This window comes from Trichosurus vulpecula, chromosome 9 (genome assembly GCF_011100635.1).
Source record: "Trichosurus vulpecula isolate mTriVul1 chromosome 9, mTriVul1.pri, whole genome shotgun sequence".
In the NCBI taxonomy this organism is placed as follows: Eukaryota; Metazoa; Chordata; class Mammalia; order Diprotodontia; family Phalangeridae; genus Trichosurus; species Trichosurus vulpecula.
The window spans coordinates 1,367,635-1,439,113 of record NC_050581.1 but is presented as its reverse complement, the minus strand read 5'-3'; the positions used below and the strand labels follow the sequence as shown (position 1 = coordinate 1,439,113).

The 71,479-nt window shown below is 43.2% G+C and overlaps 1 protein-coding gene, 5 non-coding genes and 2 pseudogenes across 7 annotated transcripts; 2 read left to right on the top strand and 6 right to left on the bottom strand.

Moving 5' to 3' along the window:
- The first annotated feature begins 1,760 nt into the window (after nucleotides 1-1,760).
- On the top strand, nucleotides 1,761-1,833 carry TRNAF-GAA. The gene has a single exon. It is a non-coding gene; the product is annotated as a tRNA-Phe (tRNA).
- A 9,522-nt stretch (nucleotides 1,834-11,355) lies between these two features.
- On the bottom strand, nucleotides 11,356-11,428 carry TRNAF-GAA. Its single transcript has one exon. It is a non-coding gene; the product is annotated as a tRNA-Phe (tRNA).
- Nucleotides 11,429-22,802: 11,374 nt separating this feature from the next.
- TRNAA-AGC lies at nucleotides 22,803-22,875 on the bottom strand. The gene has a single exon. It is a non-coding gene; the product is annotated as a tRNA-Ala (tRNA).
- A 6,257-nt stretch (nucleotides 22,876-29,132) lies between these two features.
- TRNAN-GUU lies at nucleotides 29,133-29,206 on the bottom strand. The gene has a single exon. It is a non-coding gene; the product is annotated as a tRNA-Asn (tRNA).
- A 1,541-nt stretch (nucleotides 29,207-30,747) lies between these two features.
- Nucleotides 30,748-30,820, bottom strand: TRNAR-CCG. Its single transcript has one exon. It is a non-coding gene; the product is annotated as a tRNA-Arg (tRNA).
- Nucleotides 30,821-55,372: 24,552 nt separating this feature from the next.
- ZNF213 (zinc finger protein 213) lies at nucleotides 55,373-70,480 on the bottom strand. Of its 2 annotated transcripts, none has more exons than XM_036737467.1 (6): nucleotides 70,020-70,480; nucleotides 67,012-67,513; nucleotides 65,875-66,034; nucleotides 65,438-65,523; nucleotides 58,207-58,330; nucleotides 55,373-57,733 (listed from the first exon to the last, which is right to left on the bottom strand). In XM_036737467.1, the coding sequence occupies exons 2-6, from the start codon at nucleotides 67,411-67,413 to the stop codon at nucleotides 57,066-57,068; spliced, it is 1,440 nt and encodes a 479-aa protein (XP_036593362.1). In that variant the 5' UTR covers nucleotides 67,414-67,513; nucleotides 70,020-70,480; the 3' UTR covers nucleotides 55,373-57,065. The 2 variants fall into 2 exon arrangements, with proteins under 2 accessions (XP_036593362.1, XP_036593363.1); XM_036737468.1 differs by having other exon boundaries at nucleotides 65,875-66,087; nucleotides 70,020-70,468.
- Nucleotides 61,577-62,051, bottom strand: LOC118830587 (annotated as a pseudogene).
- LOC118830773 lies at nucleotides 64,021-64,533 on the top strand (annotated as a pseudogene).
- Nucleotides 70,481-71,479: the final 999 nt, after the last annotated feature.

Here is a 71,479-nt window from a genome sequence, read left to right as displayed (position 1 = left end):
AAGGGAGCAAGCCAGACTTACTCAACCCCTACCCCTAGCCCCGCCCCCCAATTTCTTCACTTGGAAAAAGTCAAGTTGGATCCTCAGCAAAACAGCTCAAGGTAGGAAGTAATGAAAACACTCAGCTTTCTCTTACCTGGATCAGGAAACTGTTAAAAAACAAACCAAACCCTAAAAGCTTTGCCTTGGGGGCTTCTCAGCCTGTTTGGATTAGCACATACAGTTAGCTTGTTTAAACCCACCAGCTGACATTTTACCTCTAAGGAAATTCACCTGGAGGTTCTGGAGCTTGGGCACAAATTCACCTGGAGGTTCTGGAGCTTGGGCACAAATTCACCTGAAGGTTCTGGAGCTTGGGCACAGAACGTTCCTGAACTCTTTTCCTTTGGACATTTTCCTTACAATATAAAAAGTGTTGCTACAAATATGTTGGTGTATATGGAGCTTTTCTTTTTGTCTGTGACCTCCCTCACTCCCTTCTTTGCAGAAGTGGAGAATCGTGTCTGTAGAACACTATATATCAGACTTGACTGACATATTGGTTAGTTTTGCTGAACAGCTTCCTACCCTTCATCCTCCTCCCCACCACGCGTACTTTCTTTTTTATTCTTCCTTACAAAGCATTACTCTCTAGGGAAAGGGGAAAGGATATGTTGGGACATGGTGGTAGTGTTAAAACAAAATATATCAATAAAACTTTTTAAAAGTTCTTCTACAAACATTGTGGAAAACAGAAAATGTATTTTTTTCTTTGACTTCTTTGATGATGTCTAACACTGGGTTGCAATGGTATCGCTTCAATATTGACTCAGTTTGCAATCACTACAGACGCAGGCTGTTTTTCACTTAAATTGCTCCTCCTAGCTACATCTACCGCATTCTGTAGCTGTACAATTGATTTTTTTGTTTTACTTTAATGTAGCAGTTTGAATTCCTCGGCGTATTAGATTCTACCCAATGTTTAGCTGGTGGAAATATTCGGAGATCCCAACACTGTCATTCAACATCCCTCCTAGGACCCTCTCATTGTAATTTTTACAAAAATGGCATCTATGGGGTTTTTTTTTCCAGTTAATTGGGGGAAAACGTTTACCAAGACAAGGCCAAGGGCAATCCACTAAATATTTCACTAAGTGATATTGTCCAAGAAATGCTTTCTCTTTCAAATCCAGTCCTCGAGCCCGTCCTGAAACCAGTGGTACTTCCATCCAGCCATTTGCTCCACCTTGCCCGGGATACCTGAAATCTTTGGTCAGAGAAAGGAAGATGTATTTTATGATTCCGCCGCTACTACTGCCGCCCAAAGTTGAGAAAATATACTTTGCTCCTTCCTTTGCTGGGACTAGGTGATCTGTTGATTGGTTTTGCCGAATCTCTTCTCCCCATTCTTTCTTTCTTTCTTTTGTTACAAAGGAAGACTCGCTGGACAAAGGATATATGTACGTGAAAATGCAACGAGTGCAAAGAAAGCATAGCAATTTCCCCCCAAAATGACTAGCTACCCCACGCCTACGTTTGGCCTGATTAAAGTCGTGCATCTCCCCAGGGGAGCATATTGTTTGGGCCTCCCCAATGCCCAGGAATTTTTCTTTCATTCACAGCTGGACACTGTGCGTTGGGTTACAATATTCAGAGTTCGGAGCCCCAGATTACCGCAGACAGAAAACTCACACTTTCACTAGGACATTCTTTAAACCTAGAACAATAGATTTTGCGAAAGGCTTGGGGAACAAATGCTTGAAAAAAGGTGTGAGAAGGGAGCCGAAGTAGCTCAGCTGGGAGAGCGTTAGACTGAAGATCTAAAGGTCCCTGGTTCGATCCCGGGTTTCGGCAATTTAGTTGGGCTTTTTACCCTTTTCGCGTCGCTTCATCTTTACACAAGGTTTGAAGTTCCTCTCCTACTCGAAGCATTTCAGGGACGCTGGAGAGCCGCTACTCCAAGTACTTAATGTGCAGAAGCCAAGGTCGAAGTAGGAAAGAAAGTGTGAAAGTGTACAAAGTGTGTGTATGTAGGAAGTGTGCGTATGTAGGAAGTGTGTGAAGTGGCGGCTGGGGCAGGAACACTAAGGAAAACCTCCACCTCAGAGCCTTAGAGCAGGGACTCTGGGCCTGATCTTTTCAAGTCCACGTGGTTGTATTTGAGCCGAAGAGCTCCTGTTTCTGGTGCTTCCCCCGGCACCTAACCTTCACTCTCCTGACAGTACACCTGCCTGGGTTTCCAGGAACCCCTGGAAGCTGTTGGAAGATTGGGGACTGACATCTGTCTCCCTCTCAGCTTTCGTATCAATCAGTCAACATTTATTAAGTGTCTACTGAGTGCCAATCGCTGTGCCAAGCACTGGGGATACAAAAAGAGGACAAAGACAGTCCCTTCCCTCAAGGAATTTACACTCTAGGGGTGGAGATAACATGAAAACAAATATATACAAAGCAAGTTATATACAGAATAAAGAGAAAGAACTAACATTGGGGAGTCACTGGAATTAAGAGGGGTTGGAAAAGACTTCCTGTAGGGTTTTAATTGGGATTTAAAGGACAACCCGAGAGGTCAGTAGTCTGAGGCGAGGGGAGACAGAGCATTTAGGGCATGGTAGACATTCTGGAAAAATGCCTGGAGTAGACAGTGTCTTGCTCATAGAACAGCCAGGAAGTCAGTGTTGCTGAACAGAAGTTCAAATTGAGGAGTAAAGTTTAAGAAGACTGGAAAGGTAAGACAGAGCTAAGTAATGAAGGGCTTTGACTACCATAGTATATTGCATTAGATTTTGAAGGCAATAGGAAGTCACTGGGATTTATAGAGTTAGGCAGTGACATCATCGGACTTGAACTTCAAGAAATATTTGGAAGATGGATTGGAGTGTGGGAAGATGGCGGGCAGACCCATGTGAAGGTTATTGCAATAAGCCAGGCATGAGGTGACGAGGTCCTGTACTACATTGGCTGCAATATCAGAAGAGAGAAGGGGGCATAAAAAAGAGGTGTTGCAGAGGTGAAATCCACAGGCCTGGGCAATAGAATGGACACAGTGGGTGAGAGTGAGGAGTCCAGGATGACTCATAGGTCTCAATCAAGAGGTAGAGTGCCCGTTAGCTGGGTGAGCAGAGACAAGGGTTTATATTTGCAAGATGTTGTGAAGGTTAAAAACAAGATTTAGCAACTAATTGAATATGTGGGGTGAGTGAGAAGTTAAGGATGACAACCAAGTGGCAAACTTGAGTGACTGGAAGGATGGTGGTGCCCTTCAAAGCCTCCAACGAAGGAAAGCATGAGATTCTGGGATTGATTCAGATAATTTTCCTCCCGATGTCCCTCCGGCTGTTAAGGTAGAGAGAGCAGCTTTCCTTCTTTCTCCTGGCCTCTAGCCCAGGCCTAGCTTATTACCAGTTCTGTGGTCAAGAAACCTTCTTGATGCCCAACCGCCTCCATCCATGTTTCCTTTAGAGCAGTAGGGGCTTTTGTGTCTGGTGATTGCCCCATTCAAAAGCTGCAATCACTGATACTTTTCTCCCAGCCAGGAGGATACTCCCACTTACCTACTCATTTCTTTCTCCCATATACCACCCAAGCTTGGTGCTAGGAAGCCAAAGGACTCCAGAGAGTCTAGGCCCCAGAAAGTCAGTGCTCCCAAGGACAGAGCCTATATTTCCAGCCTCCAGTCTGGAAGTCTCTCCTCTTATTGAAGTTTCCCTGCCCAGATGAGAAGAAAAATCTGAGACTTCTAAGTTAGACTGATGAGTAATAATTTAGAGAAATTAAATGAAAGCCACTCTGAACGCACACCCCACACTCATTAGATTGATTGGCAAAGATGGTAAAACTAAAAATGACAGTTGTTGGAGGGTTTCAGGCAAACAGGAACACTAATGTACAGTTAATGATGCTATGAATTGGTCTATCCATTCTGTAAATCAATTTGGAACCAGGCCCCCAAATTATAAAACTATGCCTTCCCTCAAAGAGGGAAAAGAAAAAGGGAAATTACTTATATATACTGAAATTAAGAGCAACTCTTTTTTGTAGTGGCAAAGAATTGGAAATTAAAAAGATGCCTCTCTACTATGGAATTACTGAGCAAATAATGATGTGTGGCTATCAGTACCATTTCTTTTGCTGGCTCATTTTACACTTGAGGAAACTGAGGCAAACAGGACTAAGTAACTTGCCTAGGGTCTTAGAGCTAGTAAGTGTCTGAGGTCAAATTTCAACTCAAATGCTCCTGATTCCAGGGCTGGCGCTCTATCTATTGAAGCACTCAGCTGCTCTATAAATGCTTAGATGGAAAATTTAACAACCAGCTGTCTCTCTAGGCCATTTTAGCTGGCTCTGGCATATAAGAAATCACAAAAGGAATGGTTTCAGAAAAACCTGGGAAGACTTCTAAGAATTGATGCAAAGTGAAGCGAGTAGAATCAGGAGAACAATCTATAAAATAACAACAGCATTGTAAAGAAAAACAACTTTAAAATGTTTAAGAATTCGGATCAATATATTAACCTACCACTGATTCTAGGACCAGTGAAGAAGCTATCCACCTTCTGATCAAGAGGTGATAGTTTAAGATACAGAATGAGACATACATTTTTTGTTTTGTTTTTTTTTCTGGCAGGGCAATTGGGGTTAAGTGACTTGCCCAAGGTCACACAGCTAGTAATGTGTCAAGTGTCTGAGGCTGGATTTGAACTCAGGTCCTCCTGACTCCAGGGCCAGTGCTCTAGTCACTGTACCACCTAGCTGCCCCAAGACGTACATTTTTTGGAAATGGGCAATTTTGGAATTAACTTTTCGTGATTATGCATATTTGTTACAAGGGTTTGCTTGTTTTTTTTTTTCTTTTTCAACTGGGAAGAGAGAAAATAAATGCTCATAAACTGTAACATAAAATGTAAGTTAAAATGAAACTAAAAGTTAAAAAAAAATCCCACCGCCAACATGGAAATTTGTTCTGCTTAACTATGTATATTTGTTACAAGGACTCTTTTTATTTGGGGAGGGGGTGGGAGGACAAGGGAGGAAAGGGATATGTAGCAAGGAAAAGAAAAGAAAGAAGAGGAAAAAAGGAAAGAAAAATGAGTCACTAAAGCATCATTTTTTAATAGAGAGGAAAGAACAAAGGAAGGCCAGGAAAAAAAAAAGCCCAGACAATCAGGACTGCTTTGGAAGCTACAGTTTGATTATAGACTTTAAAAGAAAAGTAAGGTGTATGTAATAGTTTTTTTTAATGTATAATCTTCTTTGTTCTAACATATATATGTATATATATATACATAACACACGTATGCAAATGTTCATTGTATGTGGTTTTAAGTTCAGAATAAAAATATATTTCAAAAAACAGGCAAAGAAATAATTTGGTGGGAGTTGGTGAAAAGGACACTAAGATATTTAGATTAGTCATTCATAAGGGTCAACATAGGATAGCAGAAACAAGGGCATCATTAAAGTCAGAATAGACCAGGGTTAAAGTCCCAACTTTGACAAAACTGTGACTATAATTGGTTGGAGTTTCTAGGTAAACTATGCTAAGTTCAACCACTATAAACACTAATATACACTCGTACAGACTAATATACTAATATAGACTCTGCAACAGGCTACTGTGATAATGAATCTTTTGTTCTTCAAAACTCATGGATTAGTAGGGGAATTAACCAACGGAACCCTGTTCAATTGAGTCCCACTTGATGAAACTACAGGACTTAAATAAGTAGGTAAAAGAGACAATGAGATGCCTAAAATTTTCCCTCTTTGAGATTTGAAGTAGCCCTAATTTGCACCTTGTAAAAGATGTAGGAGCAATCTATTCAGTTTGTAAAGGAAGGGCAAGAAGTGTTTACACCTATTTTCACCTTTAGGTGTAAATAAATCCTCAGTCAAATATGATGAAATGATGAGAGTTAGACATGACTCTCTGAAGGATTAGTCATACCACTGGTGACTTTTGAAAAGCCAACTGGTCAAGTCTTCAAGTCAGTGGAGAAAAAAGACAACTCTGATAATCAAGGGAGTGCTCTTGACCATGAAACAGAGAGACAACTATGGAGAAAGTAAGTAGTCCTGGAGAGGGAATGACTCTTTGCCTTTTCCCTTGCAGCGATAATGTCTTGCAGAGGAGAAGCTTGCTGGGGAGGAGATGCTTTACTCAGCAGAGAATAAGTCTAGACCTTAGAGGGGAACCTATGGCCTCAAGGCCACATGTGACCCTCTAGGTCCTCAAGTGTGGCCCTCTGATGGAATTTTGGCCCTAGAGGGCCACATGTGGCCTTGAGGCCATAGGTTCCCCACCCCTGGTCTAGAGAGAGAACCTAGCAGTCTCAGAATTGAGCTGCAGTGTGAAGCAGGCCTAGGGAGCCCAACTAAGTGATCCAACTTAGCCAGCAGAGACTCTCCCTGCCTTCCCTTCCTACCCCATCCGTCCTGTGAAAGAAAATACAGACTGCCCCCTACAAAAAAAACCCCAAGAAAAATAAAGTCAAAAAATAAGTTTCAATCTGCATTCAGAATCTATCAGTTATGTCTCTAGAGGTGGATAACATTTTTTATCACAAGTGCTTGGAATTGTCATGGGTCATTGTCTTGATCAGAGTAGCTCAGTCTTTCATAGTCTTTCATCTTGCCCCAAATCACAATGATAAAAGGAAAGGGAGCGGGGGTTTTGCAGTCATGGAGATTTGAATTACCTCGATGTGTACTCTTAACGTGTACTCGCTCTTTCCATCGACGTTCTATGTATTTGTGGAAAAATACACTGCAGGTGTATGGATGGATGTTTTGTTTCTATAATTCATGCTATGCCATTTCAATAATCTCTTTGGTTTGAGATAATTGTGTCAATTAACTAATTATTGAAGTTAAGCATGTTATTGAAGCTCAGAGTTTTGTGAGCTATGATTTTGGAAGTCACAGAGTACCCAACTTGGGATCTTCTGGGAACCCAAACCATAAGCTCGATTGGGTGGATACCCTGGAGGAAGAAGTGTTTTCTATGAAAAAAAAAAGGCGACATAGCCTATCAGATATGGGTTGGGAAGATCTGAGTTCAAATTCTGTCTCCAACATTTTCTAGCTGTGTGACATTGAACAAGTCGCCGAATCTCTTTGTGCCTGAGTTTCCTCAAATGTAATGTTAGAAGGTGAGATTCTGTGGCTTTCCAAGTCCTTTCCAGCTCTGTAATTCTACAATACAGAAAACAAAATGAAAAATTGGCCTCAGTTCTGTTCGGTTCCCTTTGGCTTCTGTGGTGGTAGAAAAGGAGTGAGAAAGGCAGAGGATGCCTTAAATTGTGAACTTAAATTGTGCTCTGAGTGAGCTCCTTGTCCTCTAGCATAGTTTGACACACTGCTGGAATAACTGGATCATAACAGCATTCACATTCTGGCTATAAATAAAAGAGATTTATTCAACAAGCATTTATTAAGCACCGTTATGGCGGGAACTCTTCTAGGTGCCAGAGATACAATGATAAAAGGAAATAGTCCCTGCCCTGAAGGAGTTTATACTCTGTTAGGATTTCCTTGGGGAAAAGGAAAGGTATATATCAAATGAAATGCAAAATAAATACATAATAATTTGGGGGGGCATCAGTATCTAGAGAATTAGGATAGGCTTCCTGTAGGAGGTGGCCTTCGAACTGAGTTTTGAAGTAAGAATTCTATAAAATAGAGATATAAGAAAATTGCAAAAGCTAGATGAAAAGCTAGCTCACAGACCTTCCTTGGAGAAGCAAATAAAATTGTTGGTCTTATCCACTGTCCAAAGACAAGAAACATTGTTTTCTGGAGCATTTATTATTTTGCCTTGCATTGTGTATTATGATAAGTCAAAGAACACTCTGAAGAATACTACCAAAATCTATTGCAGCAGAATAGGAAAGAGATAAAAATCTTCTAAGAACCTGATAAGGCCTTCTAAATTAAGTAAACACAGACTTTAATCTACAGATCATTGGGCAGGAAATTTTCATATTTTTTCCCATTACACATAAAGATAATTTTTAATATTTGTTTTTTTTTTATTTTGAGTTCCTAATTCTCCCTCTCCCTTCCTCCATTACCCCATCCTGGAGAAGACAAACAATTTGATATAAATTATATACATAGAGTCATGCAAAATGTATTTCTGCATTAGCCATGCTGTGAAAGAAAACACAGACACCCCTGTTACCTATATAATAGAAACAAACTAATGAGTTACTAAGCGCTGTATTTAGTGATCAGATCCAATAGAAACAACATCTCATTGGTAAATATTCAAACTACCATTTGGAGTACTGTTGTCCCACAGATTCCTTTCTACCAATAAGGCGTACCAGTTTGACACAAGAAATCTAGTGCTTATATATTCACTTGAGAATCTTCAGAGAAAATTCTAGAACTTACTTCAAGCTGTAGGTTTTACATTAAAGCTAAAATTTAGAAGTAGCATGTTTATCAAAGATATATTTTGTGATACATGGATCATAAATGGTTAGTTTTGTATAGTTTTAGGGACTTAAAGAGAATTAAAATCACAAGCATTCAAACAATTGAGAATAAACTAAATTCTCTCTTGCCGTAAATACAAATATATCTATGTCTTGTAGTGTGCTAATATTAGCACATCGGTTATTTTGCTTTGATTATCAACTAGTAGCTTTTAAATTTAGAGGCCTAGTCAGTTTGTAGTTAACTCTTATAAATTTCTTAATTTTTATCTATAAATTTGAGACCCATTTTGCTTCTACAATCTCATGAATACTTTCATCACAAAGAAAATTATTTGGAGACTGAACACTGTGATCACAGAATACCATCACAGAAAAATTATTCCCAAAATAAAGGAAATAACAAAATAACTTTTTGTTTTAAATCAAGCATACAGAGTATTGGCTTGTTAGAACAAAGATATAAAATCATTATTCAATTAGAAGGAAGAATAAATATGAGAATAAGATATGTCATGCAGTTAAAACAGCACTACTTAAACAAGCTACTGACCCCAAAAATGGAAATGGATTAAGGTACTGACATAGGTATGGACTATCATCACTATTTGCTATGAGAAATGGAAGTTTAATCAAAGTAAAGCAATTGCCATGATAAGAAGGCAAAAAGAGCATAGGAATATCCTTAACCAGCAAAAATTCTTGTCAACTAGAAAGATGTAATAGCCAAGGACAAGACTATTTAAAAGTATAAACTATACAGATAATTCCACAATTCTATAGAAGGATATACTAATAGGCTAAGATTGGTTTTTTTTTTTCTTTTTTTATTCTACCTGTGAAGGTAAGAGAGAATAAAACATCAGGAAATGTGATGTCAAAACAGTACAAAAATAAATGTATTTTTAAAAGCACTAAAATGTTATTGAAAGAGCTGTGATTTAGTCCAACAATTCTGGAAAGCAATTTTTAATTGTAAGAGGAAAAGTCACTAAATTCTTCATACCCTTTGACTTAACAATTTTATTATGGATATGATGGCTGTTGTCCTTCAATCTCGAAGAGGACCAAAATGACATCACTATGCTTGAAACAAGTTTCAATGTGTCCGACTGTGGCTGATCATACCAAAATGAGCTCAGAACACTCTACCACAAGTCAGGCACAAATAGTCCCTGTGAACATTCCAAACTTGCGAATCCTTTAAGCTGTTTCAATTCTGCTTTGCTCATAGAGCACAGCACCTTCTCTGATGGGGGAATGCCATGCTGAGTGGTCCTGTGCCAACGTCTCCCATGTCACTCAATCAATTCCAAAGTTCTTGAGAGAGACCTTGAGAGTGTTCTTGTGTCGCTTCTTCTGACCACCATGTGAACATTTGCCCTGTGTGAGTTCTCCATAAAATAGTCTTTTTGGCAAGCAGATATTTTGCATTCGAACAATGTGGCTAGCCCATGGGAGTTATGCTCTCTGAAGCAGAGTTCGAATGCTTGTCAGTTTAGTTCCAGTAAGGACCTCGGTGTCTGGTACCTTATCCCACCAGGTGATCTTTAGAATCTTCCTAAGACAATTCAAAGGAGAGCGATTCAGTTTCTTGATATGGCACTGGTAGACTGTCCAGGTTTCACAGGCATACAACAATGAGGTCAGCACCACAGCTCTGTAGACCTTCAGTGTGATAGTCAGCCTACCTCTTCTCTCCCATACTTTCCTTCAGAGCGTCCCGAACACTGAGCTAGCTTTGACAATGCATTCCTCAACCATATTAATCAAGGCATACATCCCTAGAAAGTATACTGCCAAGGTAGTCATGTATGTTTCCTCCAATTAAGTGGCCAAAAGATATGAATAGGCAGTTTTGAGAAGAAATCAAAACTGTCAATAATCTTATGAAAAAGTACCCTGTTAAAATCATTAGAGAAATTCAAATTAAAACAACTGAGATACCACTTCTTACTCATCAGATTGGTTAACATAATAGAAAAGGAAAATGACAAATGTTGTGACAAAGAATTGGAAACTGAGGGCAAGCCTATTGATTGAGAATGGCTGAATAAGTTGTATGGTATAATCATGATGAGATACCATTGTGCTATAAGAAATAACAAGCAAGATGGTTTCAGAAAAACTTGGGAAGAGCTGATGTGAAGTGAGTAGAACTAGGAGAACATTGGACACAGTAACAGCATTATGGTAAGCATAATCAATTGTGAAAGATCCCCCCACTGTGCTTAATATAATGATTCACAGTTCCAAAGGATTCACCATGAAAAAACGCTATCCATCTCCAGAGTGAAAACTGATGGACTCTGAGAGCAGACTGAAGCATATTTTTCTTTTATTTTTCTTGCTATATTTATTTGCAATGAGGCTCATATGCAAATGTTTTTCATGAATTTGTAATGGACATTATATTTCTTGCCTTCTCAGTGAGCGATGGAGGTGGTGGAGGGAGGGAGAGAATTGGAAACTGAAAATAAGATTAAAAAAAAAAAAGGAATTCTGATTAACGTAACGACCTTGGTTGAACCACAGTGGTGGCATATGCTAACCACCACCTGACAGTGAGGTGGTGAACTTCACATTTCAGAATGAGGTATTTTAAGATGCGGATAATGGGGGGATTTGTTTTGCTTCTCTGTGTGTATTTAATATAAATGTTTTGAGTTTTGTTTTTTTTTTTTTTTTCAGTTAGTGAGAGGTGTGTGGGGGTGGGGTGGGAAATACTTTTTGTTGAAAAAATGCAAACTGCCAAGGTGTCACTTTCCAATCTTCCTGAGACTTCCGGTTAAGATTAAGAGAAAATAAAGTGGGGTGTGGAAGCAGAGATTGGAAAGTTAGAGAGGCTTAGAGGTGGAATAGGACTATGAGTGGGTGGGGTCCTAGGACAGATTCTAGATTCTGTAGGCACCCAAAACATCACCCAAGCACACGTTGCCGAAACCCGGGATTGAACCAGGGACCTTTAGATCTTCAGTCTAACGCTCTCCCAACTGAGCTATTTCGGCTCCACTAAAGGGGAAGAAAAACACTTAAAAGACTTGCTTCTCAAGTATCTCTAGACTATAATGGCGTTCTACAGGTAAAGAATTCCTAAAAGAAATTAGTCTGCGTGCAGAGAAGTGGGTGGTGAAGGTTCTGATGTAGCGCGATGTTCTTCGAGAACCCTTTGATCCTGCTCCGTATCACAGATGCCGTATCTGGACTGCGCGTGATGTCCAGGAATCTCTGAGGCTAGTTCGCGTGTTAAATGGCGAAGCTGTTGCTTCCAGAGATCTCTGCAAGTCGGAGCCTTGATCTGCATCTAAAAATACGAACTTGGTGTCCAGTTTCACGTTTGGGTTAAAAAGGATGGGCTGGGGAGTCCGGGAACTCAGACGCTTACCAGCTGCGACTCCAGGTAAGTCGCTTAAACCATTTCCTGCCTCAGTTTCTTCATCTGCAAAACGAGGGTGACAATATCAACACCCCAGATGCTCTGTACAGGGCTGTGTGAACCTCAAAGCGCAGTGCACACTCTGGCTATTGGGAAGGGAGTAAACATTTATGAAGTGCCTACTGTATGCCAGTTTTCAAATGTCTGGTTTTTATCACATACTTTTACAAACCCAATTCATAATTCAATAGCACCCAAATTAAAAGGGAACTTTTATCTCGCAGCATTCCAGGCTTGCAATGGTTTTTAAAATTTGACAATATAAGTTTAGTACTGTAATAATAACACACAAAGTGAGCTTCAGCTGACATCGAGTGCATTTCCAAATTATCATATATAAAACCATTAATGTTACCACATTTGACGTGTTAAAGCCACTTTAGAGCTATCACGTATAGAACAATCTCATTCCATTAAAGAAATGATGATAATTAGTGCTTAGCATATGCCAGTCACTGTGTTCAACGCTTTACGATCTTTATATCATTTTGGTCTCACAGCAACCCTGGGAGGTGGGCGCCATCATTATTTTTCTCTTTACAAATCAGGAGACTGGGTCAAACAGAGATAAAATTTGCCTAAGATTCCACAGCTAATAAGTTTCTGCAACTGGAACAGAGAAGGGTGGGCTCACCAAGGGCAGAGGCTGGCTGGCTCCCCTACCTCATACTGCCACATTAGGTGCTGCCAGGAGCATCCAGATCCTTTTAGGCAGCAGCTAGGTAGGGCCTGCTGAGGGCTAGGCCTGATCTGAACACTGACTGTTTGGGCTTTAGGGGGTAGAGGTGGGGGGTACAGCAGAGAGCACTGCCTAGGGGCTGAGGTGGCTAGTGCCAGGACCTTCCCATTGGTGGTATTTCCTGGTGTCAGGGCAAAGCGAATGCTGGCTGCAGTGTCTAACACCACCACCTCCCCAGCTGCAGGTGCTGCTGGGGCAAGGTGGGCAGGATGTCCTAGAGGGGTGGGCTGCAGGATGCCCAGGAGCACAGAACCATTGGGGCCACTGCCAGTGGGGGGCACCCACTGCAGCTACCACCCCCTCACTCCACCAAGTGGAACAGAACATAATTAGTTTCCCCACAATTTTGCAGCATTCTCTTTCCTTAATCTGATCTGAGATGAGAGAAGTTAACAGACAGACATGGGCTGTAATGCTCTTGTTCACAATCCTTGCAAGGAAATACACTCGTGACTCCAGGGGAAGGGAGTGAAGAAGGCCTGAATACCTCCCTCCTTGTGCCAGCCCTCACCTCACTGTCCCTCCCCAGAGCTGGGCCCTGTTGAGCAGTCGAGGGTGTTGGGAGGGTCCCTCAGTGCTTTCTAGGGTACCTTCCCTTTTTCAGCGTCTACTCTAGCCTTCATTCCACATTCTGACTTACGCTAACCAGATCTCTTACCATAAAAACAGACTCCTAGTTTTCGTCTCTTGTTGATTAAATAGACCATACTGTCCTTTCCTGATGGTGCAGAAGGGACTTGAGGGCTAGTTTTCATTCTCTCCTGCTAGCTACAGTCTCAAGGGGGAACCCAATGTCAGGATGTTGCCAATCCGAAATAGCTTATTTTGTTTAGAGACAGGCAGGTGAAGATTATAAACAAAAGAGGATAAAAACTGAAAAGTCGGGGAAGGGTTAACAGGAGGTTGCTATAAAGTGCAAATCATTTATCTATTTTGTTTTCCTTCCCTCCCTTAGCTCTGGGATTACCTCCAATTAGCCTTCCTTCATTGCCCTAGAACAATGAAGCTATTAATCTTTCCAATTGCTTTTTTTAATCTTTATAAGATTCAGTCCTTATTTTTCTTAAAATAAATTCTACAGAGTGGTGCCCCAAAATTTACTAAGATGTTTCAGAAGGGAGTGAGTTCCTAGAATTAATCCAAAGTCTCAGGGGTTCTCTCTTAAAATGACTAATTTCCAAACTCCTCAATGATTAATCTCTAAACCTCCAGAATTTTAGTGGTTCTACAACTTTGATTATCTAGCTTTATTTCTGTAATTTCAATCTGGACAAATGTTGAAGTGACTGGGTGAGGGGGATTAAGTGTTACCAGTTTTTCTCTTTTCTTATAGCCTAATCTCCCACAGAAAGCCTAAAGTGAGAGTTAGTCCTTCTTACTGGGACAACTGCTTCAGCTATGAAAGCTCGTTACTCTTTCCCAGTGTTCTCTTTTCTGGTTATAGCCTTTAGAATATTTCTGGCTGGCTGCATTTTAAATTCTTCAAGGTAACAGAATCTAGTTCACAGCATAAACATGACACAGACATTTTGCAAACATACAGACATAGACACAGACACAGACACAGACAAAATGACTAGATACAAACAGAACTGATTAGGCAGAGGCACACAAGTTTACTGAGGCATGCAGTTAGTCATGGAGTTGCAATTTTACAGAGACTTATAGAGATACCAATTAACAGACATGTGACGTTCAGAGAGGATATTCTTACTAGAGAGACTAGAGATGAACCAGGTCATGGGAGAGACCTTGGAGTTTTCCTCACAAAGAAAGGAAAGCTCAGTCAAAGGTGAGCCTGGTATTGGAGCCAGGAAGAAAGAGTAGAGGGCTCAGTAGATGAGGTGGAGTCAGACTCCGGAGAAATAAATCTCCAATGGTGCCTGGTCCTCTCTTACTTACCATAAAGTCCACTTGGCCCAACTTTTGTCCAATTCCACTTCTGATACCAATTAATGTCAACCAAACAGAAACCACCCTCTAACTTGTGGGTGGCCAGGGCCAAACAGAGCAGGCTGGAGACAAGGCTATGGTCCAAATTCTATCATAAAAGAAAGCTTTGCTATTTCATTTATGGTTCTTGTATTTGTGAAGAGAATTCACTGATGGGGGCTCAAAAACTATTTGTATAGTTATAATTACCTTAAATACTACATACCAACCTTGGGAACATGGACAGGTATTCCAAGATTCATTGGATCTCTGTTAGAGCTACAGGTTAGCTCTACAAACAGAAGTTTAATTTCAAAGTGAGGAAACACTTGCAAGCAGAAATCTTCCTGAGGAGGAAGACTTCACATGCTGAGGCAAAGGCAATGCTTTATATACATAAGTGGGCTGGATCAAGACATAATCATTCTTGGCCGTTCCCACGTGGAAACAGTCTCCAAGTTGATTGTCTCACAGACACAAACAGAACCCAAGTTATCATGGCAGGAACAGGAGTGCAGTACCCGGTTTAGTTCACTTAGCTGTTACAAGAAACAAGGATTGTGAGCATGTCGAAAGATGTGATGGATAGCTTTCAGGTCTCTGGAAAATAGAGGGAGTTCCAACTAAATATTATTGATAACATGAAACATAAACCCCTCAGTGAACACCTGGTGCTGGTCAAAGCAGTACACTTTGCCAGAGGGTGAGATCATCCACAGAACAAAAGATTGCTGTTATGCCAAGCTCAGGGCACAGCCTGCTTGCTGGGCCTTAGCTCGGAGAAACTGGATGTCTCCAAATATTTTGACACAAATATTATCTCATCTGATCCTCACAACAATACTGGGAGATAGGTGCTATTCTTAATATTCTCATTGTACAGTTGAGGGAACTGAGACAAACATAGGTTATGACTTGCCCAAGGTCATATAGCTAATAGGTGTCTGAAGACTGCATTTGAACTGTAGTCTTCTTGATTCTAGGCACAGCACTCTATCCACTGTACTACCAATTTTTTTATCACTCTTACTACTCTTTGATACAAAAAAAAAATACACAAAGTAAATATAAAGTAATGCATGTGGAGGGAATTAGGACCAAAGGGGAATGGTGGCAGAAAAGAAAGGAAATTCTGCTTTGTTGGGCTTATATCAAGGAAACTATGATGGACCTTTGGGGGAGTGCAGCAGCCAGTCCTGTTTTCTTGGTATTCATTTCCTTTGGCTTTTTTCATTACACTAATTAGAGGCTTCTTTAAGTTTACATTAATGTGACCTGGCCAGTTTCCTACCTTGTAGCTCTAACAGAGATCCAATGTAATCTTGGAATACCTGTCCATGTTCCCAAGGTTGGTGTGTAGTATTTAAGGTAATTATAACTATACAAATAGTTTTTGAGCCCCCATCAGTGAATTCTCTTCACAAATACAAGAACCATAAATGAAATAACAAAGCTTTCTTTTATGATAGCATTTGGATCATAGCATAGTAAATAACAAAGGGAAAGTCCCTGTACAAAAAGGGTTACAAATTTTTAACTCATTGGTGGGAGAGAGAACACTGCTCATTTGACTCAGAATCACAGAATTGTCTCTTGGCTAACAAACATCTTTCTCCTCCCAGTAACCAGATTTGTCTGGCTGATGCCGTACTCTGCTTCTGCAGATGCCTCATTTCTCTTCTTCTGAAACTGTTGTCTGTTTTTTCCAGCCCAGCTGCTGCTGCTTGCTATCTGTTGCTGCTTCTCTGAGCTCCAGTCATCTGCTGTAAGGACTTCACTTGCTGTGCCTTCTTTTTCCTCAAAGAAAGTGTTGCTCTGTTTTGAAACTGTCCTGGACAAAACATGGCTCTGGTTAATCAATACACTTTCAGCTCTTTTGTTAATCAATTTGACAACGTGCCCAACTAGCACCCATTATAGTACAATTACAAGGTCACAAAAGGTTCTACAAGTCTCAAAGAGGTACTTAGGGACCTGGTAAAGGTGACAACATTTGCTCTGCTATTCTACAACTCCACCCAAGTCACTGTCCCCCATTGTGTAAGGCATATATGTGGAAAGGCAGCCTGTGTAGTTGAAAGAACACCAGCCAAACTGCTTTTTGGTGGCATGCGCTGAAATCCTTGCTATGATACTTGTTAGCTAGGTTATCAGAGCCTTAACTAAGATTTTTTGCAGCCAGGGGAAGTACCAACAAACCTGATGGGCTTAAGGGTTCAAAGTCTGCCTTCAGCTGGAGGTGCAGGGGAAGGAAGGAAGCAGCAAGAAGCTACTGCTGAGGAGGCAGTTAGGAGAGATTGGAGTAGGGCTGGAGCAGAAGGTAGTTTTCTATTTTAACTAATTATTCTTTTTAATTAGGTGCTAATCTCTGTTGTTTCTGCATATGGAAGGGCTGCAAGTTCTCAGTTCCCCCAAATTTGGGCTGCTTAGGCAAAGTTCTGCTGCCATAACCAAAAGGCATTTAACTTCCTTGAGCCTCATATCCTTCTCTCATCTGTAATCTATAATTGTTGTAAGAAAAGTGCTTTTTAAACTTTAATTCGCCATGTAAACAATCTCAATACTGTGATGAATTCATGATACAGTCAACATGAGCACACCTTTCCAATGACACAAGACACAACTCACTTACACCTTGTCCCCTGTGGCTCTTGTCCTCATGTTCTGATGAACCTTCCATCTATCCATCCCATAGCAGGACCTCCTTTAGGTCCTTTAATATTCCTAAGTTTTACTATTGGGCACCAAGAATTGGGTTATCCATCATCTCTTATTCTTGGTAATTGGTTCACATCCTTTTCCAATCATATACATTTACTGTCTTTATGCCACTTATTAAGTTGCCATTAATAAAATGCTGTCCCTTGGGGAAAATGTCATTTTGAGAATTTGGTTGATAACCGGAGGTTGATTACCTCAAATATTCCACCCCCTTTGACCATACACACTAAGACTCCTTAAAGCCTTGCCTTGACCACCAGAAGGGATGAGGGACTTATTTTTATTTATTGTATTAATTTTCTCCTCTATTCTTTTATGAATCCTGTAACTGGGAAAATGTGGTATGCTTGTGAAAGTCTACCTGTTCCATTCTTGTGTCCATGTCAAGGACACCTTTAAAAAGCACAAATATAATTCTCATAAATATTGTTTAAAAGTGAGAAAGTAAGTGTTGTATGACATGGTCACTGATGAAGTTTTTCACATCTTTTTTTCCCCCTTTCTTTTGGAATGTCTCTATTTTTTAAATGTCCTGGAGAATCTATTCCTGAGAGTCCTTAAAATCTTGTTTCTAGGATACCTATCTACACTTAGTCAGATGAGGAGCCTCTTCCTAAATTCGAATTCTCACATACCGTTGTTATTTTGTCACACAGTGAATCCAGAACTTGGGCTGTAGGATATAAATATACTGGTTCCAGTATCATCATTAATGAGACCACCATGGGAATTGGTAGAAGACCTATGACCTTTCAGGTCTCTTTGATGTCCTCCTTCCACTTTGGTTTACATATGCTCTCTGGAGATATAGTTAGTTGGATCATTTGCCAATGTCTTTCAAAAAATTGCTTTTCCATGTTTTGGGAGTGATGCTGCTCAAAGGCATCCATTATCCACCACTGTATTTTGCAAATGAGTTTATACTCTATTTGTATGCAACTTTCGCCATATTATCAACAATGACCTGCATTGTAGAAGTAGCATAGAAGAAACATTAAGGACAAGAATAATAGGGGGAAAGTGAGCCATCACTTAGGGAGGGGATAAAAGAAAAACAATCCTCTTAGTCACCAAAGGGTTGCAGTGGTTGGAAGGATGGGAGATGGTGTAGTGGCAATCAGGGTGGGGCTTCTTGCTGTTCTTTTAAGCGCCTTTAATGATTCTGGTCCTTGTTTGAATGGGGCAGGTAAAGTGGGATCTTGTCTTGGAATGTTTCTCAGCACTAAGACAATCAGGAGTCAGTGACTTGTATGTGGTGGCACTAGGGATTAACTAACTTTCCCACACCCTAAATGGGACTTTTCACTGTTCTTTGTTTGAGTGCTTCTCAGCACTGAGGTAATCAAGTGCCCCAGGGGCCTGAGACAGGTATATGAGATCCCAGTTTGGTGTTTGACTTTTGGGGCTCACTCATGGAAGGAGTGTTGAGACTCTGGGCAAGCCGTTGTAACCGGCCCCGCCCACCCCCGACTTTGCTAACCCACACCCATTGGTTCTTCTCTGGTAACTATGTACTGTGATTTGATCAGACAAGGTCTGTCTGTTGATGTTTGTAATTTCTGTTTGTATTTGCCTTGCAGTTCAGGGAGCTGATCTTTTCCCCCTGAACTAAGTGAATAATATATGTATGTTTAATTAAACTGAGATTTGTAACCCCTTAAAGTTACTTTCCTTAGAAAAGCACATTGAAGAACCTGTGCTTCTGTGTGCTGGTTGTTTCTGGTCTTATACAGCTATAACAACTGGTAGCCAAATTGTTGTTACAGGCGGGCAAGAGCCGGATCCAGGGGAAGGATTTAAAACCTGATAATGCACTTGTTGCTTGAACAAAGCTATGAGGACTGTTTTTCAGTGTCTTCTACTTTCCATTCTATCTATACATCTTGCTGGAGCTAATTATTGGTTATCTGGTACTAAGGATGACTTCTAGTGGGGGGGAGGGGTTTGCAATGAGGTCCAGGGAAAATAGCCACATACAAAAGAAAAGATGAACAAAAAGAGTTAGAGGCACTTCTGAGAGATAGGGAGCTGATTTCTGAATCAGCTCAAGTCCCATCATTGACAAATACTGGCAGTGTGGTCCTGGGCAAGTCATTTAACCTCTGAGTCCCCCAGGCAACTCTCCAAGACTAAAAGTTGCAGAAGAGGTACCAGTATTAATTGGTAGAGGAATTTTCCTCCCTGGGAGCTTCCTTTAGTCAATGAAATTGCAGGTGTGACCAAAGAAATAAAAACTAATTAATAAAAGGAACTTTGCTCCTAAGAAAAGGAATTTTACCTGTAAGAAAGTGCACTCCAATTCAATTCAAGCTTTTCCTTAAAAAGATCATTCTGGGAAGGGGTTTGAGAGCTAAAGTTTTAATAGAGTTATTTACTATGGCAGTGGCTAAAGATTAGCAATAGGAGGGGGCAGGGGAAGCTCTGTGGGTATCAGAGGAGGAGGAGGAGCTGCAGCAAGAAGAAAAAACAGATATTCTGAGACTTGACTTTACTCGCCTTGTTTGTTGTGCTGGGAATTTCCTTTTACTGTTCTACAGTTGAATGTCTGCCACTCTCTTTCAATTCAGCTCAAAACCATGTCCTCTATGAAGCTTTCTTTAATCTCCCCGATGATGTACCCTTTCCCCTTGAGACCTCGAGTAACATTGTTTTGTGCACACACACCTTTATTCACTTATCATGTAATAGTGCATATTGTAGTTAACAAAACATGTGTCCTACTCCCAAGAAATGTCCAGTTGTATTAAGGTATGAGAACTACACATGTATAATCTATACCAAATTGCTTGCCTTCCCAGGTCGGGATGGGGGTAGGGGGGGATTTAGAATTCAATTTTTTAAAAATGTTAAAAATTTTTACATGTAATTTGAAATGCATATACATGTGTGTGTAAATGTTCTTGAAAGAAAGAAAGCAAGGAAGGAAGGAAGAAGGGAAGGAAGGAAGGAAGGAAGGAAGGAAGGAAGGAAGGAAGGAAGGAAGGAAGGGCAGGAAGGAGGAAGGAGGGAAGGGCAGGAGGGAGGGAGGAAGGAAGGAAGGAAGGAAGGAAGGAAGGAAGGGCAGGAAGGAGGAAGGAGGGAAAGGCAGGAGGGAGGAAGGAAGGAAGGAAGGAAGGAAGGAAGAAAGGAAGGAAGGAAGGAAGATCAGTAATAAAGAAAAGGCCATATGGTGAATATAACAGTGATGAGGGCACAGTCTCTGGGAACCCCCTTGAATCTGGAATACAGTCTCTGGGAGCCCCCTTGAACTGTCCTTGAATCTTCCAACTAGATCTAGCCTCACACTATCATTAGGTCCAAATCTCTATCTAAATCTTGCCCTCTATTGTTACTATAGATATGCATGCCTTCAGTTACTTCCCAACCCTGATATTACCAATATCCATGCCTTCAGCTGCTTCCAACCCTTAATTCCACTCTCTTGGTTCCTGGACTCTGACCTCACCTGGTCCTCCTTAGACTCCTCCTCAAGACCCTCCCTAAAGCCCTCCTCTAGTCACCCCAGACCACCCCTCAATCATAATCTCCATCTTACCTCCAAGAAGTTGCTCAGGTTCAATCTAGCTCAGTTCAGATTCAATCTAGCTCAGTTTAGATTGAGTCTGGCCTGCTTGTGAAAACAGGCCTCACAAAGGGTGGGATTTCTTAAGACAGCCTATTATGGTGAATCCCTAATAAACTTTCTCTTTTTCCTTGGCTGAGAAGGCTTGAGTCAAGTTCTTTCAGCAGGACCGGGCACGTCAGTATTCTGGGGTCTCGAGCACCCCTAGAAATGTATGGTTCACTAACAATCATCATTTTTACCTTTAACCTCTTCAACAGCATCAATAGGGAAAAGAGAGGGTCAACTTGGGGCTGAAACTCATACCTCTCATCTATAGTCTTAGTGGTCTACCAGCTGACCTATCAAAGTATTTGGCTCTCTGAGCCTTCAGCTGCCCCTTATTTCAACAATCCAGGCTACCCAAGAACTATTCTCTCACTCCCAACATATCTAAAGTCCCAATCCATTCTTAGGCATTTTGTCAAGAGCAAAGGAAGGAGCCTGTTAGGGAGAGGGAGGAAGCGATAACGGCACCCTAGCCTCTTGGGCCGAGGATCAGTCTCTTTAAGGATATGCACACACACACTCCCTCTCCTTTTGTGTATACACACACATATACATATACATATATACACACATATGTACACATATATGCATATATATGTACATAAATTAAATGCAGGGCGATTGGGTATTGGCAGCTGTGGGAGTTCAGGAAAGGCTCCATCAAACAGGTGAGCTTTGTCTTGAAGGAAATCAGGGATTCTGAGAAACGGTGGAGGAGGAGAGTATTATTGGCATGAATGATGAGCAGCACAAAGTACCCACAAAGTTGCTTGTTCCAGTGTCACCTGGATTGCTTCTCTCTTAGTTTCTTTTCTTTTAAATTAAGAAAAAATTTTGGTGCCATGTTTGGTCTTTTGTCTTAACATCCTAGTCATCTGCCACCCTGACCCCAAAATGCATCCTTCCCGACAAAAAAAAACAAGCAAAAATATAATGTATACAATATTCTGGTCTAGTAATCCCCTCACTTCTCTGCCCTGAATGGGACAACTTCGTTATCTCTTTGTCGGGATTTTCATTTCCCCGATTCTGCTTCTCCGTGGCTACATCAGACCGTGTTTTGAATTTGGCCTTAGCGAAAGCACTTTTCTTGTGTTAGAATTAATTTTCCTAGCAATTTTGTTTTGTTTTGCTGTTTCTCCCAGTAAAGACTCTTGAAGTCGGGGTGGGGTCCGCAAGCCCGATCCTGTCCTTTTGGGACCTGTCCTATGCCCGCCACTTTCTGTCCCCAGCGGCCCTTCCCCTGCCCCCACGACTGACACTGTAGGACAGCACTAGACGGAGGGTCCTTCAGCGTCTTCTACACAGCTCTGATAATCGCGACTTCTCCACACTGAGAATGACTAGCGAGCGGTGTCCACGTTCAGGAAAGATGCCCGAGGCAGCTCTCCAGACCAGAGAAAGTTTCCATTTTGGGAACAAAGTGTCAGTTCGCCTTGTACTCGAGCACCTCCTCCCGCCCGGCGGTGGTAGACCTGCACTGGTCCCCGTGCCCGTCGATCTTTTCCTCTGTTCTCTACCTAACCCAATAAGCCAACGGACTCTGGAAGGGTGACGCGGCGCGGGGCAGGCCTGTGGGTTCCACTCTTCCGCTCTCGAGCTTCCCCACAATCTCGACCCCTTCAAAAATATCGATAGATTTCTAGGATGACTGCAGATCGCCTCTTCGGCTTGGACTCCCGCGCTTCCTCTTCCATGGGATCCATTCTGGATCCGGGGCTCAAAAGAAATAATCTCTACACAGCTCTTTCAAAACCCATAAAGGCACCGCACCAATGTCAGCTGCCATCCTTTTTCCCTTTCCGCTAGACGCGGCAGAGGAAGGTGACGGCTCGTCCCATCCCACCCCAGACACATCGGGGAGCTTTCCGAAGCCGTCCCTGCCCCACGTCCGCCCCTGCTACTGGGCACGTCCCGGAGCGGACGCAGGCAGCAAAAGCGGGCTGGAGGATGCGGGCATCGATCCCGCTACCTCTCGCATGCTAAGCGAGCGCTCTACCATTTGAGCTAATCCCCCACACGGCGCTCGCTCTTATTTTGGCTCCTTCGAATGTGCTGATAGGCTGTAAGGCAGCAGATTCTGTTTGATTTTCGAGGAAGAACACGCTAAGTAAAAGGGAAAGACTAAAAGACGCCAAAATAGCGAAGATAAGAAAGTGGGAGAAGAGATTCTGGGATATGGGAGGAGCTCCGGCTACAAGAGACCAAGGGACCAAGAAATGGGTGCAGCCAGGGGCAGGCCTGGAAAGGATTTGTCTAGAGGCGGGGAAGGCCAGTCTCCTCCGTCCCCCTGGTTTTGTCCTCCAAAGATCAGATTCTTTCCAGCGTCGGGATCCTGGCGGCCAGGCCTCATTCTCCACTCTTTGTGTGCGTGGAAGAGACAAGACGGGTATTTGCGGAGAAAATGACCCGGGCCTGGCAGTCGAGGCAGAGTGACTGAAGAAGCCTAGGACGAGCAGCTGACAGTGGGAGGAGGATCGGCATGGCGGAGGCTTGAGATTATAGCCATCAGCACGAGTAACGAATAACTTCAGGGGCCAATCCATAGCGCTAAGACTAAGAATGAGGATGACCAATGGCCACCGACCAGAATAGGCAGGTTTGTGGAAGGAGAGCTTCCGATATCCCTGATCCGATGAGGTTATATGATAAGGCGTTTAGCTCAGTGTCTGGCACATAATTATGAAATACTTTTCCTGTTCTTTCTTCCCTCCCTCTATCAGCCCAAGGAACAATACAGGGCCTTCCTATTCTTTGGAAAGTTGAACCCTCACCTCTTCTGTTATACGATCATCGTGAGCCTGGACCATTGGTTCCCAGACTGGAGAAATAAGAACTTAGAGGAGTGGACACTCCTACGCCACGCTATAGTGTGGAAGCAATGTGTGATTGGAATCCAGGATGTCTTGGTTAGGGGTATAAAAGATGGGACCAACTAAGCCACCCAGCATTATAACGAGAGCCTGGGGGATCAGGGTGGAGAAAATAGTTTGCGCTATAAACTCACGAGTGCTAATTGTAGGTGAGGCAAGAGGCAGAGAATAAAGATTACATTTGAACTCTTAGTACCACAGACAGTGGTACTAAGTGGATCCCTTTCTAAATGGGACCCCCAATACCAACGATCATGGAGTCAGGAAACTGAACGATAAAATAAAATCATACCCTCATGATTCTGCCTCAGTGTTCTCCTTAAAGAAGCGATAATATGTAGTTGGTGGCAAGGGAGGAATCTGATTGCACATGCTAAGAAAGACTCTTAGCTTCTACAATGGTTTGCCAGTTATCTGTCTTATGAAGGGTATTGGAAATATTCCTTCTCTCCTCTTAAAGGAGTCACTTAGATGATTACTTTTGGACTCACCAAGAGCTAACTGTACAGTACTCGTTCCCAGCTTTGCCTTCACCTTTACTTCTGATCTTTGAACCTGACTTCCCTGTTAGGAGGACTTGGTAAGAGTAAGCAGCTGGAGCTTTAAAATATTAAAGGCTGAGGTCAGAAGATCTCAAGGTTTGTCAGAACACGTTTGGCTTTATCAGACATTAGTCCTTTCGTAGTGTTTTGCTTACATTAAAAAAGAATCCCTGCAAAAATAAGACAGGATAGAGACTGAAGAGCAAGGCAAGGCAGATCAGGCAAGGGCAGTCAGGAAACCTCTGAAATACGGAGATGTAGTTCTTCCCCCTTTGAGATTCACTGTTTAAAAAAGGAAAGCAGGAACCTTCTGGCTTTTACTTCCCCTTCTTCAGTACTGACCCTAGACTTAACCAATTCAACAGTGCAAGATCCTTTGAGAATCTTGTCCTATTGTCCTGGTTTTCAAGAGCTGGTCTGTCCCCCATCACTCTCGACATCTGCCTCTCCTCCAACACCAGAGCCACTGAATGGTGGTAGAGTAAGGCAGGAAATCTTGAGGACTCAGTCCACTCCGGATTCATGTAATTTAGCATTATCTGAGTTCCCAAGGACGTATGCCCATTCATCTTAAGTTCCCTTACCTTCTCTCTTGCACACTTCTCTCCACACTCAATCACCCTCTCCTTTTCTCCATTGCCAGAGGATGAGATAGACAATCCTTTTTTTCCTCCAAAGACTAATCCTATCTCCTTGATCTTCCTACATGAATCTCTTCCTGATCCTACCGTTCTCTCCTCAAATTTCCTTCTAGCTATTAGTCTGGACACATTTCCTCACATCACTTTCTACCTTCAATAATACTGATCAGGACATGAAAAGAGACCTAGAGGAGGGCCTCCAGCACAACAAGTAGGCCACACCTTTCAGATGGATGATTTATGACAGGCCATGGACAAGAGTTCTGCAGGATGAGAAGGCATGGGTGATTTTTGATCTGCCCATTTGGTAAGAGAATCTACAAGGATGAGTTCCCATATCCACTGAAGTCTAATAATAAGTATACACATTGTATACCTCCTAGAAGACCAAGTTTCTTTACAAGTATTATGTCATTTTTCATAAATGTTTTCTTTATTATAATAATAATTATAATAATAATAATACCTTGCACATAGTAGCTACTAAAAAAGTATTTTTTGAATGAAAGGAAGGAAAGAGGGAGCAAACTCCATATGGGTTTCAGATCCTGTTCTCCAGGGAGCTGCTGTTCAGAACCCACCACAAGAGCAATTCCTGTAATTCCCCTTAGTGGGCTCAGTAGTTTCCTAAGCCCTATCAACCTGTTTTCTTTTTCATCTTCCCAGCTCTGGTCTAAAATAGGACTTGTTCCTCTAGGAAAGAGAGAGAGACTGCAGGCATCTCATCCACCATCTCAAGTTTTCATGGAACTGTTTGAGGCATGCAGTTCTGGAGCAGGCCTCTTATTACAGCGTAGTGTTGGAATGGTGCTCAAAGTAATTGAAAAACCAGTGGAAGTTACCGTTGAGAGGACTCAAGATTCTTCTTCTAGGCGCAGACTCCAAGGAGGTCAAGAATAAAAGAAAAGGACCCACATGCACAAGAATATTTATAGCAGCACTTTTTGTTGTAGCAAATAACTGAAAGTAAATTAGATGCCCATTAAGTATGGAATGGCTGAATAAATCATGGCACATGAATTTAATGTAATATTATTATGCTGTAAGAAAACAGTAACTATGATAAATACACAGGGAGATAGGAAAACACATATAGACCGGTACAAAGTGAAAAAAGAACTAGTAAAATGATATTCAAAATGACTCCTAATGCTGTGAAATTATAGTTACTTTTTTCTCTTTTTATTATTGATTATAAAGGATAGTTGAGAAGCAGAGGGGACTATATTGAGAAATGTAGGTGATATAAAAACAAAGAAAGAAAAGTTTTTAGAAAGAAATGAAAAGTCAGTGGAGGGCCATAAGAGTAGATGACGATACATACCTCTTCCCTTATAACAGAAAGATATAGGACTACTAAGGCACGAGGCTGCGTATACCTCGTTAGATACTGCCACATCATTGGATTTCCTTTTCTTTCTTCTTTGTTTTCTTTGCCAATAGGAAAAAAGAAGAAATCTGCACAGCCGGGAGACGTGGGCAGACCAGGGTTACTGTCCTTCTTGAGCTTCGTCAGGATAAGAATGGGGGGGAGTCCTGTTGAATGGTTAAATTCAGCTCATTTCTTTAATCAGCTAGAACTTGGAAAGTGATTTCAGATGGGATAAGCATGAAGGGAATCTGGGATTTCTAGTTGAGGGGGATGAGAATGAGAAAGAAGTGGAAAGCAAGTTGTCTTTGTGTCCCTAGCCTAAAGGACCAGAACTAAGTCGGTTTGAGGGGGGTTCAGGGTCCTCTTAAAGACTGGAGAGCAGAAAAGTGTTGCCTGGCAGGAATTCATGGACTCAAGAAGTCTTTAAGTCAAGTTGGCAAAGGTTTATTGTAACATCAATATGGCAGGCAGAGCTCCTTAAGGAACTTGCAACCTAACAGGAATGATGCTAAAGCCTATATAGAAAAAGTAGTGGATTATCTGACAGATATGCTAATTAGGTGATAACATACAACCTTAGTCACAGGCATCTTTCACTACTGGAAAACAGGGGAAGGGGTTTCTAAGGGGTGTATTTTTGGTCTGTTATATCTGAGAGTTGACGTCTATAGCTTGACCTCTGGTTTATATATGCTAACTGTGGATATCAATACATGATAATTCTGTTGTTACAAGATAGTCCTGTTTTTACAAGGGAAATTCTACAGAGGTCAGCTTATTCTTGTAACAGGGAAAGATAGTTTGTTTTACTAGGGCCCACTCATGAGTAATTACTAGGCATAGCATCCTTGGGCTAGGGAGAAAACTGTCAGGAATAGTATTTTGAAGCCAGGGAGAAATGTGATCTTGAAATTGGGGTCCAAGCACAAGCATCCCCATCAGAACTAGTCATATCTCATAGTTCCCTATCTCTGACCAAGGCCCTATGTTTGAATAAAATTGAGAAAGGAAGAATACTTGTCATGGTCACAAGAGGCAAGGGACAGGATCTGAAAATACCAGGGAACACATTCTTCTACTGTAACTTCTCCGATTTTCTAGAACTTAAGTTATGGCACTGTCCATACAACTGCCCAAAGCCCTAATGACTGTTGAAGTAGAACACCATCTCCTCGAAGTTCTGCTATGCCATTCATGTTCCTGGGATCAGTGAAATGATGAAGGCTGGAGAGAGCATTGTACTCTACTAGAAGCTTCTATCATGCCGTTCTGCACCCAGGGAGTAATAGAGCTGGACTACCTCTGAACAAGACTCTAAAGGAAATAGATGGAGTTGGATGTTGAGCCTTCTCAACCTTCTGCAATCTCATTTCAACAATTAGGACTTTCAATCATTTCAGCCAGCTTCCTTCCCCTCTCTTTACTCCCCACCCCAACCCCAAGATCCAGGTTCTGTGATCAGAAGGAGAAATGAAGTGGTGGGGGGTAAGGTTTAGAGTTGACATACGTAACACCAACAGGAGATACTTTAAAGTTACAAAGAACATCATCTGTGAAATAATTGCTTTGGGTCAGATCCTTCTTTCTTTTATTTAAGAATGTCTTTATTTTATTTTTCTCAATTACATGTAAGAACAAATTTTAACATTTGTTTTTTTATAATTTTTGAGTTCTTATTTCTCTCTCTTCTTTCCTCTCCTCCCCTCCCCCTTCCTTGAGAAGGCAAGCATTTTGATTTAGATTATACATGTGCAGTCAAACAAAACATATTTCCTTATTAGTCATGTTGCAAAAGAAAAAAAACCACAGACAAAAAAAGTTTAAAAAAAAGTGTGCTTTGATCTGCATTCAGACTCTACTAGTTCTTCTCTGGAGGTGGGTACTGTTTTTTCATCATAGGTCTTTCAGAATTGTCTTGGATCTTTGCATTGCTGAGGTTAGCTTGGTCCTTCACAGTTTATCATTGAACAATATTGCTGTTCCTGTGTACAATGTTTTAACTCTGCTCACTTCACTTTGCATCAGTTCATAGAAGTCTTCCCAGGTTTTTCTGAAATCATCCTGCTCATTATTTCTTACAGCACAATAGCATTCCATCACAAGCATATACCACATCTTATTCAGGCATTCTCCAATTGATGGGCATCTCTTCAATTACCAATTCTTAGTCACTACAAAAAGACACATTGTTTGTATATATATTTTCTTTCTTTTTTGATCTCTTTGGGATACAGACCTATTGGTGGTATTGCTGGATCAAAGGGTGTGCAGTTTTATCCCCATTTGCTCTCCAGAATGGTTGGATCAGTTCACAACTCCACCAAGAGCGCATTATTGTCCCAATTTTTCCACATTTCCACCAACTTTGTTGTTTTCCTTTTCTGCCACATTAGCTAATCCAATAGGTGTGGGGTGGTTAGATCAGGCCTTTCAATACACAACACCCCACTTCTCCCCTGTCACCAGACAAAAAAATAGGGGTGGCAACCGAGTCTGACATGAATCTTACTCGTAATCTCCTAACCTGGAACACAAAATCGGGTATCCTTTCAGCTCTAGCCCTGTTGGATCTTTGAAGTTACAACCCCGCTTCTTGTGCGGGAGAATCACAAGTTTTCCTCTTCCTTCGGCTCCCCGCCGTGTAATACCCGGTTATCATGGGAGAACAGTATGCAGACTTAGGTGGCTCGAGAGATCCCTTTGTTAGGATAGAATCCGACAATGAGGGGCTCTTACCTCACCATAAAGGAGTTGTGTGGTGGTACCTGTTTGGTCGAGATCGCTTTTTTGTAAGGTAGACTTGAGTCCAGAAACTAAGTGGAGCTTACATGGAATCTAAGGAAAAACGTCCCTGGGTGGGCTCGAACCACCAACCTTTCGGTTAACAGCCGAACGCGCTAACCGATTGCGCCACAGAGACAGCCGCTTCACAGCTTTTGGAGAATTCCCTACATCCGGTATTAAGCGTGGTTCTCCGCTCTTCCCGGCATGTAAGGTCCATTCCCTATTACAGAATGCGGGCGTGGGCGGCTGTGTCCAACCCGCGCTCTATGAATTCAAGGCCCTAAGCAAAGGAGGAACAGGGAAGAGAAAGCCGCACCTGCCGTGGACTGGCATCCTCCGTTTATTTCACACTTCCCGGGCAGAAGAAAAAGGCCATGGCCCCCATCCATCCGCGCCCACGCGCCCCGACAGGCCTTCGCTCAGGCTTTAGAACTCCGGGTACAGGGTGCGGAAGACGGAACCTCTCGGTCCTCCCGAAAACTCTAAACCTATTAATGATCGCTATAAAACCATACGGGAGGTGCGGGTGCGCGTGGGTTTACATCACCTGCCTACACCCAGGAGGACGTCCCAGAACTCCAACTCCGTTAGGAGGAGGGGTGGTCGGGGTAGAATGGGACAGGGGGTTACACTGGGGGCGGTGGGCGTCACATAGGGCTTCGTGAAGGAGGCGGCGCCCGGATGGAACGTTGAAGCGGGACGATTTCTGACAGGCGACGGAGAGAGGCAGGGAGCGGATTAGAGGCGCTGGGGTGGGGTGGCGGTGGGGGATGGCCTGAGCGGCGAAAACACCGAGGCGGGATCGGGATGGCGAATTCAGAGACCTGCTGATTGTCCCCCATGGCAGGAACGTAGCAGGGATGAGGAGTAATATGAAATAAAGCTGGAAAATTCGAGAACACGGTGGAGGACCTCAACGTCCGCTTGTGTTTCTTCTTCTAGGACTGACGAACCAGCCTTTCGTTTTACAGAGGAGCAAAGCTTGATTCCCTTCGATACGCATGCAGTCAATTCGTGCTAGACCCAGGAGGATCCTAAAGGAGGGTGACCCGGCCATGACTTGGAGGTCAGTTCTAGGTCCAGAATGTTCCTTTGGCCGGAGAGGCTCGCACACTTCGGGAAGTAAAGGATCTCGGCCCTCTCCTCTTGAAACAGAGCCCCAGGGTAGGGGATCTTCGGAGTCTTCGAGGGCGTAAGAAAATGAGGCAGCTTAGGCCTGGGGCATCCATGCAGGGGGCATAGCTCGGGTCTAAGGGCGCAAGGGAAAGAAGAGGGGGAGGGTCGGATCGGGTCTGAGGGAGGAAAAAACCCCAGAGCGGGCTCTAAAACCTAGGCTTCAACGCCGAAGCTTCAGCCGCCTTCTGCGCCGTGGTCTCCACGTTTGAGCGCCCGTCCGCTCTGCACGCGCCTAGGCTCGGCAGCCCGCTTTCCGATCCAGGCGCCTCGTTCCGCCTTTAGTTTATTTTTCCTGCTTGGAAATCCATTGCCGGTTCTAGGTCGTTCCCGATAAGCACCCCGGGAACGGCGCGATCTCGCAGACCGTTCTGGGGTTGGGAGTGGTTTGTTTCACCCTTTCCTCTTCACTTTCGCCATCTTAGAGGAACACAGAGGTTGAGCCGACCGCAGGCTGAGACGGAAGAGAAGTGCTGAGGAGGAGGAGGAGAACGAAAAGAGAAGCGACCACGAAGGGACTCGAACCCTCAATCTTCTGATCCGGAATCAGACGCCTTATCCATTAGGCCACGCGGCCTCTTACGTAGGCCGCCTTCTGCTTTCCCTATAGAAAAGAGGGCGGCCGGAGCCCTCCTCCCAGCTTTCGCTCCCGCAGTGCTTTCCCGTAGCTGTGGATGTCCACCTTACGGTAAGGCCCAGAGCCCCGGCTCGGAAGGAGCTGCTGTTTCCTTCATTCGTTTAACCCCCTTTGGAACACTGGAGGGTTCGCAAGGGGCGGAAGGCTCAGGGTTCTAGGTCTGGCAGCTGGGAATCTCGGTCTGTGCCCGGATTCCTTCGTCTCTAAAGCGCCAAGAGGGAAACCGCGAGTACAGATCGCAGCCCACCACCCTCACCGAGCCAAGAAGCCCGAGGCTGTGGGGGCTCAACAGCAGAGAGCTGCGGCTCTCGGACCGAATGGAACCATATTTCTCGGTGGGAAGGCGGAACAGGCCCCAGGTCTGGGGCCGGGCTCAGGAGCAGCACCTCAGCAGAAGGGCCCAGTTTGGGAGGCTACCGAGATGCTGAGCTGAAGCCGTCCTAGGTCCAAGGTTCCACCAAGTGGCTCATCACGCTAACTGCATATTGCTAGAGGCAGAAGATTCTATGTTGCTAGGGTGGAGGTGTTCACACTCCATCTCCTGACTCCGCGTTTTTTCTCTGGCTGTGCAGCATGCCTGGAATTCCCTCCCTCCTTGTCCCATCCTCCTGGTTTTTCCGGCTTCCTTCAAACCTTAGCTAAATTCCATCTTCGGCAAAAAGCTTGTCTCGATCCCCCTTAATACTAGTGCCTTCCTTTTACTGAGTGTCTCCAATTTATCCTTCATACGCTTGTTTGTACAGTCGTTTGCCTGTGGTGTCCCTCCAATAGATTGTGAGTTCCTTCAGGGCAGCGAGCGACTGCCTTCTTTGTACACTGCCTGGCAAATAGTAGCAGTTTAATAAGTGCTTGCTGATCGACTGGTTGAATCGCTATAGATACAGCTGGAGTGGAGGATGCTGGGATGCTAGAATGAAAGTGGTCAAGGTTCTAGGTTATACCAGGTAGCTGACGGGGTGGGAAACCTGCGACTTTGAGGCCACAGGTGGCCTTCTAGGTCCTTGAGGGCAGCCTTTTGACTAAGTCCAAGTTTTACGGAACAAATCCTTTCATTTGTAAAATGGGGAATAATTACAGCATCTATGTCACAGGGTTGTTGTGAGCCTCAAAGGAGATGATATATGTATAATCTCATGGCCAGAGTGCTTTGGTGCTTTCCAGAAGAGACAGTAGTCAAAAAATAAAAAAAATTAAAAAAGAATTGATTAAGTTAGTAATTAATTGTTAACTAAATTAGCATTTTAGACTTTTCTATTAAATTGGAATGCTAATTTTAGTTCCCTCCAGAGAATTGAAATGGTGCCAATTGTAATTTAGGCCTTGTAATTTTGCCAGATTAAAGATGTCATCTTCAAAAAAAAAAAGGGACTGTGATGAAAAGTGATTCCTGAGTGACAGAGATAAATCTGAGAGAGAAGCTGGGAGAGTGAAGTAGGAAAAGAAAGAACTGTGAAGGGCAAACTAGACATACACGCGTGAACACACACACACACACACACACACACACAATGGTCCTTCATTTCCAGCACCTGCACCCCAAGAGACTAAAAGAGTGGGATACTCAGGTAAGATTGTTCTCACCCAGGTTGAGCTAAGATTTCATCTTCCTCATGGATAACAGAGACCTCTTTACTCTTGTGTATTCTATCACTTAAACTAATCTGTATGGCTTCCCAATAACTGTTTTACTGTTTGCTTTGATAAGTGTCTTTATTTTCTCTCCTAACTGACTAAGCTCATTCCCCAGGTCTCAGTGGGAGGAGAACTATCTCCTCTCCCTGCTCCAGCAACTAGCAAACTAAGCCCCTTAAAAATTGTCTCTTTCATTTCTCTATATCCCCATTTATCAGCACTGTGCCTGGCACATAGTAGGTGCTTAATAATGTTTATTGACTATGTCATGTCTGAAATTAAGGCAAACTGAGAGACAAAGGTCCAAGCAAGATCAATTTATTAGTTAGGCTCAGTGGATAGAGCAGCAGGCCTGGAGTCAGGAAGACCTGAGTTCAAATATGGCCTCAGATACTTACCAGCTGTATAACCTGGACAAGTCACTTGACCTCTGTTTGCCTTAGTCCACTGGAGAAGGAAATGGCAAACAAGTATGGGCATACTAAGGTCCATGGTGGTCGTGGAGAGTCCAACACAACTGACTGAATGACAGAAAATGAGGAGCCAGAAATTCAGTGACTCTGAACCAACAGAACCTCTTAGTGGGCTAATAGTGACTGAGACCAGGGGCAATCTACTGTAACTCAATCAAACACAATTCAACAGACCCAAACCTGGATCAGGTACTTAGTGAATCCAGACAAAGAGAGTAATGTACAGATCTTACCCCAGATCATGGTACTTTGGGAGCATTGAGAACTTGCAGGCCAACTAGCCTGAGCTGTGAAAGCAACAGAAGCATATAAAAGGAAAGTTCAGAACAGACATTTCCCCTCAGAAGTGCACTGAGCTCCATACTGACATAAAGTTCAAAGTCAAGAAGGAGGCTGGAAGAATGAGCAAACAAAACACCAATCTGACCATCAATAACTACTATGTTGATAGGGACGTTCTAGACACAAACACAGAAGAAGACAATAACTTGAAAACATCTATAAGCAAATCTCAAAGAAAAAAATGCAAATTGGACCCAAGTCCAACAAGAATTTCCAGGAAAGTTAAAGAAAGAGTTAAAAAAAATATTTTTAAAAGATATTTTAAAACAAGTGAGAGAGGCAGAGGGAAAATGGGAAAAGAAATGAGATCTAGGCATGAAAGATATGAAAAGAAAATTCACAACTTGGTAAAAGAGGTGCAGAACCTTACTGAAGAAATAATTTATTTATTCATTTATTTTCCCCTGGTTACATGCAAAAACAATTTTCAACATTCATTTATAAAACTTTGAGCTCCAAATTCTCTCCCCTGCTCCCTCACCCTACCCCATTTAGAAGGAAAGCAGTTCAATATAGGCTGTAGGAAAATAATTTCTTGAAAATTAGAATTGGCCAAATGGAAATTATGATTTCATGAGACATCAAGAAATAATAAAACAAAGCCAAGACACAAAAATATAGAAGAAAATATGAAATACCTCAGGGGGAAAAACTTACCTGGAAAATAGATTGAGAAGAGATAATTTAAGCATCATTGGACTACCGCATAAATAAAAAGAGAATTAAATTTGCCCAAATAGTATAGAACCAGAAAGCAAAGTAGAAATTAAAAGAATCTATTGGTCACCTCCTGAAGGAAATTCTAAAGTGAAAAGTTCCAGAAATATTACATCAAAATCCAGAGTTCCTAGGTAAAAAATAAAATATTTAAGATTCAGAAGGAAATAATTCAAGTTCTATAGAGCCACAGTCAGGATCACACAAGATTTATTAGTTACTACTTAATGAGGGAAGAGATTGGAACATGATATTACAGAAAACAAAGGATTTGGAATTACAAGAATAACATATCTATCAAAACAGAGTATAACTCTACAAACTAAAAAGTAATCAAAGTAATGAGCAACTTAAGCAAAGTTGTAATATTTAAAATAAACCCACAGAAATTATTCACATATGTAAATTCAGCAGAAAGAGATAGAAAGAGAAATTCCATTTAAAATGACTTCAGACAATATAAAATACTTAGGCGTCTACTTGCTAAGATACATAGAAGAACTGCATAAACACAATTATAAAACATGCTTTACACAAAGATAGATTTGAAGAATGGAGAAATATTAATTGCTCATGAATAGGCAAAGCCAGTATAATAAAAATGACAATATGACCTAATTGACTTTACTTATTCAGTGGTATGCCAATCAAACTACCAAAGAACTTTTTATAGAGGTAGAAAAAATGATAATCAAACTCATCTGGAGGAGCAAAAGGTCAAGAATATCAAGGAAATCTATTTTTTTTAAATGGGAAGGAAGGAAGCCTACCCAGAAGCACCTGGAAGATCTCAAACTATATTACAAAGCTGTAATTATCAAATAATTGGGTACTAGGTATGAAATAGAGAAGCTGAACAGAGGAACATATTATAGCACAACATATAGAAGCAAATAAGCATAGTGACCTAAACCTAAAGATCCCAACTATTGGGATAAGAACATACTACTCAACAAAAACTGTTGCAAAAACTGGAAAGCAGTATGGCAGAAACTAGGAAAGAAAGAAAGAAACTAGGCAGAAACCAACACTTCACATGGTATACCAAGATAAGTTCAAAATGGTATACCAAGATAAGTTCAAAATTTAGGTATAAGCAGTGGAGCATGGAAGAAATCACCTATCAGATTTATGGATGGGGAAGAGTTGATGACCAAGCAAGAGATAGTGAGGTTCACTGGAGGTAAAATGGCTAATTATAATTACATAAAATTTAAACGTTTTTTTGCACAAACAAATCAATGCAGCTAAAATTAGAAGAAAACTAGGAAACAGGAAAAAAAACTTTGCAGCAAATTTCTCTGGAAAAGGCATAATTTTAAAGATATATAGGGGACAAAGTCAAATTTACCCCCCTCCCCAAAAAAGGAGCATTCTCCAATTGGTAAATGGTTAAAGCATTTGAATGCTTGCTTTTAGAAGACGAAATCCCAGCTATCACTAGTATGGATCACAAACTAAACACAACTCATTCCATCTTGATGAACTAAGCACAAGTCCCTCCATCTTGGTGAAGTGAGCACAAGTCCCTCCATCTTGTGTTAATCATTAGTTTAGCAATTAAAGGATCTCCTTGCCATGCTTTGCACTCCAAAGACCCCTCCACAAGAACATACTGAGTGATAACATCTGTTCCAGGAGAGGTCAAAGGCTCCCTGATTTCTGGAATCAGCTTGGTCATTTAGGTTAAGGTATTTTACCTAATCAGTCAACATCCCCTACCAACCTCGTTTTACCTGAAACTTTCTCCCTCCTTTGTGGTTTACACATATATAAGCCCTATATAAACTCACTTTGGAGAGTCTCTGCCCATGAAGGTGGGGCTACTTTGCTGGAGAACTCAATAAACCCCTGCCATAATTGGTGACTGTGGTGGGATTCAAGGTAGATAGAACCACCAGATCATCTTGGAGTTGGGAACCAGAACACTGGTGGACCCCACCTGCTTGGAATCGCTTGTGCAGGTGATGGGAATAAGGGATTGGGTGATCAGACAAGGAAGAGGTTTGAGCTAGGTTTAGAAAGTACTTTCATTTTGATAATTGATTTCACCAGCAAGTATTCACTTGTCTGTCGATTTGCGTCTGATTTTGATTTCTTCAAGTTCTCTTAGGGTGTTGTGAGTTGGTCTTCCACAGAGGATTCCCTGCCCTTACATTGTGAATCCCTTATATATACTATTAACATTCCTTAAGCTTAAACTGATCACTCATCCATCCTGGTGTCCTGGCACTACAATTTATAGCAGCTGCACTGAGGCTGTCTTGAGCATGGTGCTCCCATAGCAGTCTTGATAACAAGGACTACCAATTCAAATGCCACAGAACACCAGGAGAGACACCTTGATGGGCTTCCTGGGTTCATTTAGATTCATAAATTGAGGACCAAGTCTGTGACTAGTCTTCCAAAGACAGTCAAGCCCACTCAGCCAGTTTGAGCCTCAGTTGAAAGCAAGGGCCAGGGCACTCAGCCAAACTGTGTGATGCTTTGGACAGGGACCCCCAGAGAAAGATTAGAGCTAAGGGTCCTGGTATTCTAGGAAATCTCTACACAGTCCAGATGGTGAATTCTGCTCTCCTGACTACAGGGCAACCCTGGACACAGTGACTGTTTCTTGTCTGTCTTGTTTCTGTATATGGTCTGTCTAGTGTTACAAAATGGGGTCAGACCAATCTAAGTCAGTTGAGGGAATGCCTACAGTTACAGTGGTTCCATGACTGGCTGGTAGCCACCTGGATATATTGGTGAACATAGGCATTGGCTCTACACTCATTAACTTAGGATGACCCTAGGTTAGTGAAGAAAATTTGTATTTGGCAGGCAGTGAGATGGGCTTGATGGAGTTTCTAATTCAGAAGTTCTCTAGCACGTGCAAGATCTTGTTTATCTTAGAGAACTTGGAGAGGGAATGCCTTGTCACTCATGAAAATCTCCTGTGAGATAGCACAGAAAGGAAGCTTAGGAGGGCAGGGAAGACATACAGGCATACCTCCTTTTATTGTGCTTCATTTTATTACACTTCATAGATATTGTGTTTTTCACAAATGGAAGGTTTTTGGCAACCCTGTGTCAAGTCTGTTGGTGAGCGCACCATTTTTCCAACAGCATGTGCTCACAATTGTGCAATTTCTTCAATATTTTCAACTTTTTCATTATTATTCTATCTATTATGGTGATCCATGATCAGAGATATTTGAGGCTACTATTGTAATTGTTTGGGGGCACCAAGACCATGCCCATTTAAGACCGAGAACTCAAATAATACATGTTGTGTGTGTTCAGACTGCTCTGTTAACCAGCTATTCCCTCATCTCTCTCCCTCTCCTCAGGCCTCTCTATTCCCTGAGATACAACAATATTGAAATTAGCCCAGTTAATAACTCTACAATGGCCTCTAAGTGTTCAATATGAAAGGAAGAGTCAATCAAGGCTGAAAACTTCATTGTTGTCTCATTTTAAGAAAGTGCCACCACCAGCCCAACCTTCAGCAACCACCACCTTGTTCAGTCAGCAGCCATCAACATTGAGGCAAGACCCTCCACCAGAAAAGGAAAGGTCATGACTCACTGAAGGCTCAGATAATGGTTAGCATTTATTTTTTTAGCAATAAATGATTTTGAACTAAGGTATGTACTTTTTTTTAGACAATACCATTGCACACTTAATAGAGTACAGTATAGTGTAAAGATAATTTATATGGACTGGAAAAGCAGAAAATTGATATGACTTGCTTATTGTAATATTTGGCTTATTGCAGTGGTCTGGAACTGAACCCACAGTATCACCGAGCTGTGCTTATATTTAAAATAGCTCTTTCAGCTATTGTTAATATTAAGCAGGGACTTCTTCTCTCTGATTTTTAAAATTGGGTTTTCCGTGGGAGATAAAGAGGAAAACTTGAAGATTCTTTCTTTTTCTCTGCCTTTACAACCCTGGCCAGGTTGGAGATCGCAAAGATAAAGACAGACAAGGAAAATGAAAAAACCCTTTTTTCCTGATTTGTAGAATATAAACTAGTTAACGACTAAATTTGTAATGAACTGTAATATATTTACTGTAAATTTCCAATTATGGTTTAAAAGATTTTTGTAAACTGCTGGATTTTGGGGGTTTGCAGCAAAATTAAGATTAAATGCAAACAGCACGTGCCTTTCACCCTTACCTAGAGGGCACTAGATGCATTGTTCTAAGCAGAACCGAAGCTTGATTTGAAATGATTCAACCGGAATTAATTGCTTAGGTAAACTAGTAGCAAGTCACTGCAGAAGTAAAAGTATAGCCGTCAATTGGTATTGTAGAGGAGAGTTTTCCGTGGAGTATTAGGCTAGAATTTGATTGAGAAAGAAGATGAGATGGTCTTAAGAAAGTAGCTAAGATAAAGGGGAAGTGAGGAATCAAAGTATAAAATGAAGGTTAGTTTAAATTGGTGGGTTTTAATCAAAGTCCACTGGAAGAAAAACAACTTTGCAAAAGAGAAGGTTTAAGAAGTAGAGCTAGGAGGAGAATGGGTGGAAAGTTAAAGACATTTGAGGTCTATTTGCATTCACAATGTGAACTGAGGGTTTGAAAGGTCAAGGGTTTGGAGTTTTGGAAAGAGGTTTGAGGGTTCTTTTATTCCACTGAGATAAGAAGATTTGAGAAACTTTTTAGAGAAATTTCTTCTAGCAATTTCAAACAGACAATATTCTAACATTTGCCAATAGATACTATAGAAACAATCTGCAGCATGAAATTATTTGAGTATAGCATATAAAAACTCCAGCCTTGAAGGACCAATCAGCGGGTGTATTCCACTCCTTAGAGCCTCACAGGCTCCAAAAAGAGTGGGATGCGAATGTGAGATTGCAGCAGTACATCAGTGGAATCCACAAAGGACAGAGCTCTTTAGGTGAATGTGAGAAAGCCTTTGTTGATGTCTCAACTAAAGATGATACATAAAGGAGAAAAATATGAAGGAGGAAATATTTTGTAGAGTTCAACTTAACTTTGTGCCAGAAGGCAATCCAGATTAGATGGTACAATGAGTATTAAAGAAGGATTCAGCTGAGAAAACTAGTGTAGATGATATAAGAGAATTTACGTCAAGAGAAGCACCCTAACTGTGAGAAAAGCTTCAGCCACCTAATCCAATCCAACAAACTCATTGTTGCACCTACAATGTGCTAGGCACTATCTAATAGAAAGATAGTCCCTGCCCTCAATGAGATTACAATCTAAAGGGGAGATAGTACAAAAGAGAAGCTGGAAGGTGGGGGAGGGAGGGACACCAGGTGGTACCTGCCCCGGGGGCATCTTGTCCCAAGAAGCTGAAGGCAGGAAGGGCAGTAGATGCAAGATGGAGTTTTCTGAGAGTCCAGTGTTTGGCCTTTTGGAGGGGAAGGCACTGGGAGGAGTCTAATGCTCTATTCTCCAGCCCTTCAAGCAAAGCAGAGGAGGCTGAGGGTCTAGTTGATCAAGCTTGGGTAGCTACATAGCGGTGAGTTGAATATCACATGGAGTCTGGTACTATTCGACTTTCACAGAAGAGAGCCCTATTAATGTGGTGAGCGCAGGAAAAGCAAATAAACAACCATTTCCACCAGCAGATGTGTGTTATGAGTACCAGAAAAAAAGACATAGCAAAACTCTACATAGAGGCAAAGGTTAGGAGAGATTCTATGGTAGCTCCCCATGTGGAACAAGTGCAATGGAGCCCAGAAGGGAGAAAAACCCAATGAATTCCCTGAACTTGAGTCCCGATTTAAGTGTTACAGGAGATTGAGGATCCATGAGGACTTCTCCATATGAAAGAAGCCACATGTGACCAAAGTGCAGGGAAAGTTGTGGTTTGTAAGTCAGCAGTACTGTGTGTGCAACTGATTAGGCATCAATCAGCTTCAGATTTTTGTTTGCAAAATGAGAGAGTTAGTTTAGATGAGGGCAGCTGGGTGGTACAGCGGACAGAGTACCAGGCCTGGTGTCAGGAAGCCCTGAGTTCAAATCTGGTCTCAGACTAGCTATGTGACGCTGAGCAAGTCACTTAACCCTGTTTGCCTCAGTTTCCTCATCTATAAAATTAGCTGGAGAAGGAAATGGTAGACCACTCCAATATCTTTGCTAAAAAAACCCCAAATGGGGTCACAAAGAGTCAGACATGACTGAAATAACAACAAGGTTCTAATTCTAGAACATCTTAGGAAAAACATAAATGCTAGACTCAGGGCTTGAGTCTTACCATGTGCTAGGCAGCCCGTATTGTCAGTGCTAAGACTGTGGAAGAAGTGTAGCACACACTAGAGAATTCGTGCCACACTTACTCACAGACAGCTGGAGAAAATACGGAAAATGCTTGGTTACTGTTACATCCAGGTATACAACAAATAAAATACATGAGACTCCTTTAGGGTTCAGAGTATAATATATGCTTAATTCAATGGTGTCAAACTCTATACACAATAAAGGATCCACATTTTGGTCTAGTTTTAAAATGTAATATCCATGTTTTGTTGTATTTTTAAGGATTTCCCAAGTATATTTTAATCTAGCTCATGGGGCACATGTTTGCCACCTCTGCTTTAAGTGACTCAGAAGGCTCGCATTGGGGTTACTTACATTAAGGCTAGATGTAAGGAAAAACTTCCAAACAATTAGACTACGAGGAAGTAGAACAGGCTGTCTCAGGAGGCCATGGGTTCCCCTTCACTGACATCTTCCAGGCAAAGGCTGAATGACCATTTATTTGGTACATTATAGAGGGTATTCTTCAAGTATGGGCTGGCACCAGATGGCCTCCAGCTCAGAGAGTCTCTGACATCAGTAGCTTGAGTGTTAGAAGTTTCAGTTGGAATATGAGAGAATATAGGTGGATCGAGGCCTAAAGAGGCACAAGAGGCTGTTCCAGAGGCTCAAAATAGAATCAGAGCTGTGGTAGGAAAACCATATTCTGACTGGGGGCAAGGGGGAGTAAAATTATCCCAGATAATGTCCCATGGGTGATGAAAGCAAGTTTTGTGAATATTTGCCAAACTACATTAATCCAATCTAACAAACATTTACTAAACCACTAGGTGCAAAGCACGTGTCTCAGGTACACATTTTGTCTTCAGATTGTAATGTTCTTTGGGACGTAGAGAGGGCCTTTCTTGCTTTATGTCCAGTAACTCAAATACCATAACCACTTTGCAAATAAGCAATATTTTATTAGTATTTTATAGCATTTTAGGGTTCACATCTATTACAACCCAGTGAGAAAGGTGTGGCTAATGTTAATTATGCCCATTTTACAGCTGTAAAAACCAGGGCTTTAAAATGTGAAGTATTTGCCTAAGCTGGCAAAGCCTAGACTGGACTTCATGATTTTAAGTTCAGCACTCTTTAGCATTATATCCATATTATTTGGAAATTTTCCCGGTTCAGTTGACAAATTGGCACCACAGAGGAAAAGGGTAAAATCAACCCAAAGATAGAGACAGGATCAGAATCGATGTAAGAGCTTCCATTTCCTAATACCTTCCAAGCTGTGCTAATGTTGATTTCCATCCCTGAGGGAATTCACAGTGGAACTGGTAGGGATTGAATCATATTCCCTAATGCCTAGAGTCAGCCCTATAAGGGAGGTCAAGGTTGGGAGGAAATCCCCTGAGTAATTATCCCTTGCCTAATCTTGAAGCAAAGCTATAGACAATTTGAAAAGTTGGCTACCCACTTCCTGCCCGAGAGGTAATGGTCTTAAAATGTAAAATGAGACACACATTTTTGGACATGGCCAGTGTGAGAATGTTTATTGCTGTATATTTATTAAAATATATTTGATAACATATTTTACAAGGGTTTTTTAATTGTTCAATGAAGGTGGAAAGGAGAGATAATAATGCTGTAAAAACAATACCTAATAAGATTGGAGAGGAAAAGGAATTATTAAGCACCGACTATATGCTAGCACTGGGGAATAAAAGGACAAAAAAAAGTTGTGAGAAACACTGAGGGATGGGCCTCGAAGGTCCAGATAGCCTGTTCTTGCCTTCCAACTCTCAGACCTTCAGACATAATCTTTTTCTCAGGGAGCTCCTGCTCTCCAAGTTCTCTTTCGTATTTCATTCACAGTCTGGACCAAGCACGTCCATCTCACATAGCTGCCTGTTACCTGCAGAAACGAGATTAGATGTAGGGTTCTCTGCAGGGCTCAGAGTCTGCATCTGAGTTAAGCTCCCCAAGTTGGGGCTCTCTGTTTAAATGATAGGGAGTGCATGTATGCCTCTGGACAGATGAGAAAAGGAATCCAGCTGCCCTTCGGCCACTCACTTCGGTCAGAAGCTCCAGAAGGTCCTGGCGAGGGTCAGCTATGATGACTTCTACAAGAGTCTGGATAAAGTCTGAGCCGTTCTCATCTCGGTATGCCACATAGCCTAAAGGGCAATGACACCAATCAACTTTCCTTCTCATTTAGAGGGAGTTACCTGGGATCTAGTAGAGGGGTGAGGCAAAGAACCATAATCATAAAAATGTAACCAAATCAGCTGGTCTTGATCCTCCAATCGACCTGAGGACTGGCAGGTTTCAGACGAGGCACAGCACCTAATCCCAGGAAAATGTGTCTTCACTCCCCCTAGACTAGGAGCTTTTGGATCTCCTTGGGATAGACCAGAAAGCCCTCGTATTGCAGCTATTTCTTTCTTTCTTTTTTTTTTAGGAATGGAATTTGAGAATAACTTGCTGCAATAATTGACTCCTGGGAGAGGAATCCAAATTCTCTTCCTATGGCCCATAGGTTTTTTTGTTTACTTTTTCAGTGTGATTCCCCTCATACTTCTCTGCCGCTGAATAGACTCTCAGGATGTCCATTTGGTCTAGGCTCCTAGGAAAGTCCTCCCTGGAGGAGACATCTAGAGTAAATCAGAAAATATTCTTCACGTGGAAGAAAAAATACTACCACCCCCATCCTCTACCTCAAAGCAGCCCCATCTAGGAACTCACAAACTGTCAAAAAATCAAAAGACATTTCAGTCCTAGCCTTTGGGGAGCTTACAAATTCTCCCATTCTTCTACCCAAATCCCCACGGCAATGGCCATGTCCAGCCCCTCCCTCTTAGCCTTTTCTCCTCTCTCCGTCCCATTCCCTGCCCGATTTCCTGAACCAAGGGCAAACTCTCCCCTTTCATGGCGATGTAGACGTTGCATGGTTCCTTCTCATTTTGGAGTCTATCTCCTCAAAGAAACGTGCCCCGATAGTAGGGAGGTGAGGATTCCACCCAGGTCCTCTTGGATTTCTAAGATCACAGGATTTACAGCTAGGAGGGGCCTTAAACATTCCCTAGTCCAGTCCCCCATTTGACAGATGAGGGAAGTGAAGCCCAAAGGGAGGAAGTGATTTGCCCAAGGTCAAAGAAGTAATGAGGAGCAAAGCTTGAACTTGAACCCAGGTCCGCTGACTCCAAACCTGCCCTCCTCTGCCCACACTACAAGCTGGGTTCTTTGCTATGTCTTCAGGACTTTGACTCTAATTGGAGACATTGGTTCTTTGCTTGTCAGATGGAGCAGATAGAGGATTCAGAGGAAACTAAAGAAAATCAAGAAAAAGAACTGGCAGCTACACTTTATGTGACATCTAAAAGGAGGAGTTGTGAAAGGTAAATATTGTCAGGAAACTATAGGTCAGTGTCTGCACTCTGGCCTGCTCAGACAGCATCTGGGGTATTATGTTCAGTTCTAGGACACTGATAAAGTAAAAACTGAACAGAGGGGGCAGCTAGGTGGCACAGTGAGTACAGCACCGGCCCTGGAGTCAGGAGGACCTGAGTTCAAATCCAGCCTCAGGCACTTGACACACTGACTAGCTGTGTGACCTTGGGCAAGTCACTTAACCCCAATTGTCCTGCCTTCCCCCCCAAAAAAAAAATCTTAAAAAAAAAAGTGAACAGAGGATGGCAACTAGGATGGTAAAGAGCCTTGGTCATGGGATTAGTTGGAGGAATGTTAAGAGTTTAATATGGAAAAGAGAAAACTCATGGGGAACATGAGGGCTTTCTTGCAGTATCAGAAGGGCTGTAATATGAAAGTGTTTTCTTTGTCCCCAGAGGGCAGAATCAGGGGTGCGATGGGTAGGAGTTTTATTTTTTTTTTAGAAAGGGCAAATTTAGGCTTGATGACAGCAAAAACTTCCTGATGATTAGAGCTGTGAATGGCCTGCCTCAGGAGTTGGTGGCTTCCCCCTCACTGAGGTCTTAAATGAGAGGCTGGATAACCATTTGTCAAGTAGATTGCAGTGGGGAATTCCTTGAAGATCTGTCAGTTATGTTATGATGGAGAATGAATTAGCTGGCCATTGAGGTCTTTTCCCACTCTAAAGTCCCACAATTCTATGAACTCTGATATAGAAGGAGAGGCAGCAAAGGACGGCAGACAAAGACCTTGCACTTGGAGTCTCTAAATCTGGAGCCACATCCTATCCCTCTCTGCCAAGTCTCTGCACCACAGTTACTCTGATACCTTGGGCAAATCCTTTTCCCCTCTGATCCTCAGCTTCCCCATCTGTAAAATAGAGATAGTAAGACTTTGCAAGTCACATGATGTTACTGTGTGGATAGACCGAAAAACATCATGTAAAGCTGTTCATAACATGAGAATTGTTTTAATTCAAACTAACACTGTGTCTCCTATGTGCATAGGAAGAGAGAAGGGAGGGATAAAAAGGAGGAGGCAAAGATAGATTTAGAGCTAGAAGAGCCCTTGCCTTCAGTGAGCTAATGGTCTAGCCTCACCCTTAGCCTCAGGATCTTGGGGGGAATGGGAGAGGTTCCCAAGAGAGACAGTATAGTGATAGGTGAGGACTGAGGACAGAGCTCACCCTTAGGAGTTGGGAGGAAGAAGGACAATTAACGAAGTAGACCAGAGATCCCTTCAAGACCTAACATGGCAACCCCTCAAAGGAGAAGGAATCACCTACCTTGTGTGTTAGCATAAACCTGGAGGATGTCTGCATGAGAGGGATAGTCAAAGGCCTCTGCAGCCAATGCTGTAGCCAGCGTCCCCAGCCAGGGCAAAGTTCTAGGTCTCATCCTGGATCTCTGTTACCTGACAGCCCACAGAAAGAGGGTGGAAACAGTATCATCATTTTGTGAGTGAGGAAGCTCGGGCTCAAAGTGATGGAGTGGCCTGCCCCAGGTCACTCAGGTAATAAATATCAGGGCTGGAATTGTCCCCTGGCCTTCCTTGCAAAGCAAGTAAGAAATAACCCATGGGTGCCGGCTCGCAAATCCAGGGTTCTTTCTCTACCTCCACAGGAAAACCCATGAGGTAAGTGTAGCTTACAGAGGTATAATACTAAAATAGAAGACTGTCTTTGCCTTAAGGAACATATGATTTCAAGAGGATCAAAACTTGCACATATGCAACTATCAGAAAACAATACAGTGTGTGCCACGGACGATGCCAGAGTGGTTTCAGAATAGAGAGTTCAACTTTGGGCTGGAATGATCTGGGAAGGCTTGATGGACCAGCTGGGCTGAGAGCCACCATCAGAGAAAAGAGAGGGCACAAAGCCAAGGGTTAGGCTGGGGAGAGAGAACCGAGGGCTGGAAGCTGAACCGCTACCTGAGTTCCAAAGTTACAAGAGGGCTGAGTCCCCTACTCACCCCCACGGCATCCCTGCAGCAGGAAAACTTTGGCCTTGCCCTGCAGGGCCTGACAACTGCTCAGCTCCCTCACCATCTCTTCCACTTCCACCATCTGTCCATCAGCCCCCAGAAGACGCCCCTGAGGTTCCCCATGGGCCATAAGGACTATCAGGGCACAGCTCGCAGCAGTCCCATAAGCATCCAGATGCTCCCGGAACTGAGATAATTCCTTTAGGAAATCCTGAGGATAAAAAGAAGAATTCCAACGTACCCCAAAAGCAGGAGATCTTTTTCTTAAGGAGAATCCGTATTTTCCTTGGACGTATGTCAGATTTCCCCCCACCCGTGCCACCCTCCACCCCCCAGTCTTGACCTTCGCTCACTTGACCCTAGATGAAGCCTGACCGCAGGTTCCCCACCCTTGGTAGACTAATCAGTCTCAGAGGTCTCTTTCAATTTTCAATTCTCTGCTTCTTTTATCTAATCACTATCCATCCTGCTGCACACTTGTTGAAAATCAGGAAATGACTATTAATCAAGAAATACCCTTCCATAGACCAAGTGACTTCTCATGTAACACCTTACCACCCTAGCTCTTGGGTTCCAGCTCAATTCAATAAGAGTTTATTAAGTACCTACTATGTGCCAGGTACTGTGCACATGCCAAGGATAGTTTAAAAAAAAAAAAAACAGGGGTGGAGCCAAGATGGCAGCTGGAAAGCAGGTACTTGCCTACAGCTCTCCCCCACGACACTCCAAACACCTATAAAAATGGCTCTGAACAAATTCTAGAACTGCAGAACCCACGAATAACAGAGGAAAGCAGGGCTCCAGCCCAGGACCAGCCTGGATGGTCACCGGGTAAGGTCTATCGCACCATGCTGGGAGCGGAGAGGAAGGAGCAGAGCCCAGCATGGGCCCCGCCCAGACCAACCAGACCTGGAAGTGCCTTAGTGCCCTGAATCAGTGAGCTGTGGCAGTTACCAGACTTCTCAACCCACAAACACCAAAGACAACAGAGAAGATTAGTGGGAAAAACTGCGGGGACGAGTGAAAGGAGTTGGCCCATAGGCCACTGCCCAGGGTGCGGTGGAGGTGGTGCAGCTCTGAGGCTGCTTACAGAGCTACAGCTGCAGTTCCTTCCAGCCCCAGGCCCACCTGGTGGGAGGAATTAAGTGGGGATCAGAGCAGGAGTACAGAGCCTGTTTAGATCTGAGTCACGGTTTGGGTTGGCGGTTCTTGGGGGAGGAGTAGCTGGTGTGGCAGAGCTTGCTGTATAGAAATAGCTCTGAAAACAACAGCACAGCCCCTCAAGCTTGGGACAAAGTACTCTCTACTCTCAAACAGACATACCCCAACGAAAAACTCAAGGGTCAACTAGCTGGCTGGGAACAAGACCAGGCAGTGAAAACGCTCTGTTTCAGACTCAGACTTTGGAAACTTTCTTTGATGACAAAGAAGACCAAAACATACAGCCAGAAGAAGTCAACAAAGTCAAAGAGCCTACAACAAAAGCCTCCAAGAAAAACATGAACTGGTCTCAGGCCATGGAAGAGTTCAAAAAGGATTTGGAAAAAGCAAGTCAAAGAAGTAGAGGAAAAATTGGGAAGAGAAATGAGAGTGATGTGAGAAAACCATGAAAAACAAGTCAATGACTTGCTAAAGGAGACCCAAAAAAATACTGAAGAAAATAACACTTTATAATAGACTAGCTCAAATGGCAAAAGAGCTCCAAAAAGCCAATGAGGAGAAGAATGCCTTGAAAGGCAGAATTAGCCAAATGGAAAAGGAGGTCCAAAAGACCACTGAAGAAATACTACCTTAAAATTAGACTGGAGCAAGTGGAAGCTAGTGACTTGATGAGAAATAAAGATAGTATAAAACAGAACCAAAGGAATGAAAAAATGGAAGACAATGTGAAATATCTCCTTGGAAAAACCACTGACCTGGAAAATAGATCCAGGAGAGATAATTTAAAAATAACTGGACTACCTGAAAGCCATGATCAAAAAAAGAGCCTAGATATCATCTTTCAAGAAATTATGAAGGAGAACTGCCCTGATATTCTAGAGCCACGGGGCAAAATAGAATTGAAAGAATCCATCGATCACCTCCCTCAAATAGATCCCAAAAAGAAATCTCCTAGAATATTGTCGCCAAATTCCAGAGCTCCCAGATCAAGGAGAAAATACTGCAAGCAGCCAGAAAAGAACAATTTGAGTATTGTGGAAACACAATCAGGATAACACAAGATCTAGCAGCTTCTACATTAAGGGATCAAAGGACTTGGAATACAATATTCCGGAGGTCAATGGAGCTAGGATTAAAACCAAGAATCACCTACCCAGCAAAACTGAGTGTCATGCTCCAAGGCAAAATATGGACTTTCAATAAAATGGAGGGCTTTCAAGCATTCTCAGTGAAAAGACCAGAGCTGAACAGAAAATTGACTTTCAAACACAAGAATCAAGAGAAGCATGAAAAGGTAAACAAGAAAGAGAAATCATAAGGGACTTACTAAAGTTGAACTGTTTTGTTTACATTCCTGCATGGAAAGATGATGTGTGTAATTCATGAAAGATGATGTGTGTAATTCATGAGACCTCAGTATTAGGGTGCCTGAAGGGGAATATACATACATATACATACATATATATATATATATATATATATACATACATATATATACATACATATATATATACACACACATACATATATATACATATATATGTATATATATATACATATGTATATGTATATATATATAAACAAAGGGCACAGGGTGAATTGAATATGAAGGGATGATATCTATAAAAAATAAAATCAAATTAAGGGATGAGAGAGGAATATATTGAGAGAGGGAGAAAGGGAGAGATAGAATGGGGTAAATTATCTCGCATAAAAGTGGCAAGAAAAAGCGTTCTGTTGGAAGGGAAGAGGGGGCAGGTGAGGGGAATGAGTGAATCTTGTTCTCATTGGATTTGACCTGAGAAGAGAATAACATACACACTCAATTGGGTATCTTATCCCACAGGAAAGAAGGAGGAAGGAAATAAATAAGGGGGGATGATAGAAGGGAGGGCAGATAGGGGGAGGAGGTAATCAAAAGCAAACACTTTTGAAAAGGGACACAGTCAAGGGAGAAAATTGTATAAAGGGGGATAGGATAGGAAGGAGCAAAATATAGTTAGTCTTTCACAACATAAGTATTGTGGAAGGTTTACATAATGATACACATATGGCCTATGTTTGAATTGCTTGCCTTCTTGGGAATGGTGGGTGGGGAGGGAAAGAGGGGAGAGAATTTGGAACTCAAAGTTTTAAAAGCAGATGTTCAAAAGAAAATACTAGGAAATAAGATATACAGGCAATGGGGCATAGAAATTTATCTTGCCCTACAAGAAAGGGAAAAGGGGATGGGGGGGAGTGGGGTGACAGAAGGGAGGGCCAACTGGAGAACGGGGCAATCAGAATATATGCCATATTGGAGTGGGGTAGAGGGTAGAAATGGGGAGAAAATTTGTAATTCAAACTCTTGTGAAAATCAATGCTGAAAACTAAAAATATTAAATAAATAATTTTAAAAACGGGGGCGGGGCAGTCACTTCGCTGAAGGATCTCATAATCTAATAAGGGAGACAATATGCAAATAACTACATACAAGATATATATATACAAGAGAGGTTGGAGATAGTCAACAAATGGAAGGTGCTAGCATTAAGGGCTGTTGGGGTATGGAGAAGTCTCTTGTACAGTGTGGGATTTTAACTGATACTTGAGTGAAGGGCAGAGACAGAGATGAGGAGGGAAAGGATTCCAGGCACGGAGGACATTCAGTGAAAATGGTTCTCTAATTGGCTTGGGCCAGTGGAAGGGAATCCAGATTCCAAAATGAGGAGTTTTGAAAGAAGAATAGGAGAAAAGGTTTGGCAAAGAAAAACACTTTCATATGCCAGTCCTTCAATACTTCAAGACAGCCATCGTGCTCCCCATGAGTTTTCTTCTTTTCCATATTAACCTTCGAAGTTCCTCCAGCTAAGCCCATGACATGTACACATCCTAGCTGTCATCCTCTGTTCACTTTTTACTTTATCGATATCCCAGACCTGAACGTAATACCCCAGATGCTGTGTGACCAGGCCAGAGCACCAACACTAACCTACAGTTTGCTGATTGTTCTCTTCCCTTTTGAAAGTCAGGACGATATTTACTTTGTTTTTTGTTTTTGTGTTTTTTGCTATTGCCTTCCTGATTTCTTAGAGGGGATGGGTGCTTTGTGTTTCCTGGGAGAAGCTGGACACTAGGAAATTTGGATGGCTGATGAGGGAAAGAGCAACCAGGACAGCAGCTTAGGAATGAAAAGGTGGAAGATGTGATCATTAACTAAGGGGAAATGGTTAGCTGCTATTGTAGCAGGAGGAATAGAGGACCTTAGACCTTAGGCACAAAGAGTATGAGATTGTTAATTTAGATCTGGAAAAGACTTCAGATATTATCAAGTCTAACCCTTTTATTTTAGAAACAAGAAAAATTAGACCAAGAAAAGCAATTTTTCTGAGAGCACAGAGATCATAGGTCACAAGGCTAAGATTTGAACATTGGAGTCAGCCAACAAGGGAGATCAGGGAATTTCCCATGTACCCGGCCTTCATGAAGCACAGAGAGTGACTGGCCCACTCCTTACCTACCTCTATCCCTCTCCTCACTTCATTCCCCCATCCCCTTTGCACCATCCCCCTTCCAGTACCTCACCTGGGCAGTGGGGTCCATCTTCAGAATGCTCTTAAAACCCAGGGTCTGGAACATCCTCTTCAGGGCTTTAAGGTCTTGTTCAGCCCCAGGGCGGTCCTGGGTGACACATAATATGAGGGCCACCTTTTCCCCAGACATGTCATACGCCTCGTGATGGGTGGGGCTGAGCTGGGGGAGCAAAAAGGGGAGAGAAGAGAGAAACTTGATTTGGGGGGAGTGGCTGGAGCAGGCTCAACCCTAAACCCTTGTTCCCCTGCTCTCCTAACTCCTTTTTCTCCCCTCCTCTGTCTCTGGACTCCTTCCTCTTCTCATTTTCTCTAGGCTCCTGCTCACTCTGTCCTGGTCCTTTCTCCACACAGACCCCCATCAGCACCTTCTCCCCAGGCCCTGTCTCAATGACAACATAGATGGTCCCCCTTACCTCCAGGTCCCGTGACCTTGTCCTCCCAAGGTACAGTGCACCCCGAAGGGAGCTCTGGAAGATGGGGCACCTGTGCTCTATGGTAGGCATCTCTTGAGTTACCTTGCCAATGACCTGAGAGGAGGAGGAAGTGCTATCAGCCAAAAGGAACCCAAAGGAGCTAGGGATTTAGCCTGGAGAAGAGAAGGCTATGGGCAAACATGAAGAGCAGCCTAGCTCTGCCTCACCTGAGAGGGCACAAGCAGGGCTGCTGGGAGGGAGTCAGTGGGAGGTGTACTTGAACTCTGTAAGAATCAGCAATGGAGTGAGTACATGAAAGTCTTCAGCAGAAGACAACTGCTTGTTGAGGATATTATAAAGGTACCTGCTTAAGATGGGGGCTGGGCAGATCTCCTCTGATGTGATATGAAACTTGCTCATGATGGGGTGGGGGGAACTGTAGCAGGTTTCAAGGAGTGACTCCTAGACCCACTTAAAACCTAAAGAATGGCCTGAAGATGAAGGCAATGGTAGGGTCAGGCCTATGGGGTGGCACACTGTGGGTTCAAGGATCTTGAGAAGGTGGGGGGAGAGGGAAATCCGGGGAGGAGGAGGTTCAGCAAACATAGTACACTCCTCGTCATTAAGCCTGCACCTTTCCAGCCCTATCTCCCAAGAGGCAGCTACGTGGCATTGTAGATAGTGTGCTAGGCCTGGGGTCAGGGAGACCCAGGTGAAATCCAACTTCAGATACTTCCTAGCTGTGTGACCCTAGGCAAGTCTCTTAACCTCAGTTTCCTCAACTGTAAAAGATATTTGTAAAGAACCTGGCACGCTTTAGGTGCTTAACTGTAGGTGCTTAACGCTTGTTTAGGGCAGATAGGTGGGGCAGGGGATAGAGAGCTGGGCCTGAGTTCAAATCTGGCCTCAGGTACTTACCAGCTATGTGACCCTGGGCAAGTCACCCAACCCTGTTTGCCTCAGTTTCCTCATCTGTAAAACAAGCTGAAGAAGGAAATGGCCAACCTGTCCAGCATCTCTGCCAAGAAAACCCCCAGTGGGGTCACAATGAGTCGGACAGGACTGAACGACACTATTTGTTCCTTTCCTTCCCATAACTCCCCATTGCACATTCTATGTTTCAGTCAAACTGGAAGATTTACTTTTCTAAACCCCAACTCCACGCCTGTGCCCAGCTGCTCCATCCATCGGCAAGGCTTTCCTTTTTTTTTCTTTTCCCATCAAACCTAACCATCCACAAGACCAGGACACCTTCCCAGATCCTCCTCATCATAGGTTCCCATCTGCCCCACCCTGCCCCCACCCTCGTGGGACTGTGTGGCTCTCCCTACTTGTGTAATGGAGCCTGAGGACAGCTCACAAGCCGCACACCCCAAGGCTGTTGTGAGGGAGGTAATTAGAGAACCTTAAAGCATTGTTTATCTCATTACTCACGTGTCTTTTATGGCCAATATCTCATTAAGCCAGTTATTTCACAGTGTGATAAGATAGAGCTGGAAGGAACCTTTGAGACCATTTAGCCAACTCTCTTATTTTTACAGAGGAGGAAATGAGGCCCAGAGAGATTAAATCACTTCCCCAAGATAGTGACAGGGTCAGGATTTGAACTCACGACTTCAAATCCAACAGTTTCCCCATTACACCATGCGCCTAAGCTATTCCTGGCCTTGGTCTTCTCGTACGTCTCTCAGCATTGGCTCCTTGCATAGGCCTGATCCTGGCTTGTGTCCCTTCCCTATCCAGACTCTTGTCTTCTCTGGGTGGACTAGGTGACCTTCGAGCTCCTTCCTAATAGATGCTGGGTTAACAGTGCTGACTCCAGAGTTGGGACTAAAGAAATTGGCTTAAATTGATCCCAAAGATTTACAAAGCCTTTTCCCCCCACAACTCTGTTTTTATACCAATTTGCAGATGAGGAAACTGAGGTTCAGGAAAGTCAAGCCACACAGCTGGGAGTCAAAATTCAAATCCAGGTCCCTTCACCGCTCCAAACCTCCTTCCACTAAACCATGCTGTCTATCACACACCAACTATATGTATGTGTGTATATATTATATACATATATATGTATAAAATTTGTCGAGTGAATATACATCCGAGAAATGGGGCAGATGAGGTGAAATGAGCTGTGGGCCCTGGAGGTCGTGGTAGGAACCCCCCATTAAGATGAAGGGGTGGGACAGAGGGTCCACCCACAGACCTGGGTGAGCACCTCCAGCAGGTGCCAGTGGGGAGAGTGCCTGCAAAGGTCTGTCAGGATGGGAAGAAAAGCACCGGATTCCAAGTCTGCTGGAGACAAGAAGGGAAAAGCAGGGTCAACTCAGGAGACATTGGGACACAAGATAGTGCAAATGCTTCCAGTGCCCCTGTTCCTGCCCTTCTCCCCAAACCCAGGTGCCCATGCTGGCTCTCACTCACGGTTGGGGCTGCCCAGCAACAGAAACACCTTGGCCTTGCCCAACAGGGCTTGGCAGTGGTTCAGCTCTCCAACCAGCTCCTTCTCTCGTACTTTCCTCCCATCGGGCCCCAGCAGCCACCCTCGACATCCACTTTGAGCTATGAGGACGACCAACGCGCAGCTGATGGGGCTCCTGTGGGCATCCAGAAGCTCTCGGAAACGAGTCAGTTCTTCCTGGAAAGACTGGAAGAGCAACAGGCCAGACTGCTTGAGCTTTGGGAGAGGAGTTGGGCTCTCAGAGGGATCCAGAAGCCATTGGGAAAATCACTCACCTGGGCCTTGACCACTCTTCTAAGGTAGTTCTTAAAACCGAGTGTTTGGTACATAGCCTCCAGAGCAGCAACTGCCTTATCCTCTCCAGTTTGCCCTTCCAAGGCACAAAGGGTCAGGGCCACTCGGGCCCCAGACATGTCATATTCCCCCTGGGAAGACAAGTGCAGAGATGGGGAGGGAGGTAGGGGGAGGCGAGTCTCTCCTCCTAGAGTCAGGAGTCCAGGAGGGAAAGGGGGTCAAGGCTCAGCTATGGAGTGGGGAAAAGAGCCTAATATCAGGGTGAAGTCATTAAGTTTGCCTCACCTACCTTCCTCTTCAGGCAGTCCCTAGCCTCTGCCTTTTCCACCGCCACCTGCAAGGAGCTTGCCACCAGGAAGGCCATGAGCAGGATCACCGTCTCTCTGCCTCTTGGCCTCTTCTCTGCTTCTCCCCACTAGGCTCCTACTCCCAGGTTCCCTCATCACCGGATCTTGTACCTTGGAACTCAACTTATGACTACCCAAGAGCTGGCCTCTGCCCTCATCTTTGAGATCTGAATGGAAGCTAATTTCCTGATTCCCCTGTAATCCAACCCACTGCCCTGGTCCTCATCTTCAGACACCACTCCCTTTACAGGAATGAGACAGGCTGTCTGCCAGTACCTGGCTCTTCTCCTGGACCTTCAGTGCTTTTCCCTAAGGCCAATCCTGTCCTTGAGTTATACTTAGCCCCTGCCTTCCTCTTCCCTGATCGGGTTACAATCTAAGGTCACAGTTCTGTTGAACTTCAAGCTACATTCACACTCCTAGCAAGAAGAGGGGGCATTATACTGTTACGTTACTCTGTAGGTAATGTAAGATGGGCCTTTCCATCTGACTGGCAGTTGAAACTTCCTATACCTTACCCACCATTAGAATGCAAACTCCTTGAGAGCAAGAACTGTCATTTTTCAACTGTCTTTCCAACACAACACATAGTAAATACATCCTTGTTTCTCCTATAACATACTCATTCTGAGAATCCCTGGCCTCAGTGATCCAAGTACTAGACTCGGCTCTGTTACTAATCTTGACCTTGGCCAAGCTTTCTCCTGACTTAATTCAGTGATGTAGCTAAGGGTTAACTGACAGTACCTGGTGAATCCTTATAGCGCATAAGGTTTGCAAACCATTGTCTATACTTTGTGCATTATCTGACCCTCACAAACCACCCTGAAAGGCAGGTATTAAAGAGATACTATGGTTGAGAAAACCTCCAGTTAAATGAGTTGGCAGTGAGTATAAAGCTAGAACTTGCTGGTAGGGGGTTCAAATCCAAATCTTAGGTCCTGACTCCAAGTTGAGTAGGGTTTATAGTGTATCACACAGCCTTCTGTAAGGCTTTATCTACACCTAACATGCTATGTTCTATGGTCTCTTCCAGCTGTGACATTACCAGCTTAGTCAGTTAGGAGAGAAAATAAACACACTTATCAAAGCAAATAGTAAAACAGTTATTGGGAAGCCATACGGATTAGTTTAAGTGATAGAATACACAAGAGTAAAGAGGTCTCTGTTATCCATGAGGAAGATGAAATCTTAGCTCAACCTGGGTGAGAACAATCTTACCTGAGTATCCCACTCTTTTAGTCTCTTGGGGTGCAGGTGCTGGAAATGAAGGACCATTTTGTGTGTGTGTGTGTGTGTGTGTGTGTGTGTGTGTGTGTGTGTGTGTGTGTTCACGCGTGTATGTCTAGTTTGCCCTTCACAGTTCTTTCTTTTCCTACTTCACTCTCCCAGCTTCTCTCTCAGATTTATCTCTGTCACTCAGGAATCACTTTTCATCACAGACTACTGTCCCCCTTTTTTTTTTGAAGATGACATCTTTAATCTGGCAAAATTACAAGGCCTAAATTACAACTGGCACCATTTCAATTCTCTGGAGGGAACTAAAATTAGCATTCCAATACCCCCTCTCCCAGTACAGGCAGACGGGCACTGGCAATGTCCGAAATCTGTATGAGTCACAACCCTCATCCCATCCCCCACCCCGTCCCACCTCATTCCTCACTTCTCTAGTCACAGCATAGTTTATCATTGAATGTCAGACCTGAAAGAACTCTTACAAAAAAATATCCGATCTAACCCTCTCATTTTACAGATGGAAAAATTGCCAGAGAGGGCACGGAAATTATGTTAGATCATATAACTAGTAAGCAACAGGAATGTCTTAAAGAATGAATCTAATATTCCTACAGTCCCCAAGAGTGGTTTGAAGGCTGGTAAGATCCCGGGAGTATGAATTGGAGTGTGCTTTCCTCCCCTTCTATAGATCAAGGGTTACTCTATTAGAGTCCTGATAGGCTCCTAAGCCCTTGGGAAGGGTGTGGAAAACTTAGGGAGGGTACAAAGGACAGGCACAGAAATGAGGACAGAAAGGTCCGGAAGGCAGAGGTTCTCTGGAAATGTGAAATCAGGGACTCTGATCCAGAGAAGAGAAGGTTAAGAGTTCCAGCTGTCTTCTAGGCTGGGGAAGACGGCGGTCATTGGGAGTTCGGGCAGGGGAAGGAGAGATACAGAACATGTAAGAGACATTTTCAGTAGCCTTCTTCAGCCTCCTTCAAAGATCCCATTGGCGTCCTTCCTAAACCCCAGATGAGGCTCCACCTACACTCTACTTCCGTTCTCAAGACTCTCCAGATCCGGAGACATAGGGCAGAGTCAGGGGGTCAAAGGGAAGGAGGCTGAGAAGGAACACCCACTCCATCACCCCAGACTCAAATACCTTCCATAGATTATTTCACACACTGCTCCCTTCCCCTCCTCCCATTTCCAACAAGGACAGGAAGATTAGTACTAAAGAGAGTGAAGGTGGCTTCAAGAGTGTTGTCACCACCCAAGAGAGAGGCAGCTGCACCCTGCTGCAACGTGGCTGGTTCCTTTGTCTGTGGAGCTATCAGGGTGGAAGAAGAGAAAAGCATTGCTATAGGGTTCACTGGTGTGGAGGTTGGATGGTGGTCAGGGGAGGGATTTGTCTGAACTTCCCTGCATTTCACTGCATGCTCTTAGCCCTTCAAAGTAGTATATATTCCCAGACTCCAGAAACATTAAATGAAAATAAGAAAGGAAATGGGAAGGAACACAAAACAAAGAAAAGACAAGGGAAAAATACATTTGGAAAGGTAGTAAAATTATTTCCTTGTTTTTGAGGAATATGGATGGTTGCGTATGTTCTGCAAGTTTCTGAACTTGAAGTTCAAGGGGGCCAAGGAAACAGAAGTGCTTCTCCTTTCTTGTGACAGTCAAGTTTTCTTTGTTTGACTGAAGTCGGTATTTGCTGTAGGTGGGAGGAACATAGCTATTAGAGAAATGAAGGAGGAGGAGATCCTCATGGCATCCAAAGGGCGCAAGAATGACCTTCAATTGGAAAGGGGAATTTCCACACATTTGGGGTGAGCTCAGGTAGGCCCCGTTATCGATGCTGGATGGTCAAAGCAGTCTTTTGTCACCTTCCTTCAGAATATCCTCTCCACCTGGAGGCGCCTCCTCCATGGAGAGAGCCACGGTCATCCCACCGACTGTGCCATCTTTGCATGAAGGCTCTGGTGGGCAATGAGGTGTGCCCGCTGCTTAAAGCTCTTGTCACATTCACTGCAGCCAAAAGGACGCTCGCCAGTGTGCACTCGTCGGTGGTCTAGCAGGTAGGAGCGGAGAGAGAAGCTCTTGCCACATTCAGTGCACTCATAAGGCTTCTCACCAGTGTGGATGCGCTGGTGGTCAGTGAGGTATGCACTTCGGCTGAAGCTCTTGCCACACTCGGTACAGGTGAAAGGCTTCTCACCTGTGTGGACACCTTGGTGGCGCACAAGGTCTGAGGAGCTACGGAAACTCTTCTCACATTCCTGGCACTTGTGGGGCTTCTCGCCCGTGTGTGTCCGCTGGTGCCGTGACAGGTCTGAGCCCCAACGGAAGCATTTTCCACACTGCTGGCAGCTGTGGGGTTTCTCAGCTGCCAAGTCTCGGAACTGTCTCCGGCGTGTGGGAGGGCGTCCTCTCCTCACCCCCACGGGGCGCTCTTGCCCCAGCTCTCGGTCAGGTCGGTTCTCACTTTCCCAGACTTCACCTTCCTCAGTGCTCCAGGGCACATCACCCGCAGATCTGCCAGGCACTGGCTCTCCTTCTTTCAAACCAGCCTGGTAGGAAGCTCTCTCATTCTGGCTCTTGATCCCCAAACCTGAGTGGAGAAACAGATCGTCAGGCATCTCGTCTGATACAAAAGAGAACAAATTAAACTACCTAACTTTAAGAAGATGTGAGGGACTAAGACTATCAAACCATGCCAGGGCAAGGGACTGAAGAAGAAGAGACCATCTTGTCTGCTCCTATCTACTTTATGACCAGTATGAAGTTTCCTTCACAACAAGGAAGCATTCACCCTCTCGCATCATACCCACCCATCCTTCTAATGGAATCTGGAAAACCATATGGAAAACTAGATGGGCAAGAGGAAGCAGATGAAGACCCTACAGCTTCTGGGCAAGTGGGTGGGTAGCTATTTGTCTAAAAGGTCAGCCACAGTCATACTTCCTTTGACACAAGCCAAACTGGGAGGAGTCACCACCTTAAGTGATACAGGGTCAACAGCCTGTAGAGCTCAGAGAACTGAACACATGAGAAAATCAACCATGGATGAAAACTAGTTCTTACCCAGAGAGACACTGCGGAAGTTCTCCCGTTTTATGTCCCAGAAGAGGTCCCTCTGAGAAGGATCCAGACACTCCCATTCTTCCAGAGAGAGATAAAAGGGCACATCTCCAAATGACACTGGTCCCTGAAAACAGAGGGACAATCTGGCTCAGTGTAAACTGACTTCACCACAATCTCACCCCTCGGGTCTGAATTTACAGGGCTGGGATGTGACAAGGTCAAAAGACCAAAAACAGAATTTTAGATAGTGCTCTGAGGCACGCAAAGAGTTTTACAAACATATCTAATTGATTCTCATGACAACCTGTGAAAACTACTGTCCACATTTTAGAGACAAAGAAAACAAAGCTCAGAAAAGAAGTATCTCATCCAGGAGCACTTAGCTTGTATGCACCAGAGGGTGTCTCCTGGCTCCCACACCAGCACTTTTGCCACCATACTACTCTGTGAAGGGAGGGGAACAAACCTGAAGAACACAATGGAGTGGCATCCCAACCTAAGAGGACAAACTCTGGATGATGAGAAGAATACCCTTTGTCCCTGGGCTCTTCTTACTCTGTTCCTTTCCTTAATTTGCCCTTCCTCAACTTCTTTGCCTGAATTCCTTCTCATCCTTTAACCTTTTGTGGGTCACAGGCTCCTTCGGTAGACTGGGAAAGCCTATGGATGCCTACTCAGAATGTTTTTAAATGCATAAAATAAAATACAGAGGAAATCATTGTATTAAAATATAATTATCAAAATATTTTTTAAAAAGAAACCCAATCCACCTCCAGAGAAAGAGCTCTGGAGTAGGAATGCAGAGCAGAGCAGGCGATTTTCTCTTTCATTTTGTTTTGTTTTCTTTCTCATGGTTTCTTCTCCCATTTGTTATAATTCTCCATGCAACATGACTAATGTGAAACTGTGTTTAATAGGAATGTATGTGTAGGGCCCATATCAGATTGCAGCCATCTTGGGGAGGGAGGGGGAGAAAATTTAAATATTATGCAAGTGAATGTTGAAAATTGAAAATAAATAAATTAACCAAAAAAAAAAAGAAATCCAAGTTTATGGACCCCAGTGAAGCACCCTTGCTATGAGTCATACCCTCTACATCGATGACTCCAAAATCTATGTCTGTTCCTGTTTTCTCTCCCATGTCCAAAATCCAACTTCTCGTTTTCCTCAAAAAACGTGTTCTCCCTTCTGACTTCATTACTTCTGTCAACAGTAACAGGATTCATCCATTCGTCTGTATCAGAAATCTTAGTTTTTGAAGTCTCCCCTTTCCTTAGCTCTTTTATCCAATTACTGATGAAGACTTATTGATTCTACCTCTGAAATATGTCTCACATATTTCTTTCTATTCCCATTTCCATGACTCTAGGACTAATAAAGTAATTTCCTAACAGGTCCTCCTATCTCTAGGCTCTCTCTCTTCTAACTGGTCCTTCAAACCAATGCCACAGTTATTTCCCTTAGGCAAAGATCTGCTCAAAAACCCTTCAATGGTTCTTAACTGCTACCCAATAATTATTAAATAAATGCTTTAATCAGGCATTTAAGGAATCTTCATAACCTGCTACCACTCTATATTTACACTTTATATCTCCTGTTATTTTCCCCCAAGCATTCTATGTTCCAGTCAAACCAAACTATTGGTTGGAAGCTCTCTATCAGTTGAATTTCCTACCTATTTATTTTTAGAAAATATTTTTTCCCAATTACATGTAAAAATAATTTTAAACATTCATTGTTAGGTTTCAAGTTCCAAAATCTACCCCTTTCACCCTCCCTGAGATGGTAAGCAATCTCATATAGATTATACATGTGTAATCATGTAGAACATTTCCATATTAGTCATTTAGTGGGGAAAAAAAAACAAGAAAGAAAGAAAAAGAGACAGAGAAAGTATGCTTCGATCTGTATTCAGACACCATCAGTTCTCTCTGGAGGTGGACAGCATCTTTCATCACGGGTCCTTTGGAATTGTCATGGATCATTGCATTACCAAGAATGGCTAGGTCATTCACAGGTGTTTATCATACAATATTGCTGTTATTGTGTCCTATGTTCTCCTGGTTTTGCTCACTTCGCTCTGTGTAAATTCATGTAAATCTTTCCAATTTTTCTGAGGTTATCATGCTTGTCATTTCTTATGGCACCACAGCTGGTTCAGCCATTCTCCAATTGACAGGCACCCCCTCAATTTCCAATTAAGCCACTACAAAAAGAGCTGCTATAAATATTTTGTACAAATAGGTTCTTTTCCCTTTTAAAAAAAATCTCTTTGGGGTATAGACTGAGTAGTGGTATTGCTGGATGAAAGTTTTTATAGCTTTATAGCCTCTTGGACATAGTTTCAAATTGCTCTCCAGAATGGTTGAATCAAGTCACAACTCCACCGTCAGTGCAATGGTGTCCCAGTCTTCCCACATCCACTCCAACATTTATTAATTTCCTGTTTTGTCATATTAGCCAGTCTGATAGGTGTCAGGTGGTACCTCAGAGTTGTTTTACTTTGCATTTCTCTAATCCATAGTGATTTAGAGCATTTTTTCATAGATAAATGGAAATACATAGCTTTGATAGCTTTATATATATAAATAACCTTGATATATTACATCTGTCTATCTTGGTATACTATATTTGATATACACTATAGATAGCTTTGATTTCTTTGTCTGAAAGCTGCCTGTTCATATCCTTTGATCACTTATCAATGGAGAATGACTTGTATTCTTATAAATTTGACTCACTTCTCTATATAGTTGAGAAATGAGGACCTTTGGAGATACTTGCTGTAAAATTTTTCCCCCAGTTTTTCTGCTTCCCTTCTAATCTTGGTTGCATTGGTTTTGTTTGTGAAAAAAAAATGTAACTTAGAGTAATCAAAATTAACTGTTTTTACATTTTTTAATGTTCTTTATACCTTATTTAGTCCTAAATTCTTCCCTTATCCATAGAGCTGACAGGTAAACTATTCCATGCTCTCCTAACTTGCTTATACTATCATCTTTTACATCTAAATCATGTACCTATTTTGACCTTATCTTGGTAAATGGTGTAAGATGTTGGTCTATACCTAGTTTCTGCCACACCGTTTTCCAATTTTTGTCTCAAAAGTTAGGATCTTTGAGTTTATCAAATACTAAATTACTATGATCATTTACTACAATGTACTGTGTACCTAATCTATTCCACTGATCCACCACTCTATTTCTTAGCCACTACCAGATTGGTTTTTTTTTAGGGGAGTGGGGGGGAGGATGCCTGTATTAGCAGAGCGGCTGGCTTGGCCATGGTGGGCTTGGCCACGGTGGGCGGACACTCCAGCACATGCATTGACACCAGCATCAGCAGCCACAGCCTCCCACCACCAGTGTGGAGGGGCTCAGAACTTCTGGAATTGCTTCTTGGTGCCAGCTGCCTTGGTGACCTTCAGCACGTTGAACCTCACTGTCTTGCTGAGGGGCCTGCGCTCACCCACGGTCACAATGTCTCCAATCTGGATGTCTCGGAAGCAGGGTGACAGGTGCACAGACATGTTCTCGTGGCGTTTCTCAAATTGGTTGTATTTTCGGATGTAATGCAGGTAGTCCCGTGGATTATGATGGTCCTTTGCATCTTCATCTTGGTCACCACACCAGACAGGATCCTGCCTCTGATGGAGACACTGCAGACACTTGTTGTCAATGTAGGTGCCCTTGATGGCCTCCTTGGGGGTCTTGAAGCCCAGCCCGATGTTCTTCTAGTATCTGGGCAGCTTCTCTTTGGCTGTGTCCCCGAGCAGCACCCACTTCTTGTTCTGGAAGATGGTCAGCTGGCTTCTGGTAGGCACACTCCGTCTGGATGTCCGCCATGTCGCCGCTTCGCTCATCTCTTGCTCCTCTTCTCACAGATGGAACGGATGGAAAGAGCCACTACCAGATTATTTAATGATCACTGCTTTGTAACACAGTTTGAGATCTGGTATGGCTAGACCACCTTCCTTCACATTTTTTCCCATTGATTCTCAGGTCTTCTAGATGAATTCTGTTGTTTTTTCTAGCTCTAAATAATTTTTTGGTAGTTTGACCTTGGTATGGCACTGAATAAGTAGATAAATTTAGGTAGAATTGCCATTTTTATTATATTGTCCAGCCTACCCATAAACAATCAATATTTTTCCATTTCTTTAGACCTGACTGTATTGTATTAGAAGAGTTTTGTAGTTATGTTCATACAGTTTCCTGGGGTTGTCTGGCAGGCAGACTTCCAAGTATTTTACATTGTCTACAGTTGTTTGAAATGGAATTTCTCTTTCTATCTCTTGCTGCCGGACTTTGTTGGTAATATACAGAAATACTGATTATTTAGTTAGGTTTATTTTATATCCTACAACTTTGCAAAAGTTGTTAATTATTTCAAGTAGTTTTTAAATTGATTCTCTAGGACTCTCTAAGTATACCATCATATCATCTGCAAAGAGTGATAGTTTTCTTTTCCTCATTGCCTATTCTAATCCTTCAATTTCTTTGTTTTCTCTTACTCTACAGCTAGCATTTCTAGGAAATATTGAATAATAATGGTGACAAGAGGCATCCTTGCTTCACCTCTGATACTATCGGGAAGGCTTCTAGCTTATCCCCATCACAGATATGTTTGCTGATGGCTTTAGATAAATATTACTTATCATTTTAAGGAAAGCTCAATTATTCCTACATCCTCTAGTGTTTTCAATAGGAATAGGTGATAGCATTTTGTCAAAGGCTTTTTCTGCATCTATTAAGATAATAATAATTTCTGTTAGTTTTATTGTTGATATGGTTGATAGCTTTCCTAATATTGAACCAGCCCTGAATTCTTGGTATGAATCTCACCTGGCCATAGTGTAGTTACTGTAATAATTGCTAATATTTTACTTAAATTTTTAGCATCAACGTTCATTAGAGAAATCGGTCTATAGTTTTCTTTCTCTGTTTTTACTCTTCTTGGTTTAGGAATCAACACCATATTTGTGCATAAAAGGAATTTGGTAGGACCCTCTTTTTCATATATTTTTCCAAACAGATTATGTAGTATTGGGATTGTTCTTTAAATGTTTGGTAGAATTCACTTGTGAATCCACCTGGCTGGGGGGATTTTTCTTAGAGAGTTCACTGAAGGCTTGTTCAAGTTCTTTTTCTAAGATGGAGTTATTTAGGTATTCTATTTCTTCTTCTGTTAATTTGGGCAATTTACATTTTTGTAACTATTCATCCATTTCACTTAGATTGTCAGATTTATTGGCATATAATTGGGCAAAATAGCTCCTAAAGATTGTTTTAAAATCTTCTTCATTGTTGGTGAATTTAGCCCTCTCATTTTTGATACTAGCACTTTGGTTTTCTTCTTTTTTTTTAATCAAATTAACCAATGGTTTCTCTATTTTATTGGGTTTTTTTTTAACATAAAGACAGATTCTAGTTTTATTTATTAGTTCAATGATTTTCTTACTTTCAAATTTACTCATCTCTCCTTTGATTTTCAGGACTTCTAATTTGGCATTTAATTGGAAATGTTTAATTTGTCCTCTTTCTAGTTTTTTTTTAAGTGGCATGCCCAATTCATTGATCAACTTGTTCTCTATTTTACTGATGTAAGCATTTAAAGATATAAAATTTCCCCTAACTACTGCTTTGGACGCATCTCATAGATTTTGCTATGTTGTCTCACTGTTGCCATTCTCTTTAATGATTCTACCTATTCTTTAAAGCCAAACTCAAGAGCTGGAGCTGAGGAGGAAGCCAGACGTGAATTTCTCCCCTCATGACCAGTCCTCATGGCTATCATGAAACACATGTTTGACCTCTACTGGAAGAGGTAGACTGGAGCCAGAACACTGCAATGTCTTCTCCAGCCATTTCCTCTACCCACCCAGGAGATGGTTTGGTTTTGAGGCCTCTTGGTATTACGAATCCAAACAGAGGGTTTTTTTTAAGGCTCTTGGTCAGCTGACAGACACTGGAGTGGTCAGCCCTAAGCAATTTGTGAGATCATTTGAGCACATGAGGAAATGACAGAATTATTATGTTACAGTTATAGAAGATGTCACTACAGGGTAGATGCTTGCTACAATCCTGATAGTAGAACATAAATCCACCCATTTGTGTGTAAAGAGAAAAGAGCAGAAAAATATCATTCTAAGGAATGAATGCAGAGGAAAGCAAGTGAAAAACTGTTGTCAACTCTTACTTTGCTAAGTAAAAAATGAACTGTTACAAAATTACCCCAGTGTTTTCCACAAAAAATGTTGGTTTCTATAAAAAGTCTAGATATACTGTATATGAAGACAACTGCATATATCCTATGTTTCTAAAATAGTGATAACACGAATCATTTTAAGAACGGAAGCAAAGAAGCTTATTGCTATTAGGTTATTCTTTTGGAAAATTAAAATATTTTATTCCTACAAAAACAGTGACACTGCCCCTCCCCTGTCCTCCCCCTCCCCCCCGCTGAAAAATAGTGAATAAATGTTTTAGTCCATAAGTTTGGCATATTATTAGAAAACTAATTTGGATTGGTGAGGCATGCTGTGATATTACACTGTAGATGCATGTTACGAAGGGAATGACTTTTAATCAAAGGAGTTCTTTCTCGAATTTTTCTAAAGCTATGTTTTAATTCTTTGTAGTCAAAGTACAAAATATATTTTTACTATCTGTACTTCTTATTCAAAAGAAATACAATGTGAAGGGAATATTCTGTAGTACACAAAAATTATTAGACACTAGTTTCTTTAGTTATAATCAATACTTATACTGACATGGGTTTAATTGCAGGCTGGCTTCTTAATATTAAATAAACTAGCCATTATAACTTACTAAATACAGAGATATTTTGGGAAACTAAAAATAATATTGGTGAATATCAGATGATGGCTTTATAAAAATCTTCCACTTGAAGTAAAAAAGAAAGCTAAACTCATATGCCACCTCCTCCATGAAATCCACCCTCATCACCTCATTCGGCCCTTACCTCTCCTCCCCTCTGACTTCAGGGAGCACTTTCCTTGTACTTCTCAGACTAGGACTGTCATTGTTATTATCATTAGCTCTGACCCTATCCTATTATTACTAGATTGTAATCTTCATGATGGTGAAGGCATGTGTGGAATACCTGGCAAATGTTCTGTGCTCAATGGGCATTTCAAAGTCAAGGTCTATTCTCAGAACAGAGTCATGTCATAACAGCCTGTCATAGTCCTAAGGTAGCCATAACTTACATGGATCCCAGAGGAAAAGAAAGCATCCACCATCTCTCTGGTGCTCCCCTCCTTCAGAAGGGCAGGAAGCTGGGAAGCAGGTTGAGCTGTGGACAAAGATTGGAACTATTAGGGAAACTAGATCAAGTCTAGAACTACAGCCTTCTCCAGGGCTCCCACACTCCCTCTATAGCACCTGGAGTTCAGTGGGGCCCATGAATGGCCCCCACATACACCCACACCATCTGTAACACAGCCTAGAGAATAGAATACTGACTCTATACTTAGAAGCATTAAAGTAACTACATTCAGTCATTTTTTGATCATATTACCTTCATCCAGAGGCCAGGAAAAAAAGTTTCCCTCACACAATCTGTCCTAAAAGACCTTCTCCCCTGCCCAAGTTTTCCCAATTCATCTCTACAGCCCCTTTCCTACAGGGATGGAGACTGACTTACAGCCATGGCTCCTCTGTTCCTGGGACTCTGTTCCTGGGTTTCGGCTCCATGCCCCTTCCTCTTGAGACACCCCCTTGGCCTGGGTCTCCCTCTGTGCCAGCGGGAGGCCTGAGGACCCCCGAACTCCTCCCTGAGTCTCCGACTCCTCTGAGGGCTCTTCCTGTCCATGCACAACATATATGCCCATCAGTGCAAGGTCCAGGGTCAGGGAGTCTAAGTTAAAATACCCAAAATAAAACACAGGGTACACCCATCAGGGATACAAGAAAGGGGAATGAAGAAACAAATCATCTGCTTCCTGGCAGCGTAAAATAATGTGAAATGACAAGCTATACTCCCAGTGAACCCCACAGTTAGAAACCAATCACAAGCAAAAAGCACCCACTAGAACTAGAACCAGCCCCATCATCTTAGAGTCAAAAGAACCTTAAAAGCTAAGACTAGTCTAACCTTCTGGCCTCTGCAAAAAGCTTCTCTGCAGCTTCCCCAACAGGTCCTCAAACCAACCTCTGCTTGAAGTCTAACAGAACTGCCTCTGCCCAAGGTAATGCATTTCACTCCTGGACAGCTCTACTGATTGCAAAACTCTTCCTTTCACTGAGGTCAGTTCTGCCTCTTTTAACCTGCTCTTGGTTCAAGTTCTGCCTAACGGGGCCAAACAGAGCAATGCAAATCCTTCTTCCACACAGAGCTCTTCAAATATTTGAAAATACCAACGTCTTCTCTTACTGTCAAGAGGTGTTACAGCATTTTTGTCAATGATCCTTATTGAGAAACATCATGTTGTGATGGAAAGAGCACTGGATGTGGCTTCGAGTTATAGCACTATTATTTTTCAGCTGTTCATACAGCTGTCCCTCTCTGGGCCTGGGGATAAGAATATTTGTACTACTTAGCTCTCAAGGTGTTTAAGAAGAAAGTGCTTTGTAAACTGTAAAATGCTATAGAAATATGAGTAGTATGTTGTTTTGCAGTCCTATCATACACTCATCTGAACAGAGATACTTAGGAATAACAAAGACTAGAGTCCAAGGTGGAAATGCCTAGGTGTAAGCCAGGGGCAAAGAAAAGTCTTTCCTTCTCTAAGCCTCTCAGTTCCTCCACTTTCTCTTCCTCAGGTAGCGCCCACCAGCTCACCTGCTGCAATGGGTTTCTGGGCTGTTTCTGCAGGTTCTCCACCATGGCTACAGCTTCCTCCCCACTCGCCGGGCATCGATTCCTCACCCAACCCTGGATGCCCCTGGGCAGGACGGTCAGGAACTGCTCCAGCACCAGCAGCTCCAGAATCTGCTCTTTTGTTCGGGTTTCTGGCCTCAACCACCGACAACAGAGTCCCCACAGCTGACTGAAAGCTTCATGAGGCCCATCTGCCTCCCTGTAATGGAACTGCCTAAAGCGCTGACGGAAGATCTCCGAGTCGGTGTCCTCCTTGGGTAGAGGAGCTTCCTGCTCCCAGGAGGAATCCTCCTCCACCTTCACTATCAGGAGTCCCTCTGGTTCCACTGAGGCCTGGACCTGCGTTCCTGGAGTTGCAGCCATCCCCACACTCTGAATCACAATATCAATTTAATTCTGACTTGTGTTCCTGGGCACCGGACCCTTGTGTTTCCCAAGACAACAACGTCTTGCCTCTGGGCACCTGTGAGAGAACAAAAAAGAATCAGAGTATTTAATAGCTGGTGTGTATCCCCCAAAAAACTCTGCCTCCTTCATCTGGCCTCAAGTCAGCGCCTTGGGAATAAAACACTTCTGTTAAGGCCTTCCACCACAAAGCCTTTCCTGATGCCCCCGGTGGAAAATCACATATTCCTCTTCAACTTTTCTCCTACGCTGCCTTGTAATAGTTATCTGTACACACGACTCATGCCACCTCTTATGTTGTAAGATACTAGTAAACAGCCGGCATCCGACTTCATCTTTGTACCCTCAGCGCTGAGCAAAGGGCTTCTTAACACAAGACAGGCCTTTACTAAATGTTTGTTGGACTGAATTGAAACTTTGTAACCTCTAGGGACCTTGGCCGTGGCTGCAGTTAAGTTGAGAAGACTGGGGAGAGGGAGAGTGTTATTTTCAAACCTCTGATGGAGTATCATCTGAAAAAGGAAGCTTGTGTAGTTCCAGGGGCTCATAGATTTAGAACTGGAAAGGTCCTCTGTGGTCATCAAGTTCAACTACCTCATTTTGTAGATGAAGAAAGCGAACTTGCCCAAGGTCATGCAGGTAGGAAGCAGAAGAACCAGAATTCAAACCCAATTTGGGTGGGATCAGGATTAAAAACAGCTCACGTTAACACCGTACAAAGTCCCTTCTTCGATACCATCTGGAGCCAGCTCATACCGGCTCTCAAGCCAATTGATAAATTTTCAGTGTGAGCATTTACACCTTGGAAATTGGCAAATACTATACATTAAGTCTTGAATTGTTTTGCTGATTGTCCGGACTTAAGAAAGTGATAAGAATGCAGATTAAACTTAAAATGTGCCCTACGAACTTTTTTTTTTCCAGAGGGCCAGTTGTTTGTAAGCCAGATTTAAGTTCCAAACATACAAGGAATTTTCTAACAAATCTTTTCTAAATATCCAACAAAGGAATGAGTTGCCTTTAAGGTCATGAGTCCCAGTCTGGATGACTACAACTCTGAAATGTTAAAGAGTAGATTCTGCATCAAGTAGAAAGTTAGCCTGAAAGAGCCTTCCAAAATCTATGATTCCATGGCTCAGTGTTTTTCCTCAAACATAATAAAAAAAGGAAAGGAGCTAGAATCCCACCTGCATAGGGAAGGGTTCCATAAAGCAGGTGCAAGACTGTTTCTATCAGAATCTTCTTCTGGGTCCAATACTGGGTAAGGCAAAGGGGTCCCAACCAGCCTACCTTCTTTCTAAATGGGAAAGAAAATTTCCTGAAGGCCCCATTAAAAGGGCCAAAGTATACCTATCATCATATGCAATGATTCTGCATGCATATCTGGAGAGGAAGCCTGTTACAGCGGGAAGAGCACAAGACTGGGAGTCAGGACACTGGTCTGAGTGCCATCTCTAAGACTCGCTTCTATCTCCGGGCAAATCCCTTCACCTCTCCAGATCTCAATTCCACTCAACAAACGTTTTTTAAATCTCTGTTTGTAAGGCCCTGTGGATACAGAGATGTAAAATAGCACAGTCAATATTTTTAAGGAGTTTACAATTCAATAGAGAGATATAAGACTAAGACAGGGGGCCATAAATTACACGGAGACAAAAATAGATCCAATTCAAGAAGAACTTTCTACCAATTATTAACGCCCTCTAATCCAACAGGCATTTAAGCGCCCAATATGAGCAAAGCATGGTGCTGACCATTAGAGACACACAGAAAAAACAAAGACTGTCCTTGTCCACAAGGGGCTTTTATACATACACACACACACACACACACACACACACACACACACACACACATATACATATATATACACACATAAATATACACATATATATACACATATATATATATACACATATATATAAATTACATGTACTGTATATATATATGTTCTATTAGGGGAAGGAATTCAACATATACACAGAGAAATAAATAAATACACCTAACTTCAGGAAGTAGAGTTACTGGGGGAGGAGTATCAGCAAAGGCTTGCCTTGGGAGGAGGCATACGAGCCAAGCTTTGAACAAAGATGGGGGTTCTAAGAAGTGGAGGGGAGGGGCAGTACATTTCAGACGGGGGAGACAAAGGCACGGAGGCAGAGACAGAACGTTGAGTTGGGTTAACACGAGAAGGAAGGGAATGAGCATTTATTGAGCACCTGTGTGCCAGAGTTACCGGGACACCGAGTAATTTCTACAGCAGCACCTCACTATCACACCAGGGAGAGCCTGTTAGGACCCTGAGGCAGACCGGTGCACGGAGAAATTCACGGAACGAAGGTTCACTTCCAAACGGTCAGCCTCAGTTTGCACACTTGCTTGCACTGGGCGCGACTCCGCTTTGTTACGGGTTGCGACCTGCAGGAGGGCACGGACAAAGCTAAAGAAAAGCTTTCTAGCGGCTCAGCGCCTACCGCAGGATCACGTGCTTAACCAGTGCTGGACCAACGAGACGCAACAAGTCACTGGACCTCACTGACACCGGCAGAACGGGCCCGCCCTACCTCACTCCGCGAACGGTGAAGCGCTGCGGGCGGGTGCACCGTCCTCCTCACTCCGATTATCAGGGCAGTCGCGGCTCTTGGCCCCTCCGTCCGCCCGCAGGCCAAGGGGCGGCGCCTGGGCATCCGGCTTCGCCCCGACGCCTTCGGCCGGGGTCCCCATCGCGTCCCCTCGGGCTCTGCCCAGCGGTTCTGGGATCGAAAAGCAACCGACATCAACCGCTCGCCGGGACCCTGCCAGTCCCCGGGGCTCTGCGGGCGGCAGGGACCGGCAATGGCCTGCTCGGGGCACTGCGGGGGGCGCTCGGAGGCGGGCACGGGGGGACGCCGAGCCGCCCCGGCCCCGCGTGGATGCCGCGCCTCCGGGGACACTCACTGCCAGCTGCTGTAGGTGCTGCGGCTTCTGGCTCCGCTGCCAGCACCCTGACCCCGACTTTCCCGCGGAGCATTCTGGGAAAGAAAGCAAGGTGGGGGGGGGGGGCCCAGGAGTAGGGAGAGCAAGTCAGTAGTAGGGACTGCGACCCCCAGCATGCATGGCGGTGCCACCCGGAAGTCGAGCCTGCCTCTTCTTAACCAATGGGCAAAGAGGAAAATTTATCCGAGCTAATCAGAGCCGACTTGACGATTAACTTCCGGGGGGAAAAACCCCGGGCACCATAAACTCCCCGATCTTTGCGTTTCTCGGCAGTTACCACTGTGGAACACGTAGTTCTAGCGATGAAAACTCGAGTGAAGCTACCAGCGCCACTGCCGCGAACGGGAAAGGTTAAATTTCCGAGCCCTCCCCGGTCTGTCGGAAGTGTCTTGGGAATTGTCGCCCGGGATGTCTGGGGCTGTTCTGGCGCCACTCGGGTAAGCGCTGAGTCAGCTCTCCGGGGTCCGGAGGGCAAGGAGCTTGTACAGACTCCGAGAGAACGAGTGAGACGGGGACTGGGAAACGGCTGTGTGCTGAGTGACTCAGTCACCGCCATCCTTCCTTAACGCTTCCGACCTCCTGGACCATATTGGAGGTTATAGCCTGGGAGGGAGTCTTCGGGCAGATGTAACCCGGGAGGAGACTTCCCGGAGGATGTAGTCGGGACGGGACGAGAGAGAAGCTTCCTGGGGGTGTCTGTCAGACGAAACAGAAGGAGAAGAGGGGTCGCCCGGGGATGTAGTTCCAGAAGGAGGCGCGTCCCTGGGAATGTAATGGGAGAGAAGTTTACCGAGGGCTCCGCTCCGCCCGGGGGGAAAGTCACATATGAGCCTCTGTTGAGCGCCGGGAATGACGTCAGAAGCTATCTCTGGTTTTACAGCTGAAGAAACGGAGCTTTAGGGCTGTTAAGGGACTTGCCCAGGGTCTCGAAAGAAGAGCATCATGGGGGATGTGGTCTTGAAGGGCGTCTCCCGAGCAAGAGAAGAGCTTTGTGGGAGATGTAGCCTGGGTGGCGGGAGGATCATTCCACTGGTTTTAGGAATGGGGC

Coding starts and splice junctions, on each gene's coding strand:
- ZNF213 (XM_036737467.1), bottom strand. CDS start 67,413: ATGGCTGCAACTCCAGGAACGCAGGTCCAGGCCTCAGTGGAACCAGAG. Junction 58,331..65,437: donor TCTTTTCCTCTGGGATCCAT/GTAAGTTATGGC, acceptor CTCTGTTTTCAG/GGACCAGTGTCATTTGGAGA. Junction 57,734..58,206: donor CTTCCGCAGTGTCTCTCTGG/GTAAGAACTAGT, acceptor TTCTCCACTCAG/GTTTGGGGATCAAGAGCCAG.